Source organism: Pongo pygmaeus, chromosome 20 (assembly GCF_028885625.2).
Source record: "Pongo pygmaeus isolate AG05252 chromosome 20, NHGRI_mPonPyg2-v2.0_pri, whole genome shotgun sequence".
Taxonomy (NCBI): domain Eukaryota; kingdom Metazoa; phylum Chordata; class Mammalia; order Primates; family Hominidae; genus Pongo; species Pongo pygmaeus.
This window is the reverse complement of record NC_072393.2, coordinates 36910066-36982154: the sequence shown is the minus strand read 5'-3', so window position 1 is coordinate 36982154 and position 72089 is coordinate 36910066. Positions and strand designations below refer to the sequence as shown.

General features: G+C 41.3%; 1 non-coding gene across 1 annotated transcript; it reads left to right on the top strand.

Moving 5' to 3' along the window:
• The first annotated feature begins 29674 nt into the window (after window positions 1-29674).
• Window positions 29675-29779, top strand: LOC129021272 (U6 spliceosomal RNA). The gene has a single exon (XR_008496002.1). It is a non-coding gene; the product is annotated as a U6 spliceosomal RNA (small nuclear RNA).
• Window positions 29780-72089: the final 42310 nt, after the last annotated feature.

Here is a 72089-nt window from a genome sequence, read left to right as displayed (position 1 = left end):
AGGCTGAGACGGGCAGACCACGAGGTCAGGAAATCAAGACCATCCTGGCTAACACAGTGAAACCCCGTCTCTACTAAAAATACAAAAAAAATTAGCCAGGTGTGGTGGCGGGCACCTGCAGTCTCAGCTACTCGGGAGGCTGAGGCAGGAGAATGGTGTGAACCCGGGAGGCGGAGCTGGCAGTGAGCCGAGATTGCGCCACTGCACTCCAGCCTGGGTGATAGAGCAAGACTCCGTCTCAAAAAAAAAAAAAAAAAAAAAGAAAGAAAGAAAAAGAAAGAAAGAGAGAAAGAAGGAAAGAACGTTAAAACTGTGGCCTCTATAGGTTCAAGAAGATTTTCAAACGTTTCAATTAATAATTTGCTTGTCCTGAGGAGGAACCTAACAAACATTTTTGTCTGAGGTAGTATATTTAAATCCTGGCCAAAAGAATTCGGCTTTTTCTGCTTTTGTAAAATTGGGATTGTTTCCTCTTTCAGAGAATGCCTTGTTGTTAGTGGAGGGATGGGGTGGGAGACATGGCTGGCCTCTTTTACCCTAGTGGTTTCTGGAGAACTCTCAAATAATTTAGCAGCTAATACTCAACTTCATAGTGACGGCTTCCTATGAATTACTTCCTCCCAGTCACCCCCTCAAATGTGAGACACCTCTTGAACATCAAGAAGCACTTTCCAGCAGGAAAACTGTGTACATATTGTTCACCACAAATACACTTTTGTTCTATAATTCAGAATATCTATTCTGCCAATGGTTAAGAACCAAATATTAACATAGAAATGCTGTAATGGTAAAGATGTGCTCGCATACATGTTAAGTTTCTAATCAAACATTGCAAAAATGCATTAATCAGTATTTCATAGTTCATTACAGTCTGACTAATTTTGAAATCCCTCATGTAAATTGATTAAATGTCTTCTGCAAGCAGATGAATGGGCTTTTGTTTTAAGCAACCTTTACTGAGAAAACCATAATTCTCTGTGACTCAATTCCTGCACATTTGTGATGGGCGCTCTTGTAGGCTGACTCTAGGTGATCCAGAATTTTCCCGTTTGCAGCTGGGCCTACCAGCCAATTCTAGCATCCTCTGTGGGCCTACGTATTTAGTGAGCATCTATTTTGTGCCCAAGATTGTGCCAAGTGTAGGGAGAGAAATGAAGGAAGCATGAGATATGTTCCTCTCTCTCATATAGACAGGGATGACTTAAACACGTGAACAACTAAATTAAAAAATATACACACATAACAAAGGCTAGCCTGGGAAGCACAGCCTATTACAGTTTCTTTAATTTCCAGAAATATAAACCAATTCTGGATAGCTTTAACAAAAAGGCAGGGTGTTTATTCACTGTCAGGATTCTGGGCTTGTTTTCATGTTAAACCACAGATGGGGCAGGGAATCTGGAGTCTGAGACTCAATACTCTCAGGACTTTCTGTCTTTACCTCGCTGACTCACTTCCCTCAGCATTAGCTTCTCTACAAGGCTGACACCTCATCCCGGGTCTTCTGAGCTTGCCTTCCCAGAGGAAAGAAGCTTTTCCCACCAGCTCCAGTCAGAAATTCCTTATGAATAACTCTGACTGGCTCAGCTGATTCCTTGGACCAATCACTGTGGTCTCCAGAAGGACACTGATTGATTGGCTCAGCTGACCCACTTGGACCAATCAATATGGCCTTCCAAAGGACTAACTGTGAGTGGTTTAGCTGGGTCATTTGCCCACCCCTCAGACCACAAGGGATAGGGTGTAAGTGAGTCCTATTTTCATGCCAACTCCCTGGGCCCTATGGACAGCCATGAGAACATCTGTGACTTAAACAGGGCACTCAGCCATGTAACTCTGAAGGAGGTGATCAGGGAAGGCCCCCAAGAAAAGGCAGGGCTTTAACTGGGTTAAAGTTGTGAAATGTGAATAGGACAGGGAGGGTCTCTCTCTGGGAATGCACCCAGGTGGTCTCGGAACACCCAGCTAGGGTGGGAAGATATGACCCAGGGACACTGTGTGTGGAGACATTGGGGGATCCAGCCAACAGGATTGCTTGAAGCCAAATATGGCAGGACTTGGAAGCCTGTGAGAAAACTGTTCTTGAGCAGCCAAGATACAGAGAAATGTTGGATGTTCCACAGCAGATCAAGCTGGATTGATGGGAGGGAGGTCCAGGAGGATGCAATTTGTCAAAAGCTGGTACAGGCCAGCACGGTGGCTCATGCCTGTAATCTCAGCACTTTGGGAGGTCGAGGTGGGCTGATCACCTGAGGTAAGGAGTTCAAGACCAGACTGGTCAACATGGCGAAACGCAGTCTCTACTAAAAAATACAAAAATTAGCCAGGCGTGGTGGTGGGCACCTGTAATCCCAGCTACTTGGGAGGCTGAGGCAGGGAGAATTGCTTGAACCCTGGGGGGCAGAGGTTGCAGTGAGCTGAGATCACGCCACTGCACTCCAGCCTGGGTGACAGAGTGAGACTCTGCCTCAAAAAAAAAAAAAAAAAAAGAAAGGTGGTACTGTGGGCTGGGAATACACTGAGTAGAGATTGCTCCAGGAGTGATAGTAGGGGTAGAAAAGGGAGTGAATCCAATGGCCTCCTCCCAGGAAGAGATAGTGGAATTGGATGAGAGTGAAGGAAGGTAGTGGTTGAACTTAAGATCTTTGAAGAATGGGATGCATGGGGAAAAGATCTATTTAGTGGGATGTAATAATAATAAAAATTATAGCTCACACATACTAAGTGCCAGGTACTGTTCTAGATGTGCCTTAGCCTGTTTTGTGTTGCCATAATCGAATACCACAGTCTGGATAATTTATAAAGGAAAGACATTTATTTTTCATGTTTCTGGAGGCTGGGATGTCCAATATCAAGGTACCGGCATCTTTTGAGAGCCTTCTTGCTGTGTCATACCATGGCAGAAAGTGAGAGGGTGAGAGAGAGAGAGGAAGGGGACCATACTCATCCTCTTATCAGGAACCCTTTCCTTCAGTAACTAACCCACTCCCACGAGTCAGGCCATTAATCCATTAAGAAATGACCTAATTACTTCTTAAAGGTTCTACCTCTCAACACTGTTGCCTTGGGGACAGAGTTCCCAACCCATGAACTTTGGGAGACACATTTACAACATAGCAGTATTTCCATGCACTAACTTGTCAATTTTACCAATGACTTTATCAGATGGGTAGTGTTTACATCCCCATTTTACAGATAACAAAACTGAGGCACAAAGAAGGTCAGCAATGTGCTTGTGAACGCACAGGTGTTAGGTGTGAGCTGGGCTTTTGAATGCAGTAGTCTGGACCCAGAGTCAACTCAGAACAAATTCAGTTGCTGACAGGTTGACCCTCTGGTGATACTGGCCCACCCCACTCGTGGTGTCCAGCTCAGCGGAGAGTGGTTAGAAGATGTTGAAAGGAGATGAGGGAATAGATTGAAAAAGACGAACACAATTGGAGACTCACTGGGATTTTGAGATGAAATGTCAAAGGGGACCCTATTATTCTAATGGAATAAACTGATTCTATTAGATTTATTAGACTTATTCTAATAAGTCCCAAACCTGAAAAGCTATGAAAAGGCATCCTGATTCGTTAATGCTGATTTCTTTGCCCCCCCCACAAAAAAAATAGTGGCTACATTCAAGTGAAAGGTTTTGTCTCAATCTTGCTTTTAGACAAAAGATACACTAAGAAATGATTCTCAGTGTGGAAACTGGGGGCCCGGAATAGTGGTTAAATAATTTTAAATAGTATCAGAGACTTTTCTTGGTAATGTTTTTATTTTAATGTGTATTAGAAGAAACAAAACTAGTACATAAAACTCATGAATTTGATGTTGAACATTGTTTAGGATGAGGTTTAATTTTTTTAAGTTAGGCAAACATTTTAAAAAGTAAATTTTGAACAGATGGTATGCAGATATGGCGAAAATTGCCAAGACGAAGGGAAAATGATGGTTTTGGGGAACACTGGATCAAGGTGCGATTTCCAGGGTTCTGGCTGCAGATTGCATCTCCCTTCCTGCCTCTGTTTATAATCAGGCTCTCCCCTCCTGCTTCCAGCACCTTCTTTCTGCATAGCAGCAGTGGCTGACTTCTCATAATTCACTAACACACTGGGCAGGGCCCCTATATCCATCCTTTTACTCTTGCTTTCCTGCCATCTGCATGGCCCCTATAGTCATTTCTTTTTATCAGAATCCCATTTTTGCTTTCCTTAGCTTATTCCAAGGGTGGTGAATCTAAACACCTAGCAGGGCTATTCACGTAATGTGAATAAATAAGCAAGATGAGGATGTGGCAAGGACTCTGGGGGACTGGAGAGGGGCTGCCTGATCTTGAGGCAGTCAAAGGTAATTGATAAAGGCACTGGGTTACCAGAGGGAGTGCACAGTTAGGCTAGAATTGGTTTTCAAGCTGCTGTTTGCCACTGCTATTGTATGTTTATAGGGCACCTGGTAAGTGTCAGACATGGGAGACAAGGGAGGTGCATTTGCCCTGGAGAGGGCCCGCTGGAGAGGTGGGTGCACACTCTAGAGGTCTGTGCGCTTTCTAGGTGTGTGCCTTGGGAACACGGTGCCCACAAGCTCTGCCCCTCCTCAGGGAAGCCTTCCTTGATTGCCATTCATTCTTCCTCTCTGTCTTGGAGCTGATTTATAGCTCCCTCTGAACAAATAGGTCCTTATGAAGAGGGCCCTGGGGAGTGGTAGCATCAGAGCTAGTGAGGAGACTCCTGGGAAAGTCTGAATCAGTTCTAGACCCAAGGTGAACCTTCTGCAGGATCCTATGAGATGGCCTAGACCTATCTGTGGTGTAAACCAAAAATAAAATTCTAAGGCCCCCCCAACCATCTAAATGGACTTCCTCCTTAGCCAGGGCTCTTAAAATTTAACCTGAAAGACTGGTTCAGGCCATAAAGGAAGTGGGATTGGACATGCCTCACTCTACCTCTCCAGCATTAACATCAATACACGGGCGCACGTCCTCAACCTCGGCAAAATAAACTTTCTAAATTAACCAAGACCTGTCTCCAATTTCCTGGGTCTACAGTGCAGTACCCCTCCCAGCTGCCCTGGCTGGAGTCTCCTGGCTTCCCACACATTCCCACCATCAGCCGGGCCCACCTGTGATAACACTGGAACGGTCGCCTAATGCTTTTTCTCTCCTAGGCCTGGGCTTTTTCCCTTGTGTTCACACAAGCAGCTTAATCCATTTACCTGATAACAAACACCTCCAGGTTACTGAGCCTAGTACCCATTAGTTATTTTTCCTGATCCTTAAAAAATTTAAATTAAATTAAATAAATAATAAATAATAATAAATAAAAATAAATAATAAATAATAATAAATAATAATTTTTGATGAATATTTTATGTAAACAAAAATGATCCATTGTCCATTAAAAAAAGATACTTGCACATGCATGTTTATGGCAGCACAATTCACAATTGCAAAAATATGGAGCCAACCCAAATGCCCATACATCAATGAGTGGATAAAGAAATTGTGGCATATAGATATATATATAAAGGCACTGGGTCACAAGAGGGAGTGCACAGTCAGGCTAGATTTGGTTTTCAAGCTTCTGTTTGCCACTCCTATTGTATGTTTATAGGGCACCTGATAAGTGTCAGACTATATATATATATATATATATATATATATATATATATATATAGTGACAGAGTATATATATATATATGCACACATATATACACCCACACATATATATATATAGTGACAGAGTATATATATATATATACACACATATATACACCCACACATATATATATATAGTGACAGAGTATTCCACTATATATATATATATATATAGTGGAATATATATATATATATATATAGTGGAATACTACTCAGCCATAAAAACGAATGAATTAATGGCATTCACAACAACCTGGCTGGAACTGGAGACTATTATTCTAAGTGAAGCAACTCAGGAAAGGAAAACCAAAAATTGTATGTTCTCACTTACAAGTGGGAGCTAAGCTGTGAAGATGCAAAGGCATAAGAACGATGCAATGGACTTTAGGGACTTGGGGAAAGGGTGTGGCGGGGGGTGAGGGATAAAAGACTACAAATTGGGTTCAGTGTGCACTGCTTGGGTAATGGGTGCAGCAAAAACTTACAAATCACCACTAAAGAACTTACTCATGTAACCAAATACCACCTGTTCCCCCAAAACTTATGGAAATAAAAAATTAAATAAAAAAAAAAGAAGTTCAATCAATTCTTGCAACTGAGGTGTTGATAAGATACCCCTGTCTTACAGCAGCAGTTTCCAGAATAAGGCATGACTGCCACCACTGTGTCTAGAAGTGAGAAGTATCCGCAGTCAGCCCACCAGATTAGACTCTGTACAGGGCTGTGTCTTTGCCTCCTTAGAGTGAAGTTTTGTGGTGCCTGAATACAGGATCTAGGTCACAGGTCCACACTCGAGCTGCAAGGAATGTTGGTAAAGTGAGTTGCTGGTGTCTCCTTGAGAAGAATGCCTTAAACTTGGAAAGGATGTTTCAAGAAGAAAGGCAAATATGCCCTACAGTAACCATGGAGAGTGATTTGCTAGATACTGTTTAGAAAGCAAACCTGAAGATACCTTTCTTCATGACCAGGCGCAGTGGCTCATGCCTGTAATCCCAACACCTTGGGAAGGCCTAGGCAGGTGAATTACCTGAGGTCAGGAGTTCAAGACCAGCATGGCTGACATGGGAAAACTCCGTCTCCACTAAAAATACAAAAATTAGTTGGGTGTGGTGGTGGGTGCCTGTAGTTCCAGCTACTCAGAAGGCTGAGGCAGGAGAATCGCTTGAACCAGGAAGGCAGAGGTTGCAGTGAGCTGAGATCATGTCATTGCACCCCAGATTGGGTGACAGAGTGAGACTCCTCTCAAAAATAAATAAATAAATAACAAAACAAAACAAAACAAAACACCTTCAGGGCCAGGTATTGGAGAAGGATACCTCATGAGCTCCAGCACGCAGAAGCCGGCAGCTCAGTGGGGTAAGCAGGTGTTTACATGGCATTGACAATGAAAGGAGCAATGAGAGGCCCATCCAAAGTGTGGGTGGATACCAAGAGGGAGCACCATGCCTGGAGAGGGAGCATGGGTGCAGAAAGGATTGGAGAAGTCTTCTGAGAAGACGCCTTTCCAACCCGGGCTTTATGGCAGGTAGGAGCACCCTCAGAGAGAGCTACGGGGCAGAGAAACAGCTGGGGGCTCCGTGACCCAGGCCTAATCTCTAGGCCAAATTACAAAGTCTGTCTGGGAAGTATGTTGAAAATGCAAAGTCAAGATCTATATTTCCATCATATATGAATCTAGACAGAAAGTGAAGAGCTCCACTGTAACTATAAGGGGAAATGTAGAGGATATTTTTCTTGTTAGTTAACTCTCTCTAAAAGATAATTGTCTGTTTAAATAAAAGTGGTAATAGACTCCAGCATTTATAATCTAGGTAAAAATAAAGTGTATGACAATCATAGCATAAAGTCCAAAAGGGGAACAATGAAAGTATACTATTTTGAGGTCTTATCCTTTACATGAAGTGCTATAATATGAAAAGAATGCAAAGTCTAATTATGAAATGCAGTGTTAGAGGTTCTCTTTAGCCTATTATCCTTAATAAGGCACCTGCTTTTAGCTGACAGTCTGGCAGCAGATCTTCTTTGGAAGCCTGTAAGAATTTTTTTTCTTTTTCTTTTTTTTTTTTTTTTTAAGGAATAGGATCTTGCTCTGTCACCCAGGCTGGAGTGCAGTGGCATGACCAGGACTCATTGAAGTTTTAACCTCCCCAGGCCCAGGTGATCCTCCCACCTCAGCCTCCTGAGTAGCTGGGACTACAGGTGCGTACCACCATGTCCAGTTACTTTTTGCATTCTTTTAAAATTTAATTTAATTTTAAGTTCCGGGATACATGTGCAGGTCATGCAGGTTTGTTACGTAGGTAAACGTGTGCCATGGTGGTTTGCTGCACCTATCAACCCATCACCTAGGTATCAAGCCCAGCATGCATTAGCTATTTATCCTGATGCTGTCCCTCCCCCAGTTCCCCAAACAGGCCCCAGTGTGTGTTGTTCCCCTCCCTGTGTCCATGTGTTCTCATTGTTCAACTCCCACTCATAAGTAAAAATGTGTGGTGTTTGGTTTTCTGTTTCTGTGTTAGTTTGCTGAGGATAATGGCTTCCAGCTCCACCCATGTCCTTGCAAAGACATGATCTCATTCCTTTGTATGGCTGCATAGTATTCCATGGTGTATATGTACCACATTTTCTTTATCCAGTCTATCATTGATGAACATTTGGGTTGATTCCATATCTTTGCTATTGTGGATAGCGCTGCAATGAACATAACTTGTGCATGTATCTTTATTGCAGAGGTGAGGTTTCACCATTTTGTCTAGGCTGGTCTCGAACTCCTAGGCTCAAGTGATCCATCTGCCTTGGCCTCCTAAAGTGCTAGGATTACAGGTGTAAGCCACCACTCCTGGCCAGAATCTAATGGTTCTGCTAAAGGCAGATTTTAAAAAATCAGTTAAAAACAAACTAACAACAACAACAAAAAAAAGCAAGGCAAACTGATTATTTAACTGACCGGTTTTGTGCCTGAGTTTTTGCTCCTTTGGCTAAATGAAGTTTTGATGGATTTTTCTTTCTCTCTTCTTTCAGTTCTCGTGACTCTTCTCTTCAGTGCTCATCAGGAGACTGAAGAAACTGGTGGAGTCTGAAGCCACAGCCTTAAATGACTTCTGTTCATGTCACCTGGATTGACTAGTGCAGGGGGTCCAAGCAGGAAGAGCCCTCTTTGTAAGGGACATGTGGAAAGGAGCAGGTTTCTTTGAACAAATCACAGGGAATCCTGGTGCTGGAATCTGCCCATAAAATGACCTCTGATTTCCATTTTTATTTTTCTTTCAGATTCATCCAAGTAGAAAAGGCCCTAGGTGGGGAACAGACAGACCCTAGTTTACTTTTTTTTTTTTTTTTTTTTGAGACAGGGTCTCCCTCTGTCACCCAGGCTGGAGTGCAGTGACTTGGCTCGCTGCAACCTCTGCCTTCTGGGTTCAAGTGATTCTCCTGCCCCAGCCTCCTGAGTAGCTGAGACTGCAGACGGATGCCACCATACCCAGCTAATTTTTTGTATTTTTAGTAGGGACGTGGTTTCATCATGTTGACCAGGCTGGTCTCGAACTCCTGACCTCAAATGATCCAGTATGGTCTCTTCATTGCCAAGTTCTGAATTCATGGAAAAATTGATCCACTCTTCCGAGTGTCATTAATAAAATTGTAATTTCAATTTGTTCTCCCAGGATAGTATGATGGAGAAACCCCAGATATAACAGCAAAGGCCTTCGATCCTTTTATCCTAAAGATACTACTTATATCTGAATAATTACCTCATCCTCATTTTCCCATGCAGGAACAGGATGGAAAGGTGGAGTTTTTGTTTCTAGCGATGTTGTGGATTTGTTTACCTGGATCCTTCCCCAGAAGCAATGAGTAAGCCCTGGAATGTATGCCTTCCACATTTAAAATATTAATAAATCTCAAGTGCCAAGTTACTCTCTCTGTGTGTCTAACATTTCCCTTATCCTGCCATCTAAGGGAAGCTTTCATGCCACGCTTTAATGCCAAGAGCATCTTCCGGGATAAATGGTAACCTCAGCAGAAAAAATGACTCTCCGGTTGTGTTTCGCGTATTGACAAATCGATAGCTCCCACCCTGGCAGCCCTCAGTGTCTCCTGGCTTAGTGTGGAGTTGCAGCCTCCTGGAGGCCATGTTCACTCCTGTTCCTCTCCATGGTGGGCTTGTGTCGCGAAGGAGACTGTAGATTAATTAGTTCCAGGGCCTTCTTTCCAGGTGTGGTGTAATCAAGCTCGTACTCATATTTGGAGTCGTGAATCAAGTATGCGTGGGGTTGGGAGAGGGCTGAGTGGAGAAGCCAGGCTGTGTCCTTCTGGAGTGAAGTGAGGAAGTGGGAGCGGGAGAGGGTACAAGGGCATAGGTCTGTGAGCGTGGAGGATGGAATGATGCTGGGTCGCATTTCTGGGGAGAGTGCAGTGTGCCCTGGCCTTCTCAGCCAGGGGGAAATGAAAGCCTTATCATCTGCGTTTCCTCTAACTATGGCCTTCTCTTTTTATTGGGATGTCAGACCAGCCTAAAGGCTGGAAGTCTTATTTGGGAACTCGTGATGAAGTGTAAAGTGAATACGGAACGGGTGGAGTGCTTCTGCTCTCTGTGCTAAAGTAACACACAGCTATTGCCCCAGCAAAGAGCAAGTGAGTACATTCTAAAGTATAGAAGTGTGATGAGTGAGTGTTGCTTTTATTAGCTCTCCATGTTCTGTTTCTTTTTTGGGATAACAGCACTCCAATTTCCTATTAGAAATGACCCTTCCCCTTCCTCCATGAGGTAGGGCTTAGAAGACCTGTCAATCAAAGTGCCTGCTACTCACCCAGGTCAGGGTTGAGCATGAGACTCCAGGTAGTCAATCACATTCTCTCCTGGGATTTTTTTTTTTTTTTTGAGACAGGCTCTTGCTCTGTCACCCAGGCTGGAGTGCAACAGTGCAATGGTAGCTCACTGTAGCCTCAAACTCCTGGGCTCAAGGAACCCTCTTGCCTTGTCTTCCTGAGTAGCTATCACATGCCACCATGCTTGGCTAATTTTTTAATCTTTTGTAAAGATAGAGTCTTGCTATGTTGCCCAGGCTGTTCTTGAACTCCTGGCCTCAAGTGATCCTCCCATCTCGGGTTCCCAAAGTGCTGGGATTGCAAGTGTGAGCCACCGCACCCAGATGCCTCCTGGGACTTTAAATCTTGAGCAGAGAGATGTGAGAACAAAGAAGAAAAAAAAGACTGGCACTAACTAATTCCAGAGATCATACTCTGACAGTGGCATGGATTGGTCCCTGCTGTCAAGGGCACAGATTTGCTCTGGTTCTGCCCTGTGCTAAGCCTGGCTCCATGGCCTTCTTTTTAGATTCTGGGATCTGGAGCTGCCCTCAGCATTCTGGGGCACTCCTCTTCTGTTTAAGTGTCGGTTCCAGTCACTTACAACCAACCATGACTGATGCAAATAGTTTAAACGTCTGCATCAGGTCTTCCTGGAATATAACTTTAAGGGGGGTGGGAGGTAATTGCCAATCGGCCTCCACACAGCAAAGGCTTGTTGGGATGAATGGAAGCGCACTGGTCAGAGGAATTGGAACCCTTCATGTGTGGTAGGTTGTGAGAGAGACTATTTTGCATATGCTGATAAACATTGTTACAATAATAATGGGTGATTTTTGATTTTTAAATTCTGCGCCAAGCTTTGTGCTAAGGACACGACACGAATAATGTTTCAACTCTTACCAATATCTTATGTGGTTGGCATGGTTAAGTATAATCCCATTTTATAAGTGAAAAAAAAATTAAGACCCAGATAGGAAGTCATTCAATCAAGGTCACCCTGGAAGCGGCGGAGCTGGGATTGGAACTCAGGTCCACTGTCTTGGTCTTTTCCTGACCTTTCTGATTTTTTTCTGCACTGATTCTCAATTTTATCTCTATGTCTAATTTCAGCAGTTCTCAACCAGGGGTGATTCTTCTCCCCAGAAGCCACTTGTCAATGCCTGGAGATGCTGCAGTTGGCACACTAGGAGAGGGGGCAGCTCCTGCCATGACACAGGTAGAGGCCAGGGATGCCGAAAGGCATCCTATGATACCCAGGTCAGTCCCTGACAAGAATGGTCTGGCCCCAAAATATCAGTAGTGCCAGTGCTGAGAATGCCTGAGCTAAGCCCTTCCTCTGCACAATTTGAAGCAAGAAAAGCATGTAGGGATACCTCAAAATCGAAGCAGGTGAAACCCAGAGAGGGAAAGAACTGCTTCCCTTGTAATCATTCGTCTTCCTCGGGTTGTTCTCTTCTGTTTTCCTCTTGGTCGTGCTCTTCTGAGAAAAGCACAACGGTGGTTCCCTCCTCCCCCCCTTCCCGCCTCTTCCCTTTGCCACTTTAGAAATGTTTGTGCTGGCTTGGAGTCCTCCAGACATCGCTTATTAATAATTTCCCCTTGGCATCTGCTGCTGCCTCTGTGTTAATGGCTTGGATCACAGTGAGCCCACGGCGAGGAGGACCACCCCACGTCAGGTGCCTGCTCCTCCAAGGAGCTCAACTCTATATTACTTTTTTTCTTTTGCTGTCCAAAAAGAGGCCTAACTAGGTGAGAGGGAGCTAAGTGCTCAAAGATCACCCAACAGGGCTAAAGACAGCGCAGGAGCTGTTATGATCTATCAGGTAAATAAATATCCTTTTGCAAAATTGTCTAAAGCTTTATTTATAGAAGGGGCCCAAATGGCTTGGAAGGAAGCTGCTTAAGAAGCTCTTAGCTCTCTGGCAACCCTCACGGAGTCACATGAAACACTTTGGGGTTGTGGTTTCTTTTTTCTTTTCTTTTTTTTTTTTTGCTTTAATCATATGATGCTATAAGAAAAGCTGGGATGGCCTCACCCACTGCAGGAGGGAACCCGGGGAGGAAGCCTTGTCTTGTTGTGGGGCAGGAGGTGGGAGATGCCCAGCTTTTCTCTGGCCCCTTCTATCTTCCCACACCTGGGCTGCAGCCAGGTGGGCTGTAGGAGAGGTGGGCACCTAGCAGCAGGGGTGTGGGAAGATGCAACAGGCCAGAGAAACCTACTCAAACCTACTGCGGCATGAGCTTGGCTCCCTGGGTGAGGTGAGGTGCTGGATCAGCGGGTTTATTGGAGAAAGGAAGGGCCCTGGGAAGCCACTTCCCATCACCTGGGAGGGAGCATGTAGCCTCCAGGCCATGCACTGGGATGGCCACCAATAGGCTCTGCCTGGCTAAATCATGCTTAAAACTGCTGTAACATAGGTTGCCAATGTGAGAAACTCACCCATCCAAGCCCAAAGAATGGACTCAGAGACCCGGAGAACAGCAAAAGTGAGACTTTTAATGATGGTCTTGCAAGATTGAGTGTTTTTGATAGACAGGCACACCCAGCACAGTTTCAACAAGCAATTTATCTCCTAGGGCACAGGTCCCTCCCCCAGCTCCTCATAGGCTGAGTACTATGCGGTCACAATCTTCCTGGATGTTGCCTATTGATTGTTGGGTAGAGGCTCTAGGTGTTTTTTTTTTTTAGGGTTGTCTTGCTCCGTTTTGTTGCAGCCCACAATGCATTGCAATCCTAGTTAGCTTAGGGGCTCTTTAAGTATTTGACTTATGATCTAAGTAGCTGGGCAGGCTGATAAGAACAGACAAAATGAGCTATTTCGCAAGCTAGTAAACTTTCATCTTAGACTGCACTTTTGGCTCAGGTGAAGGCAACTAAAGTGGGAGGAAGCAGGAGGCTGACAAGCAGGCATTGGTTATCCAAGCAGGGGCCTAGTATATCCTATTACTTCTGTAGTTTGCTGACCGAAACCTACTTAAGGCACTTTGGCTTGGAAATGGATCACTGTATACATTATTTCCTTCACCAACCCCAGAAGATTTCACATAAAAATTATAATTTCTGAATTTAATTTTTTTTTTTTTTTTTTGGTAAAAGAGAACATTTGCATTTGGCAGTGCTGGTCTGACCTAACCACATGGCAACAGCTGTCCCCTTAATCCCCTCCATTGGCCATTGTCCTCTCCAAGTGGCCTTTGCTGAACTATCAGCCCGGGCCATGCAGGAACCCATGTCTGTGGTCCCTGTCCTAGGGAAGCAGCATTTGCTTTTGTCATCTTTCCAGAATAGTTAAGGAACAGAACCAAACAAAAAGGGAGGGATTGCATGATTCTAGAGCTAGGCCGGGAGGTGATGCTGGAAGTGACAGACAGCATCGAGAAGGGTTTCCAGAGTCCTGGGAAATGAGCTTGTACTTGAGAGTTGTGTGGGTTAGGCTAGGAGGAGAGGAAGGAGGCTGCCAGGGGCGACGGTGGGTCTGGGAAAGGGCATAAGGGCAAAGGCATGTAGGTGAGCGTGAGCTTGGCTCCCAAGGGGAGGTGAGGTTCTGGATCAGAGGGTTCATTGGAGAAAGAAAGGGAGTGTCAGCTGAAAACCAGGAGCAGTGTGTTGACCTAGTGGTCCAGGCCACATAGTCTCACAGTTACCTGTCCATCTGGAGGTGTGATTTCATGGAGATCAGAGGAGTGGCAGGGAGATGGGCTGCAGGAAGTACCAGATATCCTGCCAGGCTTCTTCGTACAGTCATGAGTCTCCCTTCAGGCCTCATGGTAGTATCAATATTTCTGGCTCAGATCCTGGTACTCTGAACTCTAAGTAGGAATGGGGCAGGAGACGAATGATGCAGATTGCATGACTGGAAGAGGCCCCGAGCCCCAAAGCCCTGGAGGTGGCCCCAGCATCGGTCATTTGAGGCTGAGGCCACAGCCTCTTCCCCAGGTCTCCTAGGCTCTGGCTTCCTACTTTCTGATCCTCTTTTGGGGTTGTGCAAGGTCTTGGGCTCCCGTATGCCCTGCTGCTGGGGAATTCCTCAAAAGCCAGGGTCCCCGGAGAAGTGAATTTTATCTGCTGGCTTGACCTGCCCAGGAATGGCCCATGGGAAATTCAAATAAAAGTGAATCAGGGGGTTCTCAGGGACTCCACTACAATCTCTGTCTTAACGTGCTCTGTAAAAACACTTATACACATTTAAAGCTGATCTCTGTTTCTTCAGTTAAGGATCACTCTGTTGACTCAGGAGCTGAGCAGCATTTGAATACAGTCTTCCAGGATCTCCCATGGTGTGCCAGACTCTTCAGGTCCAGGGAGCTGGGGGCAGCACCTATATTTCCTCTTTCTGCTGCATTTTACCATTAGAAATGGCTTCCCTCTGATGTGACCACCTTCTTGTTTTTTTTTTTTTAAAAAAAAACAAAACACCACATGCATGAGGCTTCGTGGAAACAGTCATTTCTTGGCAAATCATGCATTTACAAAATGCCCATAAAATGGGAATTTGGTGGGAGGGGGGCACTTGGAGTCAACAAGGAGTCGCAGAAGGGGAGCTTTGTGTTTTTGATGGGCTGTGCCATAAGATACAGCAGATTGCATCTTTATGTCAAGGAGAAAAATTCCTGGCATAAGCTGGTATCAGGTGGGTGGCAGTCCAAGAGGGGCTCACCCATCTGAGAAAGTGTTCACGATGGTGGGAAAATTCAGAGCCCTGGAAACCACCTGACCTTAGAGACACAGTCAACACATCCCACTTAGGGACAGGCTGGTGCGAGGGTCCCTTTTGTGTGCCTGAGTCTACAAGGAATACATGCATGATTTCAGAGACTATTTTTGACCAGGCGAAAAATAAATTGCATGTTCCAGGATTTGAACAGATTAAAAACATTACAAAAATGTTCTGCTTCTGCCTCTATTGTATTCTTACATTATTGCTGGTGATTTCTCCTTTGACTTGCTAACGGGGATGTATTTTTTCTTGGTACTGCCATTACCTCTCCCTGCTACTTTCCAGGTCACTAATTTTTCTGCTTAGAGTTCATTCTGTTTAGAACGATATGCTGTCTCTTTTAATGAGGTTATTTCTGGGTTATTAGCCTTCCTGTTATATGATACCTTATGTGGAGGGCCTAATTGATGTAAATCAAACACAGCTTGTGGAAGAAAAAAAAAATCAAAGTCATCCTTCAGATATTTGGTGAATCTCAAGGCATCTCAGGATTTTAGTATTTAAAAGTACTTTTTCAACAAGAGGTTACATGTGGCTAATAACACAAATAAATCCTTTCTTATTCATAAATTAGCAGGTTCAAAGAAGTGGAAATTGAAGGAGAGCATTGGCATTTGGGTTTGCTGAATAAGCTTTAGAAAGAAATTAGACTGAAAAGTATCGAGTGGGAGGGGTTTAATTGCATAGTTCAACAACCTTGCCAACATATTTTTATTAAGGCATTCTTACATAAGCCATTAAGCTTTAGGTTAATTTTTACGGTTATTTTCTGGCTGTACTTAGCGAATAGGGATAAAGTGAAGCAAAGGGAAGACTTTCCTCTTGAACTCTCATAGGTCTCATTGCAGACTATGGCTTGACAGGGACTTCTGTGGCACTGTGGTCATCAGAGGAGCCCGTTGTTATGTTCACATTAGCAAGAGGAGGATGCTTTTTCTGATTTTGCTCCTGGACATTAGCTCTGTCACAGGAGATCTGATGTGCAGGCATATTATTTTTATCTCAAAAGAAAGAAAAATATGGTTTGCTCTCTTTTTTCCTTAAGGTCTTGTTCATTCATTATGTTCCCTGCCTGTCTCAGAGAGAAATTGCTCCATGTCTGGAAAGGTGAGGCCAGGACTGAGCTCCCCAGAGGGAGTGCTTGGGAGCCACCTTGCGTCTTTATGGAGCAGGGGGTCTGTTGGGTGGAGGGACTCTCAGGGGATGAAGGTTGCCTGGCAATGGGGATGGTGGGTTGGGGGTAGCACCCAGGGGCCACACTCACTCCGGGCGGTCTTGCTACTGCAGAAGGCATGGGATTTTTGGGATCAGACCAGGATTAATGCCAACTCTGCCCATTAATAACCATGTGATGCTAGGGAAGAGACTTACCTGGTTAATGACAGCACCCAAAACTCAAAGGTGGACCTATATGAAGTCCTCTGTGGAGGAGGCCACCAACTTAGCTCTCCTGAGATACATACCTCACCCTTGGTTTGGAAAAATGATTATATCTCCTGCACAGATTTGCCCAGGGTTGTAAATAAAAGCAACCTGCCAACTTCCAGACACAGCATAAAATGTTTGGTGTAGAGTCTTGATGTTGACACTCGCAGAAGTCTGGGGAGGGTGCGGGAGGGCAGAGGGCATTGTCACTGCGTGTTGTTGCCAAGCTTGGTGATTGGTGGACACTCAGTCGTGGTGGCTCCACCTCATGTTTACACCGGGGTCCAGGCCTGCAGTGGCTCTTGCCTACAGACTGGGACCACCTGTTCACTCTGCATGCAAAGGTGGAAGAACTTGGAAGACAGCAGAACAAAGGAAGGTGGGCCTTTCCCCCAGGGAGAGGCTGGCCGACCCTGCCCTCTCAAGAGACACCATTGAGCAGAGTGGCCTTGCCAGGTGTGAGAGGTTGGCACATACCAGCATAACACCACACCGTGGTGTGTATAGCTCAGGTAGACATTTATATGTATGTATGTTATTTCTATATGTATAGGTATTTATATATACCTATAAATAATTAACATAATATCTATTTAAATAAATATGAATATATGTTATATATACACACACACATATACATGTCTATGTAAAGGTTCATGTATATGTATATATGTTTGCTTTCCTCCTATGTAGAAAAACACTGCTATAGAATGGCACACAGCCCTAGACTGTTGTACCTATAAACATTTCTATTCTAATTTTTATTTACATATATGTTGATGCCTCTATTTATATGTTACATGTTTCTTTATATATTTAATGATATTCCTATTTGCATGGGCATGGATTTGGTTCTAGTTAGATCCTTTCCCAGGCCTGTGTTTGTGATTTGCTCCAGAGAATAGCCTGGGCTCCACTGTTTCTTCAGGTGTGGCCATGAGGGATCCCTGCCTGCCTAGGGGTGACCTGGTGACCCATTGTGGACTTAGCTCATCAAAGGGCGGGGAATACTTGGCTTCTCCAATTGTGTCTTTTTTATTCATTTGCTTATTATTATTATTATTATTATTATTATTATTATTTTGAGAAAGAGTCTCACTCTGTCTCTCAGGCTGGAGTGCAGTGATGTGATCTTAGCTCTCTGCAACTTCCACCTCCCGGGTTCAAACGATTCTCCTGCCTCAGCCTCCCCAGTAGCTGAGTCTACAGGCATGAGCCCACCAGACCTGGCTAATTTTTTTCATATTTTTTGTAGAGATAGGGTTTCACCATGTTGGCCAGTGTTGTTTTGAACTCCTGGCCTCAAGTGATTCAGCTGCCTTGGTCTCCCAAAGTGCTGGAATTACAGGTGTGAGCCACTGCGCCTGGTCCATCACTTATGTTACAGTCATTTTCTATCAGAGATCTTAAATTTCAGAAAGAAAAATTCAGAATTTATATCATTGAATCATGGAGATGGATTTGAAATTCCTCGAGCACTAGGGTTTCTCAAACCTCCTCCTAAAGACCTTCCAAGCTCCATGCTGCATTTTTGGTGTGTGGGTGTTAGGCATGGATTTTATAAGGAGCTAAGGCCCTGGGATTAAATGAGCATCATCATGTGGCAAGGATGAGGTGAGAAACCTGGAGAAGATATTTTAATACTGGGGTTTCCAAAGTCATTGTCATTTTCTGTTTCTCAGTGAGCCTTGAAAAGAGGGTCAGCCTCCATTGGGGTAACAGAGGCTATGTGATGAATAAAGTCAGGATTCTTATTTTGTCTGTGTTTCCTCAGAACCCAAAGAGCTCATGGCTATTGAGCGTGTGGTGCCGGTGCTGATGATATCATAAATAAGCTATTAAAGTGTGATTAGCAGGGAGAATAACACATACAGAATGTATGCACCAGATGGACTTCTGTGGTCTGGGGTATCGGGGAAAGCTTCTTTGGAGTGAAATATTTAAATTGGAGCCTTAGGGTTAAATAAGGGTTGGCTGAGCAAAGACAAGGTGAGAAAAGTATTTAATGCCAGAGGAGCTGCATCTGCAGAAACCCTGAGGACGGGAAAGGATGGAGGATCACAGGGCCACACGGAGGCAAGTGACAGAAGTGCACTATGGAGGCGGGCCTAGCAGGGGTTACAGAATGGGGTGGGAGGTGGACCAGATGGCCATATTAGGTTTTGGTGTTCTAACACCGAAGCGATCTAACACCAAGGCAATCTAATGCCATTAGGGAGATATTTCTTAAATGTTTTCAGCTATATTGAAAGTATTCAAAAAAATATATATATATAAAACAACTCACACCAACTGTGCTCAACAGCTTCTCTTTGCCTCCAGGTCAACTCTCTACCCTCCCACCCACTCTGTGCCTGGAAGGGTGACTCCTCTGGCCACCTCTGGCTTCTTGCTGGGTGTGACCAAAGGAGATTGGAGGATGCAAGAAGAGTGAAGCAATATTTATGCCCTGGCTCCCTCCTTTCAGCCAGGTTCCTTCTGGTTCTTGGTTTCTGCAACTTCTCTCTGCCCTTTCCCCTTGTGCCCAGACACTGTTTAAATCCACCACTATCCCTATGGTCTTCCAATACCCTGACCTCACCTTTGTGGATAAGGGACCGTTTACTCAATCCAGGCTGCAGGCTGTTTCCTACAGGTACCCATCTAAAAGCCTAAGAAATAAAACAAAATAAAAGTAGTTACATTGATGTATTTCTCCTTGGTTAAACCCCCTTCTTAGCTCTCAAAATTAATCTATTCCGGATATGGCATTCTCATTCTTCTGCCTGTTTGTATGCTCTTAGCTCATTATATATGGCAGCTGCTGTCAAGAGCTCCACCCACATTTCCTCACCTTTTTCATTTTAGTGCATTAGGGATCAACTAGCAATTTATTTTTGTCATTGTTGTTTTGCCTGAGGGCTTTCTCTGGCCACCAGGGGCTACTTGGCCACCACTGTGTGAGACTAGAAGTGCTGGGGATTAATTCCTCCTCCTCTGCTGCTTTCAGAAAAAGATGGACTGGACTTGGTGTATAAATATCCCAGGTCTCTCCCCACTCTGATGAGTTATCCCAGGACATAGAATTTCCCTGCAGGATTAAGTGCCAATGACTAGCTGGCTAAGTAGCACACTTCTTATTGGCTGCCTTCCCTTCCCTGTTGCTTCTCCTCTCCCCTACAGTTGTTTTCTGGGATCACCTCCCAAATAAACGATCTGTACTTAAGTCCTAACTTCACACTCCTTTTTGTGAAAGCCATGATAATATGTACACATCTCTAGGCAAATACAGTATTTTTATTTCCTTTAGGCTTTATGAAATGATCACACTGTCTGATATCTTCTGTCACTTGCACCTGCTCTACATCATGTTTATTAGATTCAATCTCAATGATTTCCTTTTCTGTGACCCATTCATTTTCACTGCTGCATAGTATTCCATTACAGGAATTGTTATTCTCCTTTGATGACTCTATAAGCATCTCTTTTTTTCTTTGCTACTATAAGCCATACTGCCATAACCATTCTCATAGCTACATATTTATATATATGTAAAAATTTTTCTTAGTTGAAAAGTTAGGAGTAGAAATGTCGGGTTACAGGGTATGCATGTTTTTAAATTTAATTGTTCTGCAGAGTGGTTGTATCTATTTGTATAACCTCCAGCTGCCTATTTTAATTCCTATTGCCAATGCTTGATATTGCCAGACTCTCTAATATCATCCCATTTTTGAGGAGGGAATTGGTGTGTCGTTATAGTTTCAAATTACATTTCTCTGATTAATACAAGGCCATTTTTGTAAATGGCTGCTTTGCATTTTTTTTCTGTTGGTCTCATTGCTTTCTCTTTTTGAATTTCTAAACACTATTCAAGTATTCTGGACCTAATTATTTGTATCCAGATACAAATGTGTGTGTGTGTGTTGGATGTATTGTGTTTTGTGGGTGTGTATTGTGTTTTGTGTGTGTGTGTTGTTGTTGTAATATATTCTTCCAGTCTATAGCTTATCTATTTACTTTTTAATGATGTCTTTGAATGTACAGAAGCATTACAAGAGTTGAAATGTGAAAGAAACTCATGATGTGGGTTGTGCCACTATGAAGTTTCTCTGGTGCTCTGTGATGTATGCGTGAGGATGTGGTTCAGACCAAGTGGATAGAGGAAAACCTAGATGGAGGCCACTAGCTACAGCAAGTCATGGAGAGAAGTTGATGGTTTGAACTGAAGAGAAGGCAATGAAAGTGGAGAAAAAGGAGTATATTCAAGAAATATCTTGGATAGAGTTTATGGATTTTATGGAAGTGAGAAAGAAGTAGGTGACAAAAATGACCACAGGTTTAAGGTTTAAGAAAATCGAATGAAACAAGTACAAATGGCAATATATTGTGAGGAGACAGTTGGGTGATAATTAGAGAGGGGTGGAGGGACTTAGGGAGGGACTTTTGTAGTAGGGGACTTAATTGTGTTCTAAATGCATGGTGGGAATGGGAAGGAACCAGTGCCCACAGAAACAATAATGGATTGTACAATTTTTTTAGATTAGATTTTCTCAACTCTGGTTGTGCATTCAAATTTCCTGGAGAACTTTGAAAAATGTTGATGTCCAAGCTTCTATTCCTATCCCCCACAGTTCCTTTCTGGAGGCAGGTTGGGGCATGGTGTGCGTGTGTGTGTGTGTGTGTGTGTGTGTGTTCAATAGAAGCTCACTAGGTGATTCACATGCGCAGCCAGGATTAAGAACCACTGTCTTAGAAGACAGAAGAGGCTGAGATCCCAAGTGTAGGTGGATTAGTTGGCCTTAGGTGCAAGAAGAGTTGCTCACTGCAACAGGAAGGAAAAAGGGAAGTTGGGAACAGATGCAGTATGTTTGAAAGTTTGATGATGAAATGTTAAGGAGGGTCCCCATGGTTGGTTTATATTTCGGGAATCTTTACACAAAATGACTCCTATAATTCTTAGCCAAGCCAAATGAGAGATTGTCAGATAAGGCAATGTGGAGGAGTGAAAACAAAGGGTTTACCCATGGTTACACAGTGGCAGAGTTGAGACAGATTTCCTGACTCCCATCACATCGCGACATCTCATGTTGGATCAGACCTAGCCTCCCTAACCCAATCAGATAAAGAGCTGGGGTTGGAGTGGTTTCAAGAAGGAGGTAGTAGGAGTGTGCTTGCCAGTCTTCAGGAATTCTCTCTTTTGTCAATCCCAATATACTGGGCCCTAATTCATTTCAAAGTGGCAAGAATTGATGCAAGCTAACAGATTCTCAGGAGACAGATATTAGTTGTAAGCATGGAAAGAATGTATCTGAGAGAACATAATGACTTCTTTTTATTACCGTCTTCATATTGGTTTTACTATGAAATTAATAATTTGCATTCAACTAGTATTAGAGTTTGGGGGTGCTAGGACTTCTGGATCTACTAAGGTGGATTGAGGGGGGCTACAAACATGTTTTTCTTTGGAGAATAAGGAATGGAATTTTCTGAGAATTCCACCAGAAGCTGAACATTATTGGTTGCATTTTGATTATCCTGCTTAAAAATTTAGAAATCAACTAATTTACATTCTCACCAGCAGTGTGAAAGCATTCCTACTTCTCCACCACCTCACCAGCATCCGTTGTTTCTTGACTTTTTAATTATCACTGTTCTGACTGGCATGAGATAGTATCTCATTGTGGTTTTGATTTGATTTCTCTAATGATCAGTGACATTGAGCTTTTTTCGTATGTTTGCTGGCTGCATGTATGTCTTCTTTTGAGAAGTGTTTGTTTATTTCCTTTGCCCACATTATAATGGGGTTGTGTATATGTTCATTGCAGCACTATTCACAATAGCAAAGACATGGAATCAACACAAATGCTCATCAATGATAGACTGGATAAAGAAAATGTGGCACATATACACCATGGAATACTATGCAGTCATAAAAGGAACGAGATCATGTGCTTTGCAGGAACATTGATGAAGCTGGGAACTATCATCCTCAGCAAACTGATGCAGGAACAGAAAACCAAACACTGCATGTTCTCACTTTTAAGTGAGAGCTGAACAATGAGATCACATGGACACAGGGAGGGGAACAACACACACTGAAGCCTGTTGGCAGGGGCGGGGGGAGAGCATTAGGGAAAAGAGCTAATGCATGCTAGGCTTAATATCTGGGTGACGGGTTGATAGGTGAAACAAACCACCCTGGCACATGTTTTACCCGTATAAAAAACCTGCAAGTCCTGCACATGTACCTAGGAACATTTTAAACAGATTTTAGAAATAGATTTTTCCAGTCTTTTTAAATTATTGATCAACATGGTTGGAAAATTTGATTTGAAGAGGCTCAAACCTTGATGTTACTGGTGCAAATGGTTGCAATGTTAAAGGTAGTGAGTTTCTTGAGATGCTTATAATAGCTCCTTGCTTAGAGATTTCTCTGTCTAGGGTTCTGTAAGTTTGAGGCTCCAGAGAGGATTTTGACTGGGCTTGAGGGAAAAATGACAGGGATCTTTGCCGACCAAATATAGTGAACAGTTTGAGCATTTGCTCTTTCAAGTGTATGAACCAGCTAGCACTTGCAGCCAGGACAATATCAAAATTTAATGAAAACTTAATAAACTTTCAAACCAGAGAAGTGTTTACACTACTCAGAAAGAGATGTTTGAACTGCTATGTCTGCCTGGCTATGAAGGAGAGGTGGTACTGCCATTCACTTGGGAACTATCTTTAGTAATAAATTTGGATGAGATTCCATCTGGTTTTCTTATCTATTCTTTTTATATAGTGCAATGTTGCAGGTGCAAGAGAATGTGTTTGAAGAAAAAAAATGCATATGAAAGTACATTAGACTGGAGTTTGCCATTTCATTCTCTTGGCAGGATAGCAGCTGCAAAATGAGTTTTTGGGGCTGGGGGAAAGGGTTCATTTTGAGGACTGCAATTAATGAGCACGAGTTTGCCAAAAAGAGATGGGATTAAGAGAGTTAAGATTTTAAAATTTGTATTGCTCTATAATTAACATACAGTGAAATGCATAGATCTTAAATATACACTTTGATCAGTTTTGAAAAATATGCATACTAGAGTGACACACATCCATATTAAGTTATAGTCCATTTCCACACTCCAGAAAGTTCTTTCATGTCCCTTCCCAGTACATTCTTAGCCTCTCTCTTCAGAGAAAACCATAGTTCTGATTTTTATCATCATAGATTCATCATATCTGTTTTAAAACAGTCACATAAATGGAATCATACAGTATGCATTATTTTGTCTGTCTTCTCCAGTAAGAATGATGGTTTTGAAATTCTTCCATATTTTGCATGTATTAGTATCTTTTTTTAATCACTGAGTAGTACACATTGTATGAAAATACCACAATTTATTTGTCTGTTCTATTGTTGATGGATGTTTGGGTTGCTTCCTTTTTTGTTGTAGTTGCTGCTTCTATTAACACTGTTGTGCAAAATTTTGAGGGACATATAGTTTAATTTCTCTTAGATAAACGTCAAGGAATGCAAACCTGGGTCATGGGGTATGTGTACGTGTAATTTTATAAGAGACAGCCCTAGTAGTGTCCAAAATGGCTATGCCATTTTACTCTACCACCATCGGTGTATGAGAATTCCAGGTGCTCCTCATTCTCAACATTTGGTATGGTCACTCCTTTTAATTGTAGCCATTCTAAGGTTTGAAGTGGTGTCTCATTAATGTATATGCGCCTGATAAAACTGGCCATTCCTGTATCTTTCTTTGTGAAATATATGTTCAAATCTTTTGCTCTATCTTATTATTGAGTAGGACTTCTTTATATTCTAAATATAAACCATTTGACACATTTGACATTCTCCTTCTTTGGTTATCCCATTCATTTATTTATCAATATCCTGTGATAAGTGGACCTTTTAAATTTTGATGGAGTTCATTTGTTTTTCTATTAAATGCTTTTGGTGTTTTTTTTTCCCCCCTGAGAAATCTTTGCCTGCCTTGAAGTCATGAAAATACTCTCTTATGTTTTCTTCTAGGAGCTTTGTAGTTTTAGCTTTTAGGTTTAGGTCTGTAGTTTACTTTGAATTAATTATTGTCTGTGATGGAGGACAGCAGTATAAGATTATTTTTTTCCTTACAGATATTGAGATGTTTCAGAATGTTTTGTTGAAAAGACTATTATTGCGATAAGAATTACTTCAGTGCCTTTGTCAAACATTTACTGACCCTATAGATTTGAATCTATTTATAGATTCTTTGCTGTGTCTCATTGATTTTTTTTGTCTCTCCTTATACAGAAACCACAGTACCTTTTCTATTATTACTTTATAAAAAAATCTTGAAAGCCTTTGTTCTTCTTTTTAAAAATTGCTTTGGCTCTACTAGATATATTTTTACATAAATTGTAGAAACAGCTTTTCAATTTCTTTTTAAAAAAGGCTTGTTGGATTTCGCTTGGCATGGAATTGAATCAATAGATCAATTTGGGAAGAAATGACATCTTGGAAGTATTGAGAATTTCAATTCATGAAGTAGGTACAGATCTTTATTTAGATATTTTAAAATTTCTCTTAGAGATTATATGTTGTTTTTCATGTAAATTTCTTGTACATTTATCGCTAAATTTGTCTCTAAGTACTTTATGTCTATTGAGTATGGTTTTTAAATTGTATAATCTAATTTTTACAGCTATTATATAGAAATACAATTTATTTGTATTATTTACAGTGTATATTGTGACATTGCTAAATTCATGTATTAGTCCAGGTAATATTGTTCTCTTTGTAATTTCCTTAGGATTTTCTTCATATATAAAAATGACTGGGAATTTCAGTACAAGGAGAGGAAACATCCTTGCCTTTCTCCTGATTAGCTGAAAATCTGTCAATTGTCTAACTTGAAGTAATTTTGTCAGTTGGGAGTTCTGCAGAAGCCCATGACCAAATTTAGGAAGTTTCCTATTACTTCTATTTTGATGAAAAGTGGAGGTGCTGAATTTTATCAAAGGTTTTTCTTCTGGATCTACTGAGATAATCTTATAGTACTTCTGCTTCATTTTTTAATGTGGTGAATTACACACCAAAATGTTAAAACAGCCCTGTATTTGGGGGATAATCTCATTTATTTGAGATGTATTATTGTTTTCATATGTTGGTAAATTAAATATTATAGTACTTAGTACAAAATTTTATCATCTATGTTAATGAGGGATATTTATCTGTAGTGTTCTTTTTTTTTTTTTTTTTTTTTTTTTTATGGAGTCTTGCTCCATCACCCTGGCTGGAGTGCAGTGGTGTGATCCCGACTCACTGCAACCTCCATCTCCCGGGTTCAAGCGATTCTCTAGCCTCAGCCTCCTGAGTAGCTGGGACTACAGGCACGTGCCACCACACCTGGCTAATTTTTTGTATTTTTAGTACAGACGGGGTTTCATTGTGTTAGCCAGGATGGTCTCGATCCCCTACCTCATGATCCACCTGCCTCAGCCTCCCAAAGTGCTGGGATTACAGACACGAGCCACCACGCCTGGCCCAGTGTTCTTTTCCTGTGCAGTCTAATTTTGGTATAAGGCTTTTGCTGGCTCTATAAAATGACATGGAAAATATTTTCTCCTCTTCTACTCTCTGAAAGAGTTGTGAATAATTTGTATTATTTGTTCCATAACTACACAAGAGAACTTATCAGTGAAGTCATCTGAAAAGGTTTTAATCATGAGAAGGTTATACTGGTGAATTTAATTTCATTACTACATGTAAAACTAATTATGTTTCCCCTTTTTCTTGGATATGCTTGAATAATTGTGCATTTCTAATATATTTTAATCCAAATTGTCAAATTTCATCCAAATTGTCAAATTTCTTGGCATACTATCCCTGTATTAGCCTTTTAATGTCTGTAGAATCTGTAGTAATGTCTCCTATTTTATTTTTGGTATTGAATATGTGTTTGTGTTTTTCCTTGGTCAGTCTTGCTAGTTTTATTTACCATTTCAAAGAAATAATCTACTTTATTGATTACCTTTGGTATTTTTATTATTTCCTTACTTCTATTAATGTTTTATTGAATTTGTCCTTCTTTTTCTAGCCTTTGAGGTTGCAAGATTAAATTTTTTATTTTAAAACCTTTCTGTGTTTCTAATATAAGCAATTAAAGGTATAAAATTACTTCAAGTTCTACCTTATATGTATCTCGTAAATTTTAAAATGTTATGAATTTATTACTATTTCATTTAAGATATTTTAAAATTTACCTTGCACTTTTAAAAATTCATGGCATACCTGGAAGATTTTGTTTAACTTTCCAACACAGTAGTGTTTTAAAAAAACATATTTTATATTTGTTAACTTCTATTTTAACTCTATTTAATTTCATCATAGAGAAAATACTATGTAATTTCAATGCATAACATTTATTGTGTCTTCTTTAATTTATTAACAGATGGTCTGTCTTGGAGAATGTTCCATGTGCACTTGAAACAAATATGTATGTTTTCTTGGATATATACAGCTTAATAGGTTAAATTGTTTGATAATATTCAGATATTCTTTTTCCTTACAGTTGTTTTGTCTATTTGTTTTCTTAACTACCGGAGCAAGAATAAAGTCTTCAGTTATAATTGTAAATTTGTCTATTTCTTCCAGTAGTTTTGTTAAATTTGCCTAATGTATTTTGAATAACTGTTTATATGTTGATTCATTTAGGATTGTTATGTCTTCTTGATGAATTGATACTTTATCAGTATAAAATATCTCTCTTTGTCTTTACGAATATTCTTTGTCTTGAAGTCTACTTTGCTTATAATATAGCTGTATTTTCTTTTCCATGCATATTGTTTAATGTCTTTTTAACTCCTTTTACTTTTAACTTACCTACTTCTTTATATTTAAAGAGTATTTCTTGTAGACACACTTAACATATTGCTTGCTCTTATATTTTTAGTGTTAGCATTAACAACATTTTATACTATTATTGGCATGGTTGGCTTTAAATCTACCATTATATTTATTTTTTATTTGCTTATTGCTCCTTTTTTCCACTTTTGGATTGATAATTTCTAGCATTTTATTTTTCTCCTCTGTTTGTTTTTGTCTAAATCTCTTTGTTAGTTTTAGTAGCTTTGTGTACTTTCTGTAATCACCATCTCATTCTTTCTATTATGATCATCATACATTTTACTTTTACATATGTTAAAATGCCACCATACAATGTTATTTTCTTTCTTCTAATAATCAAATGTAGTTTAAGGAATTAAGAAATAAGGAAAAAGTATTTCATATTTAATCCATATATTTGCCATTTCTAGGTCTTTTATTCCTTCATGTAGATGTATTCCTTCATGTTGCAATCTTCTATCAGTTCCTTTCAGCCTGAAGAAGTATCTTAAACATTTCTGTGTAACAGATCAACTTGTGATTATTTTCTTACTTTTGTTCATCTAAAAAGTCTTTATTTTTCTTTCCATTTTGAGGGGTATTTTCACTGGATGTATGCTTCTAGGTTGACAGGATTTTCTTTCAGCATTTTAAAGGTGTTATTCCATTGTCTCTGGCTTGCAATAGCTCTGATGAGAGATAAGCTATTATGCTTATCTTTGTTTTTCTATAAGTAAGAGTCTTTTCCCCCTCTGTGTCTTAGCCCATTTTGTGTTGCTGTAAAGGAATACCTGATGTTGGGTAATTTATAAAGAAAAGAGGTTTATTTGGCTTATGATTCTGGTGTCTAGAAAGTTCAAGACTGGGGCATCTGTATCTGATGAGGGACTCAGGCTGCTTCCATTTCTGGCAGAAGGCAGAGGGGAGCCAAGATCATGTGGGGAGAGGGGAAGCAAAGGATAGAGGAGGTGCTGGGCTCTTTTTAACAACCAGTTCTTTAAGGACCTATCAGAGGTAGAATTCTCTCACTCTTGAGAAAGGGCATTAATCAATTCATGAGGAATTTGCTCCCATGACCCAAACACCTCCCATTAGCCCCACCTCCAACATTGTGAATCAAATTTCAACATGAGGTTTGGAGGAAACAGACAACCAAACCATAGCACTCTGGTTTGTTTAATGTTTTTCAAACTCTTTATCATGAATTTCCAGCAATTAGAATATAATGTTCATTGGTGTGATTTACTTTGATTTTTATCCTTCTGGAGGATCATTGAGCTCTTGAATCTGAGGTTTTCTATTTTTGACTTAATTTGAGATATTTTTAGTCATTATTTCCTCAAATATTTTTATCTGTACACTATTTTCCTCATCTTCTTTTGGGATTTATGTTTCACATATTTTAGAATACTTGATATTGAGTTCCAAGTTACAGAAGCTCTTTTCATTTCTTATGACAACATGCCCTATACCCAATGTAATTATTGTAGAAAATTCAATGTTTGCATAGTACACAATAGTATGAATGTGTAATAATTTACTTATTATAATAAGAAGCTTCCAACATAGATCCCCCAAATCTCACCTCCTGGTATTCCCACTTGTATGGAATCCCTTCCTCTTGAGTGGGGGCTGGACCTAGCAACTTGCTTCTAATGAGTAGAACACAGAAAAATGAATGGGAAATCACTTCTATGATTAGATTATGAAACACTGCTAGCAGTCTCTTGTGCTCTCTTGTCTTGCTCGTTATGATGATGTAAGCTGCAATGTGGAGAGGCCCACATAGCAATAAACTGAGGGAAGACTCTTAAAACAGCCAGAGAGGAACTGAGACCTTTGGAACTGAATCCTACCAACAACCATATAAATGAGCTTGGATGTAGATTCTTCTTCAGTTGAACCTTCAGAGAAAACCCCAGCCTCAGCTGCCACCTGAGAACAGTCTTGTGAGAGGCCCCCATTTAGAGGTCCCAGAAGAGCAACACTCAGATATCACATACATTGTGATATAATAAATCATTACACTTTGGAATTATTGAGTCACTACACTTTGGGATAATTTGTTACACAGCAATAGATAACAAATACGTTTTTTCTATCTACTATTTTTGGACATGCCTTCTTCCTCTTTTATTTGCTGTTATAAGTATTACTGCATTAAATAGCCTGGAGAATATAACTTCATCTTCAGAAACTTATTTACACAAGTGGCATTGGTAAGTCAAAAGGTATGAGCAGGCCTCAGTTTGGTAGTGCATATAATAAAAGTTTGGAATAATACAAAGAAGATTAACATGGCCTCCACACAAAGATAATATGCAAATTCACGAAGTGCTCCATATTTTTTTTACAAAGGCTTAAAACCCATTCAATGGATGAAGGATAGTGTTTTCACCAAGTTGTGTTCTGTATCTTGACTGTGGTGGTAAATATTAATACATGAACCTACACATGGGATTAAGTTGTACAGAACTACACACACACACACACACACACACACACACCACTGAGTGTACGTAAAACTGGAGACATCTTAATGAGGATGCTGAGTTGTATCGATGTCAGCATGAGGTTGTGAAATTATACAGTGGTTTTTAAGACTATCATTGGGGGAAACTAGGAAAAGAGTGTATATGATCTATGATCATTCTGTATTATTCCTTCCAACTAAATGTGAATCTATAATTATCTCAATAAACATTGTAATTTTTAAGTGAGATGAGCATTTTTATTACTTACTATTTATTTATTTATTTATTTATTTATTTTTCTTGATTATAGAGATGGGGGAATCTCACTGTGTTTCCCAGGCTGGTCTCAAACTCCTGGGCTCAAGTGATCTTCCCACCTCAGCCTCCCAAAGTGCTGGGATTACTGGCATGAACCAACATGCTCAGCCAAGATCAGCATTTTTATAATTTCAAAATACATTAACACATTTAACTCCAAGAAGAGCATAATGTAGAATTCTACTCACCATATGAATGAGCTAGTTAATGAGCATGCTCACTATTGTGGATTTATTAATTTTTGGCCCATTACAGTATGATAGGAAATTATGTGAAACCAGCAATAAGGAAGATAAAGTGAGTTTTTTAATTATTATTTTTAAGAGGGTATTTCTCTATTGCCCAGGCTGGAATGCAGTGGCTTGATCATAGCTGACTGTAACCTTGAACTCCTGGGCTGAAGCTATCCTCCTGTCTCAGCCTCCCAAGTAGCTAGGACTACAGGCATGCTCCACTACGCCTGGCTAATTTTTTAATTCTTTGTCAGGGTGGGGTCCCACTATGTAGCTCAGGCTGGTCTCGAACTCCTAGCCTTAATTGATCTTCCCGTCTTGGCCTCTCAAAGAACTGGGATTATATGCGTGAGCCACTGTGCCCTGACAATTGTTTTATACTGATAAAAAATTTACTTAACCAAGAATATATAAGAATCAACATAATTCCTATATAATTAATGAATTCTTACTTCCTTGTGCAATGTGGCACGAAAATATATCAAGTAAAACAACATGACAGGCTGGGCATGGTGGCTCAAGCCTGTAATCCTAGCACTTTGGGAGGTCAAGGCGGGTGGATCACCTGACGTCAGGAGTTCGAGACCAGCCTGGCAAACATGGAGAAACCCTGTCTCTACTAAAAATACAAAAAAATTAGCCTGGTGTGATGGCAGGAACCTGTAATCCCAGCTACTCAGGAGGCTGAGGCAGGAGAATCACTTGAACCCAGGAGGTGGAGGTTGTAGTGAGCCAAGATTGTGCCACTGCACTCCAGCCTGGATAACAGGCTCCATGTCAAAAAACAATAACAACAACAACAAACAAAAACTATATGACAATAATGTGACATTCTCCTCTCAGAACGTAACAGATCAGGCAGATAATAAACAGAGAAAATTTAAAAACATTACAGACAAGGTTGATTCTCTATCTAAATCTAAATCTACATATATCTGCATCTATATAGTTATATCAAACAATAAAACTAAACAGTCTTCAAATATCCATGGGATAATGAGAATTCCACACCCAGACACCCACGCACATGGCTTTCAAAATCCTAAAGAATAGGACTAATTTCAAATTCCATGACCCCAATATAGTAGAAGTAGAAAAAAGGGAAAATCCTAGGCAGAAAATTTAACCTAATTGCAATTTAAAGATACATTCTAAATACTTGTGAATTAATGAGGGAAACAAAACTGAATTTCTTCCTCATTTATAAACACTAAACATTGAGGATAAATGATGGAAACATTCCATGGAAGAGGCTAGAAAATGAATAAGACATTTCTTTTAAAAAAATCCTGTGGTGGATTGCAAAACTGGAGGCAAATTATCCCTCCTGCTGGTGTCTAAGCTCTCCAAGCTCTTAGCATCATCAAGCTCCCACACTGATTCTGAGCTTGGCCTTGGGACCTGCTTTAGCCAATGGGGCAGTTGAAAACATACCACAGGCAGACTTGAAAAGCATGTTCACATTCTATTTCACTCTCTTGTTGTGGTCACCATGTGGAGAAGCCAGGGTTAGGCTGTTGCTTGGTGAGAGGTATGTGGCCCCATCACCCTTGTCACCCTGGCCAACGGCCTGCCAGCTGCCAGTTGTATGACTGAGGGCATCTGAGTTCTTCTAGCCACCAGCCCACTCACCGGCTGATCTTGGATGCCTGAGTGAGCCTAGCAATGATTAGCTGAGGCTGCCTGAACCACTCAGCCCACCCACAGAGTCGTGAGCTAACTAAATAGTGGCTGTTTTTAAGCTGCTGAGTTTTGGGGGTGGTTTGTTACACAGCAAAAGCTGTGGCATGAAAACATAAGGTTAAGACAAAGAGGCAGTTGTTGCACAAAGTTACAAGTTGAGTCACTGCTCTCCCATCATCTGTGCTAATAAAATAAAGTAAGTGCAAGGCAAGCGATCTATAATGGTGTGGCTGGAGCTGCAGAATTCTAAGAAGGTGTACAGAGCTTGGCTGAGAGCAGAGGATATCCCCCAAGCCTGGGCTCTGTGCGAGCATTTCCCCTTCCTTCTGTGCCTAGGCATAGAATTCACCCTGGTGACACAGGTCTGTTCCACACCAGGTCATAAGCCACTTTATCTGAAACCGGGAGAATCAATAAGGCAATCCTCATAAGCCTCATGGCCCTCACTCGTGGGTCAGGGCTGTGGGTTCTCAATGCAGTGAATTCTATAGCTAAGTGGACACAGGTCAGGCAATGAAAGCAGCCTTTGCAATGAGAAGCTGGGCTGAACCACAAGTCAGTCAGCACAGATTGCAGGGCCAGGCAGCACACACAGCGTAGGTCCTCTGCACATGTTTGAATGAAGGTGTACACATTGTTAACATAATGTGCACATAGGTGTGGTGACACTCCTGTGTCTGGGATTATCCTGTGGGTGATTCTTCAGGTTTCCCTGGGCAGAGGAACCTGGAATCCTTAGCAGATGGGGTTGCCCAGCCGGCTGGCTTAGTCTCAAGCCATCTGAACGGAAGTCAAGGATTTCTGCAGGGACCTGTTCTTCCACAGGTGTTCCTGCAGCATCGTAAACAAGATGGAAGGGACAAGCCACATCTGTCTGTTTGCAATAAAAACAAACCCTTAAGAACAGACAAGATGGCATAGAGGCACCACATCTGTCGCAAGGGGACCAGCGGCCGTTGGCAGTTTTTATTTGGCTTTATTTGTGCAGCTGGGAGGCGGGCCTGGTGGGAGATGGCAGGGTTTGTCTTCCGAGTACCAGAAGCAAAGGAGCAATTAGAGTCCTGTCTGGTCCTGCAGGGTCAGGAACTGCACCATTCCTTTCCAAGGTGGCTGGTAACCTCTCTCTGGCCTGCAATGATCACTCAGCCCATATATACAGTCCCCAGGGCACCCCCTGCCCATGCCTCCACATCTTCATGTGCTTAAGAAATTGGGAAAGACCACAGGAATCCAAAGAGAGGGTGGTACAGGCAATATTCAACAGCCAAAAATTCTCATCCCCAAAAATGCCCATTTAGATAGAATTTAGAATTTAAAACTAAAATGTCTTTTTTTTTTTTTTTTTTTTAATAGGGTCTTGCTCTGTTGTGGTCTGGGCTGCAGTGCAATGGCATGATCATAGCTCACTGCAGCCTTGACTTCCCGGGCTCCTGCGATCCTCCTGCGTCAGCCTCTTGAGAAGCTAGGACCACCATGCTCAGCTAATTTTTAAAATTTTTGTGGAGGCCAGGCGCGGTGGCTCACGCCTGTAATCCCAGCACTTTGGGAAGCCGAGGCTGGCAGATCACAGGGTCAGGAGATCAAGACCATCCTGGCTATCACCGTGAAACCCCGTCTCTTCTACAAATACAAAAAATTAGCCGGGTATGGTGGCGGGCACCTGTAGTCCCAGCTACTGGGAGGCTGAGGCAGGAGAATGGAGTGAACCTGGGAGGCAGAGCTTGCAGTGAGCTGAGATCGCGCCACTGCACTCCAGCCTGGGCGAGAGCGAGACTCCGTCTCAAAAAAAAAAAGAAAAAATGTGTGGAGACAGAGTCTCACCATGTTGCCCAGACCAGTCTTGAATTCCTGGCCTCAAGAGATCCTCCCACCTCAGCCACCCAAAATGTTGGAATTACAGGCATACACCACTGCACCCATCTGTGTTCTTGATTTTATAATTGGGAAGTTCCGGACACATTCACCGAAGCCGTAGTTTTCTCCATTGTCTGGGGCCCCGGCTTTGTGCTCCCCTCCTCCTGCTGGATCTCTCACCCCTGCATGACCTAGTGGTTTGTAAATGGCAAGCTGCAGGGGGCCAGGACTCAGTGTGGCTCATTTTTGTGTCCCCAGCTCCAGAAAAGGCCTGGCACACTATAGTCCCCAAGTCATTCGCTCATAGTAACTCAGTGGTCAGTAAGGTCACTTCTAGGTGATTTCTAGAGATTCCTCCAGGTGATCAGTCTATTCTGCAAGGTCTTTGGATTCCTCAAAAACCTGCACTGGTGAATCTCTGTGGCATGGGATTTGGGGGAAGTCCCACAGGGTGATTGACACAGTCAGCCTTTGCAACTTTTTAGGTTTTTGATTCTCATAATTGATGTTGCGTTCCAAGGCTTCAAAGTCAGGATGAGACCAGGCATGGCAGCTCAACCTTGTAATCCCAGCACTTTGGGAGGCTGAGGTGGGAGGATTGCTTGAGCCCAGAGGTTTGAGTCTAGCCTAGGCAACATAGTGAGACCCCATCTGTACATACACTCACACACAATAGCCAGGCATGATGGTGTGTGCCTGTAGTCCCAGCATTGGGAGGCTGAGGCGAGAGAATTGCTTGAGCCCAGAAGTTTGAGACCAGCTGGGGCAGCATAGTGAGACCCTGTCTCTACAAAAAATAAAATAAAATAAATTAGCCAGGAGTGATCACATACACCTGTAGTCCCAGCTACTCTGGAGGCTGATGGAGGAGGGCGGCTTGAGCCCAGGAGTTGGAGGCTGCAGTGAGCCATGATCCCTCCAGCCTGGGTGACAGAGTGAGACCCTGTCTCAAGAGAAAAAAGAAAAAAAAGAAAAAAAAAGAAAAAAAATCAGGATGGGCAATAGTAAGAATGAATAAATAAACAGGTAACTTAGAGTGTTGCTGGATGAGTTGGGGGCATGCTGCTATCACCCTGCACATGCTGCCCTCCCTGGTCCCAGGAACAGGACATCTTCCCTCTGCACACCTTTGTCCTTCTCCTTCCGGGCTTTGGTGTCCAACTTGAAATGTGGCTGCTTCTCATGGCTTCTCCTCCACCTTCCAATCAATCGAACGGCTTTGGGGACCTCATATGTTCTCCATTCACCTGGCCAGCTTCCTTGTGTCCCTTAAACCTTCGCAGGTGGCTACATTTAGCCTGGCATAGACAATAAGGCCACTGGCACACAAAGCTTCAGGGATGCTTGTCCCAAACCAGTGCTCATAGATGCTGACATTGTCACAGCAGTCCCCATTGAGACATCTGTTCATAGGAAGAGGAAAGACAGCACCACTGCTTAGCTTGAGTTGAATTTATTTTTGTTCTACGAGACTGCAGAAGTCGAGACCCATGATGCCTATCTAAAAATCCAACCATATCAAAAGAAAGCCGCTGCTCTATAAACGAGATTAGCTATCTCCCAATTTCGGTGTATAAATTGGCTCTCAATTTAAACTTCCTCCTCTGCAGTAGTCCTTCATTACAAACCATCATTGCATCAGGAGAACATTGGAAAAAAGAAAAGCAACACAACAAAATACTTAATTTCATTAATCTGTTTAGCAATACCAATATAATGAGGCATAGTATTGATTTTCTTACTTAGGATTTAAAATCTAGACTTCTTTTCACAGAATTAAATGCTTCAAACTGATATTCCACCTCTTTACAGTCGCATCTTTAATTTAGTTGTTATAATTAGGCATTAACGGGTGTCAGTAGGATAGCCAGTTAGAGACCATTCTGTTCTGCTTGTCTTGATTATCACAGTTTAGATGTAAAGTAAATTAGAATGAAAGACTATACAGTCCAATTACAGATAAAAGCAGCAAACTGCACTGTTGTAATTAGATGCCAGGACTATTTTTCTTAGATTTTGTATCTCTGAGGGCCTTTCTTAGAGCTACTTGGCTGAAGCTACTGCTAAAAGATTTCAGAGTGGATCTGAGTCTTTGAGGCCATCTTGTCTCTTCCAAAACTTGAATTCTGACTGGGCTTTCCTCCTGGGAGCCTCTTTTCTTTACCCAGAGCCCACGAGGACTTGCTGGAGTTTTTTTCCCTTGGTGCCAGGGTCTTCAGGCATCCCTGCCTTTCAGTGGCTGGGCAACTCAGGTAGACTGGGGTGTAAGGATTGGTTTCTTCATGCGTGCATCTGGCTACCCCATCCCTCTTCCTCTGACCTCTTCACCACCTCCTTTTCTTCCCCTCCTCCTCTTCCCCATTCATGTCTAAATTTGGATATTTCCCTGATGTTTTGGCTCAGAATGGTGGTCCAAACCATGCTTTAAACCCCTGCAGTGGAATTTACTAGAGGTGAGGATATGCTAAGGGTGCTTTCCTGTAGGCACTGTTTATCTTTGAGCAGAGAGGGGAATAGCCAGATGTGGCTGCTGAAGAGTGACTTAGAGGTAATGGACCCATTCATTCACTGAATAAGCATTTATAACCAGTGTTATAATAAGCATGTATTGACTGCCCAGCCTGCCGGGTGTGTGTCTGCCCCACAGTCACCAGGTCCTGAGTCCCCCACCCCCAGCAGGTATGTGTCCCTGAACTCTCATCCATCCTCATGCCTTATACAGCGGCAAAAGCACTTGTGAGCATGAAGTCTCTGTCTTCTGTAAGGGACAGAGCAGGGACACCCAGTCCATACGGGAGGCAAGACATTCCCCTGTCCTTCACAACACCGGGCTGTGACACCTGATGATCTAGAGGCACTTATTTAGATGGGTAGAGAAATAGCAGGAAAAAAGTTCCAGGAGGAATATCCTGTTTAACTCAAAGGCACTGAGGTAGTCTCAGGTAGTGAGAGCATGGTGGGAAATAAACCTACAAGGAGTTGAAGTGCAGCCAGATGCGGTGGCTCACACCTGTAATCCCAGCACTTTGGGAGGCTGAGGCGGGCGGATCATGAGGTCAGAAGTTCAAGACCAGCTTGGCCAACATGGTGAAACCCCATCTCTACTAAAAAATGCAAAAATGAGGTGAGCATTGTGGCACGTGCCTGTAATCCCAGCTACTCAGGAGGCTGAGGCAGGAGAATCACTTGAATCCGGGAGGCAGAGGTTGCAGTGACCTGAGATCATGCCACTGCACTCCAGCTTGGGTGATAGAGCAAGACTCTGTCTCGAAAGAAAAAAAAAAAGTAGAAGGGCCCAGGCCATGAAGGATCTTGTGAGCTAAGCTAAAAGGAGATGACTCAGTTAGGACCCTAGTCATGGGAAATGTCTGCAAGGTCCTCCCTGCACTGAAGGAAACACCTGGGTCCTGGGTCCTATTGCAATCCTGGTGCAGACTGGCACCTGGGCATTGAATCAAAACCAAAACTAAAGAGGAAACCTTATTCCTTGCAAATGTTTTACGAGAGAGCCATTGTTGATTTAAGAATATTCCTTTTATTTCCATGATGAATTAATTTCCCAGAGATCATTTAAGGTGTATTCCAAGCATATATTTTCTTTTGTAACCAAACGGATCTGACCTCTTACTAATTTTGTCTACAATTAGTTTGGTGTAATTACCATCACTTACGATTCAGTCTGCTTTCACTAAAAAAAATTATTGTTCACAGGGTCATAAAACTCTTTAAAAATTGCTTAATGAAAAACGGAGCCTTGGGAACGTCGCATGAGATAAGCCCAGCCATTAAATCCTGGACTTACTGTGTGCAGGAGGTGGTGGTTAGTGCTGGAGCTTCCTCGGCAGTGGAGTGGCAGTGTGTGGGAGAGAAGCCTTCCTTTACGGGTGTCACCTCAAGTCCCTGGGTGTGTGCTTTGCAGCCTAGCAGGGTATGAGATACCAACTCAAACACAGAATGCCCAATATGCCCTGTGTTCATCTCCTGCTTTTCTCTGATGAGTCAGAATGGACAGATCCAACCAGAATAAAGAAATAATGGGAACGCAGCATTGCAGACCCATCACTAGCCTCAAAGTCAATTTCATCATTCACAGGTAGATGCTGGCTGAGCTAAGCCCACTCTTGTGCAACCCCTACATTTGAGAGGCTCACAGCCTGGCAAGGCACTGGATAGCCATGCTCCCCGTCCTGCCCTCATTTCCCCACAGCAAGCCTCCTCCCATCAGCCAGCCCTGATTATGAAGAGTGACAATCCATTCTTAGTTATCCCAAGTGGACTAGTACCTCTCTCATCCCCTCATTGCTGGGATGGAGAAATGCAAAACCAAAGATCTTGAATTTTCTCCAACAACACATGTCTTTGAAGTATGATGAGTGCACTGAACAACTTTGTTCTTTTGTTCTTGGTGTAGACACACATGTTCTGATGTTCTGGCATGTATGAATCAGGGTTCTCTGGAGAAACAGAACTGATAGGATATAGAGATATAGGCATATATGCACATAGAAATAGATATAGCTAGCCAAATAGACGAGAAGGGATTTACTATGGGACTTGGCTCACACTATTATGGTGGCTGAGAAGTTCCACAGTATGCTATCTGCAAGCTGGAGAGCCAGGGCAGCCACTGGTGCAGCTCAGTCCCAGGCCCATGGCCTGAAAACCTTTGAACAGTGGGTAGGGGAACTGGTAAAAGTCTCAAAGTTCAGAGGCTGGAAAATGTGGAGTTTTGGTGTTCAAGGTCAGGAGAAGATGGGTGTTCCAGACACAGAAGAGACGGAGAGCAAACTGACCTTGCCTCAGCCTTTTTGTTCTATCTGGGCCCTCATCCAATTGGAGGGTGTCTGCCTTGATTGGGAGAGGGCAGATCTTCCTTACTCAGCTCCCTGACTCGTACACCTAACTCTTGTAGAAACAACTTCACACACATACCCAGAATAATGCTTTACCATACCAGCTATCCTGGTATCCCTTAACCGTCCAGCTGACACCTAAAATTAGCCATCATATGGTGTGAACAGACAGCCCCTCACGTGTGCACACACATGTTCTCACGTTCTGGTTTGCACACACATGTTCTCATGTTCTGGTTTGTAAACACATGTTCTCATGTTCTGGTTTGCACACACATGTTCTCATGTTCTGGGTGTGCACACATATGTTCTCATGTTCTGGTTTGCACACACATGTTTTCATATTCTGGGTATGTATACACATATTCCCATGTTCTGAGTGTATACACACATACCCTCATATTCTGGGTATACACACATATGTCCTCATGTTCTGGGTGTGTATACACACATTCCCAAGTTCTGGGTGTGCACACACATACCCTCACATTCTGGGTGTACACACACAAGTCCTCATGTTCTGGGTATGTTTACAAACATTCCCATGTTCTGGGTGTGCACACAAGCTCTCATGTTCTGGGTGTGTATATACACACTCTCATGTTCTGGGTATGTGCACACATGTCCTCATGTGCTGAGTGTGTATATACAAGTTTCCATGTTCTGGGTGTGCACACACATACCCTCATTTGCTGGGTGTGTGTGTCTGAGCTGGTACCACTTTACAGTATTGCTTCAAATTGGTACAGTGAAGAAGACGTGCAAGAAGAAGGAAGATTCCAGACTCAGGGTTGCCTGGATAATCACTGCAAGGTGTTTAGATCTGGGTGTCCGAGCATGTGGCTGACAGGGCCCCACTGCCCCCGAAACAGACCCTGCAGCTCTGGCCCCCAGTCATAAGCACCCCCATGCCCACTAAGTCACCCGGCTTTGCTTCTTCAGTTTAGAGCACAGTTGCTATGTAAAAGGTAGCAAGACATGGATGCTGAGACTCCAGATGAGCCCCTGTGTCCAAGAAGGCAAACTGGGCAGGATTTGGATCCTGGGGTTGGGGTTACCATCTGTCCCCAGTGTACCACCACATACTCCCAGCCAGCACTGGTGCTACCTGCAAGGAGATGAAAGCTGTGTGAGATACGGTCCTTGTTCTCAGAACTCTACAACTTCGTGGGGAGGATAAAACAAGCATCAAAACAGCACAGGAGCAAAGGAAGAGGGTGTGGAGTTGGCCAAATGGTGCCCAGAGGATTGGCTGTGGGCCTGGAGCTGTGTTTCATCTGTGTCTATCACGTTTTTAATGTTTACAAATTGAAATCAGGATGTGCTGTTCTCTTGAAATGTGGAGATGCGGCCACGGCAGCCGCAGCTCAACGCTTGGGTTTGCCATGGCCCCTCACTCTGTGTGTAGCTTCACAACTCATTCCCCTTGGCTGTTGGGGCCTCATTTGCACCAGTGATCCCCTTGGGCAAGCAACCTAGCCTCTCTCTGTCCCACGTTCCTCATCTGAAAGTAAGAGTGATGGTACCACTGCTGTGGGCGTGGGTCATTAAAAGGGAAAAATGACTGTAAGGGGCTTAGCATGTTGTTCAGTAGAGAGAAGGCACTCACGAAGTGTTGGCCATTGTCATCTTTGTGATTATATTTATATAATATTTAATGATATAATTTTTATAATATACATTTGATAATATGTAATAATAATCAGTAGTCATCCATTATTCCTAGTGAACCAATGCAGAAACCTGCATGCAGCTCAACCCTGAGGTTAAACTACAAGGTCTGACTTGCATTCCACATCCTGCCAGCCAAATGACGTGCAATTGTTTGTGAGTGCTGAACATTTTCTTTTTATAAACCCATGATCCACAGCTTTGTTGTCTCCTGCAGCACCTTTTAAGGGATGGTTGGTTATATTTGCTAACCAACCAAATAGAACCAAATATAGAACCAACCAAAGTCTGCCGAGCTTAGATCAAGAATTTTCAAAATGACAGATAACCCCAAAACTCTGGAGCAAAATAGAATCTTATTCAATATGGAATTCACAAGTGCAATGTTCAAGGACAATATACTAGTCCTTACTGATGGTGAATTCATCTCTCCCACTCAGAATTCCTGGAGACCACGCAACCTTGGCACTTGAGTGTTGTGAATTTGGATCATGATAAATACAAGTCTTTCGTGTATGTAACTTGAATCTGGGTATTTTCTCCAAAGGCAGGGTAGCTTCTTCCAAGTTATCTTTATGAAAAAAACAGTTCTTTAGATTATAGTGTTTGCTTCCCTTAGGGGAACAATGACTTTTGATAAGTAGAATTTATTTCCAGAAATTTGTGCCTAGATTTTGTTAAACTGTGCTCAATATTCTGTTTCAATCCTTGTGTAAAATGTTGGTATAGATAGAATATGTCTTGTGAAATGGATATGTATGAATCAAAGGATGTAATAAATTGCATTAGTGATTCAATATTGATTAACAAGCAGGCTTCATGGGGATTTTAAAGCATTATATCCCTTACCTTTGTTCAGTAACAAACTAAAGTGACCTCCCCAGTATTCTGTAGGTTTGAGGAGGGCTGGAAAGAAATACCTGAGTCCTAGGTTCACCTTCACTCCTGAAATTCCTGCTTCATCCATTGGGACAGAAGTGGAAACAAAGGAGTCTTTGGTTATGCAAATCTGGGTGTTGACGTGCCCAGTGCTTTTTCAACTTGTCCCTGGATGAAAAGCATTTACTGACCATCTACTATATGCCCAGGACTGTCACCAGTACTGGGGATGCAACAGTGAAAAGAGAGCTCTAGGCTTGGTGTGGTGGCTTACGCCTGTAATTCTAGCACTTTGGGAGGCTGAGGCAGGTGGATCACCTGAGGTCAGGAGTTCGAGACCAGCCTGGCCAACACGGTGAAACCTTGTCTCTACTAAAAATAAAAAAAATTAGCCAGGCATGGTGGCAGGTACCTGTAATCCCAGCTACTCAGGAGGCTGAGGCAGGAGAATCACTTGAACCTGGGAGATGGAGGTTGCAGTGAGCTGAGATCACGCCACTGCATTCTAGCCTGGATGACAGAGGGAGGCTCTGTCAAAAAAACAAAAACAAAAACAAAAACAGAGAGCCCTAGCATCTTCCAGATATTCCTTGACTACCTACCAAGTACCCAGGGCTGTTGTGCTGGAGACTCAGTGGTGATGAAGGGGCAGATGAAATTTTTCCCTTACGTGATCATTCTCAGGTGGAGAGATAGTCAATAAAAGCATAGCTAATGCCAGTCAGGGATGACCGAGCTATGACGGAAAGGAAGACAGGTGAGGACACAGGAGCCATGGGGGGCATGGCAGGTGATGACAGGTGGCCTCTCTGTGAAGCCTCTGGGCAGAGATGGGAGCAGATGAGGATAACGATGAGAGGGTCGGGTCATGGTGGGCTTCTTGGGGCCACACGGAGTTCAGATTTTATATTGAATGGGATGGGAAGCCCTTTGAGCAGGGGAGTAACGTGATCTTTAGTTCTTTGCCAGATTTTAATTCAAACAGGCTTGGAAACTAGAGCATACTTTGGGGACCCCTTCTGCAAATGGGGTGCAGGCAGGCAACTAGAGTCAGTGATGACACTTTAGAGAGAGGGAGGACTGTGGTAAACCCAAGCACAGGCCAAGGCTTCTCGTGAGGAAGACGGATTCTTTCTTCAGTCACAGTGGAGAACAGGCCTAGAGAATGTGAGTACTGGCACACAAGGGACCCCAAATGAATCCTTGATCAGGCGATTATGGGCATTTATATGCCCAATATTTTCATTGTATATATGTAAGGCATACAACATGATGTTCTGATAGACCTAGTGAAATGATTAATCCCACCAAGCAAATTAACATATTCATGTCTCCTCTCCTAGTTCCCTTTGTGTGTGTGTGGGCATGTAGTGAGAGCACCTGAAATCTCTCTTAGCAAATTTCCAGCAAACAATACGCTACTAGTAACTGTAATCTCCCTGCTGTACATTAGATTTCTGGACTTACACCTCCTACATTGCTGCAACTTTGTACCTTAAGACCAACGTTCTCCCAGCTTCCTGCCCCTGGTAACCAGCATTCCACTCTCTGCCTCTGTGTATTTGACCTTTTTAGGCTCCATATGCAAGTGACATCACATAGTGCTTTCTTTCTTTCTTTCTTTTTTTTTTCTTGAGATGGAGTCTCACTCTGTTGCCCAGGCTGGAGTGCAGTAGTGCAATCTTGGCTCACTGCAGCCTCTGTCTCCTGGGTTCAAGCAATTCTCTTGCCTCAGCCTCCCGAGTAGCTGGGATTACAGGTTCATGTCACCAGGCCGGGCTAATTTTTGTATTTTTTGTAGAGACAGGGTTTCATCATGTTGGCCAGGCTGGTCTTGAACTCCTGGCCTCAAGTGATCTGCCTGCCTCCACCTCCCAAAGTGCTGGGATTACAGGCGTGAGCCACTGCTCCCAGCCAGTGCTTTCTTTCTATGTCTGGTTTATTTCATTTAACATAACGTTCATCTGTGTTGTTGCAAATGGCAGGGCTGAGGGTCGGGCTTCTGAGTAACTTGCAGTGTCCGGTATTGTTTCAGCTTGGCCCCTGGACAGCTAACTCCCAAAGAAGTACTTGATTTCTGTTCTAAATAAGAAACTCTGTCCTGCCCTTGTTTCTGGTTCTCCTAGGCCCACAGGGTCCCCGAGACATCTGAACTTGCTGGGAAGCCTTTGTGGTCTTCCTTTTTTTTTTTTTTTCAGGGCAGAGAACACGTGCCTGTGTCCAGCTACAGGCCTCTGTGTGTGAAAACCTGTGTGTTTTGACAGTATCCCGTATGGAACTGGGCATCAGGGAGAGATGTGGCTGTAGATGAGGAACATGTCCTTTTGCTGACTTCCCTCCCTTGAGATCCCTTACAGCCTTTCCTTGACCTAGTGAGCCAGGACAGCCTGGAGCAGACGCAGGGACAGAAGTGTCCTGGAAAGACATCAGGTGCTTCTGCGAGCTGCTGTGTTGCTCCCTCCAACCCTGGGGGTCCATGCCCTTGGCCCTACCCTGGGCCCTACCCTGGGCATCCTCAACAGGAAGGCTGGGCCATGACTCAGTTCTGAAAGCATCCGCACGCTAGTGATTTCCCTGTTCCTTGGTCATTAGCAAATGCAAACCACCACAGGGATGCTGACTGGAGGCCTCCAAGCACCCCGAGTCCATGTTATTAAGGCAAACTTAAGAGTAGTAAATAAAAGGAACAAACAAAATAAAAACAGGGAATGAAAAAATAATTAAAACAATAACTATTCCATTCATTCTGAGCACATCATCTCAGATTGCATTAGAAAAAACTACAATAAAAACATGCTTTTAATCTGATAGTAAAAAAGCCCAATAAAATAAAAATGAGCTCCATTAATGAAAATAATGGCTTTCACCCCAGCCAGTTAAAATGCTGAGCTTATGTGTTTTGGGGTTTGGGGGAGATGAGGACTATTTTTTTTCCCCCACAGCTAGTGATAGATTTGCTTTTGTTACATACTCGAGATGGTCCTAGCTAATTAGTATTGCTCAATATGGAATCTTACCTTTTGTATGAAGCCCAAAGAAATTGCATAGGAAGACAACCAATTCCTTGAGAAATGGGCAAAAGGAAAATTGTGCTCTATTTAAGATTTGGATTTTAGAAAGGAACTCAAATATGTGGCTGTGTGTGCATGTGTGTGTGTGTGAGAGTGTGTGTGTGTTTGTCTCTCTCCCTTTCTCTCTCTCTCTCTTTTAACCTCCTTCTCTCTCCCTCCTCTTCATTACTTCAATTTGCTTTTGCCCCTTTTAAGAAATGACTTTAATTTTCTTGTAGATGACAGGTTAGCCCCACCTCAGACTCTTTTTGGAGGAAATGGAGGTATAAATAGATAAGTCCGCAATAATAGGTGACCTCAAGCAAGACCCTTTCCTTCTATTTGTGCTAGAAAAATTGTGCAGCAGGGTTCAGGACTTCCTCCCCCATTGCACATCTGCCGTCTTGAATGCCTTCTCACTATGGCCTTCTCCTGGGGTTCTTTTCTCTGTTTCTTTCTAGCATGTGTTACCAACCGCAGTTTGTAATTACTTGTATGTTAACTTGCTTAATTCCGAATCCTTTGAGCGTCACTGCAATGGGAGAAATCCCATCAACCACAATCCGTGTTGTAACCTCTCAAGACTCTGCTGAGAACCAACCTTAACCAAACCTGGGACAAAACTCATTCAGAGAAGCTCTCTGTCCACTTATGCAGCCCCTCTGCTGCCCTCCCGGGGTCCTGATGCTACTACTCCAAGTACAGCACTTACTTGTTCAAATGAATATTAACATTGTAATTTAGTACCCAATTATGCTTCACTAGCTGTAACTGGAAATGTGGTATTAAAATCCTTACATGCTCTTTGGCTATCAGCTTGTACATTTGTCCATATCCTGGAATTACTGGAGATTTTTAAAATGTACAATCTTTGTGCTTACATCTCTCTCTTTTGCCAATCTTCCCTTGTCACTTGCAGATTGTCTCTCTACCCTGGTAGGCTGGGTTGAGTCTTGCTTGAATAACATAAGATGTTGGTAGTTCTTCTCTTTGCTAAAACAGTGTGTACAGAGATGGTGTTCAAGATGGCTTCCCCTTTGCTCTGATATTAGTACTGGTCACAGAGCATAAGAGCTTCAGGATTCCACCATAGGAAAACCCACCTGCCTTCAAGCATTGTGCCCGACACATAAGTGCTCAGTCCAGCTTTGCTTAATTAATGCTTCCTGTTTTGTCTCCTATGCTGGGCCAGTGGTCCTTAAGCCTGAATGCATACTAGAAAACTTGCAAGTATTTATATTTTTTGAAAAAATATGATGCCCTGGCTCATATCAGAAAAATGAAATCTGAGCCTCTGTGGAGGGGGCTTCCTGATGGTTCTCATAGGCAGGAACAATTGAGGTCCCTGCTCTAGGCCCAGCCAACATATTTGTGTTTTAAAATGCCCCTGTTTCCTGTATGACCAATTCTATGGTAGAGCAGCCATTGGCAAAATATTGAAAAATTCGTTTCTGCCTTGAACTTTACTATGAACTGATGAGCCATGCTGAAAGTGGAGGAGGGAATGTAGGGTTTCTATGGGTAAATAAATACTTTTGAAAATAAAAAGAGTGTTCTAATGGGCATTATTCATGTCTGAAGTACTTGCTGTTCTAACCTTCAAGTGTTCTGTGCAGATTCTTGCACAAGGCAAATCTCCCTGTTGGAGGACTAGGTGGGTATTTTTGCAGGATGCACATGGCTCGTCACCAACAGCCCTGCTATTAAGAGTCAGGATCACCATCCGTGGCTTCTGTTTTTAAGAAACATTCATTTGCAACTGGGGAAAAAAATGCAACAACTACGATGTCAGTAAGTTACCCTCTAAAGAAATGAGTGTTTTCTGACAGCTCTGTTGTGTTTAGAGATGAACTTGCTGAACAAAGAGGAGACCCATGCTGCAGGATCATGTGATGGCATGGGGTTAGCAGGCACCTCCAGGGAACAACTCCCTGCCTAGCCAGGATCTTCATGTGTGTCCCTGTAAGCTCCACACAGCTCTCTCTCCATGGCAAAGCCCCTACAGGTGAAATTCCCAAATCCCTGAATGCAGGCCAACTGTTCAAACGAGGTTCAATGAAGGCAATGCCAACTTTTAACCAATCGAGCAGTCTCTGTACCTCACTTCTCTTTTCTGTAGCTCACTTTCTTTTTTTTTTTCTATAAATGTTGTGCAATCACAAGGTGGCCCTGGAGTTGCTCTGCACCTAATCGAGTTCTGAGGCTTGCCTGATTCTCGAATCATTCTTTGCTCAGTTAAACCTGTTAAATTTGATTTGTCCAGAGTTTTTCTTTTAAAAGTACCCAGAAGCTCTAGTGCCAGGCTATGTCAAGTAAACTTTGCCTAAGTGGATTTGGGTTCAAGGCTCCCCATGCATAAACTATTTGCACAATTGGAGTGGATTTTCCCTGTGCATCAGAACCACCTGGTGAATGTCCCCAAACTATAGTTTGCAGCACCTGGACTCTGGAGAGTCTGATTATGTGCTCTGAGCTCCTTGAGTGACTCAGGCAACCTGGCTCTTGGGCACCCAGGCTAAAGGGCGATACGGATGGGCTAAGCCTGCCTCCCCCTGCTAGATGGATGCTCACCTTGGGCAGGGGTTTGTCAAATTGGGCCTCCAGGGACACAGGATGTTGCACGGGAGCCTTAGGATGAAGATGGCTGGCCCCACATCACCTTGTCCTTCTCAGATGTGTTGCAGCCTCAGTGAAATTACATTTCATTAGTACCTGTTCCCAGGAGATAATAGCCTAGGCCGGCGTCTCTCACATAAGAGTCACTGGTATGCAGGAGTTGGGTAAAAGACTGTCCTCACCAACCTCATCACTGGAAAGAAAGAAAGAGGAAATGAAATCAACCAGATGAAACTAGGCAAGCCCTGGATCCCATACAGCTGTGGACATGAGGCCCCGGGAAGACCAACTTGGCAGTGCAGGGCAGCCCAATTGCCCTGAGAATGGCTGTCTGTGGGGTTTTCACACTGGTTTGGCCTATCGTGAGCACCATCCTTGCATCTGAAAGACACTGGTTTGGAGATTTATTCTTGAAGTTTTGGGGAAAATTCCCCCCACATACCCCCTGGCCCAACAGCTCCTGTATTCAATCTATTTGTTGTTCTCGTAGGAATGTCTTCTTCCTTGGTTAAACGACAGGGAAACACTCACCACGAGGAAAGCAGCATGGTCCAAGGAGAAGGGCTTGGGACAGGAGAAAGCAGTGCCGGCTCTACCAGTAAACCGTGACCATGTCCCATCACTCTTGCTCGGCCTTAGCAACTTTGTGCTTCTGGGATTCTGCGAAGTTTTGGTAAGCATTGCTTTGTTTAGGTGACATAGAAATGCAAGGATCTGAAAACATGTTGGCATATAGTGTTCTTAGCAATCTTTCCTCCAGCTCTCAGCCTTGAAGGGCAGAGTCTTTAATCTCAGACAGTGGGAGGATTTTGGTTGAGCTGTAAGAGTGATTTGGGTCTGAAACAGCAGCTGTGGGGAGCCCCGAGTGTCGGAAATGCAGCCTCTTCCCATCTGGATATCAGATTTCTGACACTGCTCAAACTCACCTGTGATTTAGACTCTCTGAACGACAGGCCAATAACAAAGGTAAAACCCTAAGCCTTCATTATTTTTGATATGAAAGATATAAGTTCATTGTAGATGTGTTTCTGAAGACACAGAATAAACAACAAAAAAAACAAATTACCATTTCCAACCACTCTCCACGTGGACCTGATTCCAGCCATTTATTTCATGTGCACATATTATATGACTATTTTTATGAAACAGGATTATATTGTATGCATTATTTTATGATCTGATATTTTTTAACTGAAAAGTAGATCGTGGACATACATCTTCCTCTATCAAATATTATTCTGTCATTTTAAATATTTGCATAGTATTTAATTATCTGAATGTATCAATTTAATCAGTCTCTCAACATTGAATACTGAGGTTGGTACCATTTTATATCATTTCCCCTTCTTTTTATGAAATTAAAAGAAACATTATAGCTAAATATTTGCATATAGCCACAGTGAGGGACGGTAAATTTCTAACATGTCTGAGTGTTCTTTTGAAAGGTTTGACTCTGGAAGGACCTGCCAACAGCGGGGATGTTTCCGCATCCTCATGGCTGTCTGTTCTGTCCCGGAATGGCATGACCAACCCCTCCTCTCCCCCTTCCCACATGTTGGTGTCAGGGGCACTCCCCAGGAGTGTAAAATATATGACATGAGGTTAGTGCTGGGATTCTCAAAACACCCTTGGTATTTTGAACAGGTAATCTGGCATCTTTCCACTAGAATACACTGGCCCAGAAGCTCATAGAAACCTTGTATATATCAGGCCAACAAGCGGCACTCCTGTTCCTTGATTTACTGCTCGGTCCCCTCTGTTCCCCAAGCTTTGGGAGGCAGAGAGGCCACCATTGTTTGTCCCTAGCTGTGGATTCCCCCAAGAATGCTGGTGCTGGTGACACCCAAGCTGTAACGTAATGACATGAACCAATTAACCTGAGCTCACTGCTGAGTCCAACATGCTGCAGCCCTAATATGCTGATATCTACATAGGTGGGTAAGTGGGTACTGCCAGCACCCTGGCACTTTTCACATGAATGTTATAGTCTGAGGATAAATGCAAGCAACGAGAGCTCCGAGGAGGCATGGATAGGGTTTGATGATTCCAACAATGACTAGCCTAAGACCACCAGGAGACCACCTGTAGCCTGCACACCATGGGAAATGGTGGGAAACTGAGGCAGATGATGTTGTGGGGACATCTTACAGGGCTTGAACTTGTGTTAGCTTGATATTGGAGGTGGTTATTTGGGAGCACATCAAAGGTGTGCTCTGGCTTGAGTGCTGTCAGGAATCGGGGGCGGTTCTATGCCGGGATGTCTTAATCTGCATGCTGGAAGCCTGAGAAATGAAGTGTGGCTAAATATCAAAAAAGGAACCTCACTCACCCACATTTGCAGGGAGGGGAGAATGTTTGGTTTTGATGTGGTTTGCGCTGTGCTCTTCTTTTGGTCTGTACTCAGAAATGATTAGAGAGAGTCTTGTTTTTGTCTCACTCCATCATGGTCACAGAGCAACCTCTGATGTTGGTGTTGGTTGAAAATGTCTATGTTTAATAGAAGACCACCATGGCCAAGAGCACCAGGCCAGCTCCCAGCTGACAGCTGGCAGAGGCTATTTTTTTTTTTCCTTCTCAGACTTCTGCCATTCTGTTCATACACCCACTCAACAAATATTTGTGAAGTGCCTGGGCTGGGTCACACCTGTTACCTTGTTTTGGACCACTATGGCCAGTGTGACTTAGGCTCTTCAATTATCTCTTCCTCCATTATCCAATTTGCCTATTCTGTGCACCATTCTCTCTCAGCCAACTTGTGCAAGAGTGTACAGATTTTTTTTAAAAAAAATTCTTTGTCTTCATTTTATGCAAATTTTAAATTGTATATCAGCTTTAATGAGTTATAATTTACATGCATGTAATTTACCAAATGTAAGAGCATAATTCAATGAGTTTTGGTAGACGTGCACAGCCACGCATACATTTATCTATTCAGTCATGATATAGATCATTTCCATCACCCACTTGCACCTCTTCAAATTCAACCCCATTCCCTGGCCCTAAGCCTTGGAAACCTCTGTTTGGTTTTCTGTTGGTTATAATTTGGCCTTCTCTATAATTTTACATAAAAGAAATCATACAGTCCTTTGCTTTTGTGCCTTGATTTTTTTCACATGGAATGCCCACTACAATGTACTTGAGATTCATCTGCTTCTTTATTTGTTTTCTTATTGCTGAGTAGCATTCCATTGCATGGATGCATTATCATTTGTCTGTCTATTCACCAATTGATGAACATCTGGATTAATTACAGTTTGATGAAATTATAAGTAACATTGCTGTAAACACTCACATAAAGGTTTATGTTTAGATATATGGAGATACCTAGGAGTGGGATTACTGAGTAATATAATACATATATGTTTAACTTTAGAACTAATGCTAAATATTTCCCAAAATGATCATGCATTTTATATTTTGACCAGCAGTTTATGAGAATTCCAGTTACTCCAGCTCCTTGTTGGCAATTAGTATCATCTTTTTTTTTTTTTCTTTTTACTTTAGCCACTTTTTTTAGATGTGTAGTGGCTTCTCATTGTAGTTTTAATTTGCATTTCTCTGATGACTAATGATATTAAGCATTTTCTACATGTTTATCTTTGTGTGGTGCCTACTCAAATATTTTGCCCTTTATGTAGTTAAAAAATCAATTTGGGGAAAATTGTCATCTTTGCTGTGTTTAGACTTTCAATCCATGAACATGGCATGTCTCCTCATTTATTTAGACTTTCTTTGAATTCTTTCATCAACATTTTGTAGTTTTCAGATCTTGTACATATTTTTCTTAGTGTTTTATTTTTATTTTATTTATAAAGAAAAGAAGTTGAATTGCATGACAGTTCTGTAGGCTGTACAAGTATGGCACCATCATCTGTTTGTCTTCTGGGGAGGCCTCAGGGCCCTTTTGCTCATGGTGGAAGGTGAAGCAGGAGCAGGCATGTCACATGGCAAAAACATGAAATAGAGGGAGCTTGTTAAGTTTATACCTCAGTATTTTGTTTCCTTTGGAACAATTATAAATTATACTCCACTTTATATTTTGGTTGATACATATTTATTGTTATTATGCAGGAATGGGATTGATTTTCTATATTGTGTTCTTGCAGATCTTACTTATTAATTCCACTTTTGTTTATTGTGGATTCCTTGGGATTTTCTATGTAGACAATTGTTATTTGCAAAAAGGGAGTTTTATTTCTTCCTCTCAAATTTGTATGCCTTTTCTTGCCTTGTTGCAGTGGCTGGAAATTCCAATACTATATTGAGTGAGAGTGATGAGGGTGAAGCCCTTGCCCTTGTTCCCTGTTTCAGAAGAAGAACATTCCATCTTCCACCATAAGGATGGTGTTAGCCACAGGTTTTTGTAGATACTTTTTATAAGGTAGATGGATTTTTCTTCTGTTCCTCTTTTTCTGAATTTTTTTAATCAATGAGAGCTGAATTTTGTCAAATGCCTTATCTGTGTCAATTGATAGGATCACGTGATTTTTCTTTTTTAGCTTGTTAATGTGGTGTATGTCTTAGTTGTTTTGTGTTGCTATATGAGAATATCTGAGACTGGGTTATTTATAAAGACAATAAGTTTATTTAGCTCATGGCTCTGTGAGTTTTTTAAGGTTTCTTCTTGCCTGCTTCACAGTGTAAAGCCAATACACTGAGATAGCAGTGTTGCAGCAGGGAAAAAGTTTAATTATCATAAGGCATCCGAATGGATGGATGGGAAAGATTTCTCAAATCCACCTCCCTAAGAATTCAGAGGCTAGGGCTTTCAAGGAAGGTGTATCAGGCAGGGGGCCTAAAGAATGGGGAACACTGATTGGTTGGGTCAGGGATGACATAATAGGGGGTAGGAGCTGTCTTCTTACATTGAGTCATTTCCTGGGTGGAGGTGACAAAACACGTTGAGTCAGTTTCTTGGTGTGGGTTATTGGTCCAGGTGGCATCAGTTGGTCTGTCAGAATGCAGGGCCTGAAAAATATCTTAAACACCAATCTTAGCTGTTACAATAGTGATGTAATCTATAGGATCAACTGGAGAAGTTACAAATCTTGTGTCCTCTGGCCACATGACTCCTGAGCAGTAAGCAGATATGAAAAGCTAAACTATAAAACAATGACTGGTTAAAGTTTAACTATACCTACATCCTAACAGACTTTAGGGTCCTACCATAATTCTAACTTTGTGGCCAATTTGTTAGTTTTACAAAGATGTGTTTTTGGTCCTCAAGAAAAGAGGGGGTTAGCTTTGGGAAAAGACTGTGATCATCTTTGTCTTAAACTATGAGGTAAATTCCTCCCATAGTTAGCTTGGCCTATGCCCAGGAATGAGCAAAGACAGCTTGTGAGGTTAGAAGCAAGATGGAGTCAACTATGTCAGATTTCTTTCCTAGTCATAATTTTTTAAAGATGTTTTGGTCCAGGAAGTTTAAAGGGCCTGGAACTGGGATCCGCTTAACTTGTGGTAAGGATTTTTGTGCTGGGTTAAAACATGGTGAAGGTCAAAGAGGAAGTGGACATGTGTGAAGGGACAAAGCCTGAGGGCATCTTGGCTGTATAACAACCCACTCTCCCAGTAGTTAATCTATTTTGAGAATGAATCCAGTTTCAGAGAACTCACTCACTACCATGAGAACAGCACCAAGCCGTTCATGAGGGATCTGTCTCCAGGACCCAAACCCCTCTCACTAGGACCCACCTTCCAACACCTCTGCATTTGGGATCAAATTTCAACTTGAGTTATGGTAGGGACAAATAAACCATATCCAAATCATAGCAGTGGATTACATTGATTAATTTTTGAATATTGAATTAATCTTGCATATCTGAAATAAATCCAACTTGGTTGTGTTGTCTAGTTAATTTTTTATGTTGGTAAATTGATCTGCTAATATTTTGTTGAGGATTTTTGCAACTAAGTTCATGAGAGCTAGAGAGTGTAGTTTATTTTGTACCATATTTGTGCAGTTTAGGGGATCAAAATTGGTTTAGAAGTGCTTCCTCCTCTTTTGTTTTCTGAAAAACGCTGTGTAAAATTGTTAATTATTCTTTAAAAGTTTAGTAGAATTTTCTAGTGAAATCAACTTTTTAAAAAGAGATCTGTAATTACAAATTTAATTTATTTAATGTTTATAGGGCTAATTGGGTTATCTATTTCATCTTTATTGAGTTTGGGTGGTTTGCAGTTTTTGAAGAATCAGTCTATTTCTTCTATGTTGCTAAATTGATGGGAGTCAAGTTGTTCATAGTATTCTATTCTTGCCCTTTTAATGGCTGCAGGATCTGTAGTAATAGCCCATTTTATTTCTGACATTCATGATTTGTGTCCTTGCTCATTTTATTTTGGTCAGTCTTGATAGAGGTTGATCATTAATCATAATTTTTTGAAAGAAGTAGTTGTTTTGTTTTATGCTTTTTCTTTGCTGTTTTTATGCTTTTTCTTTGCTGTTTTTCTGTTTTCAGTTTCATTGATTTCTTCTCGGATCTTTATTACTTTCTTTTGCTGGTTTTGTGTTTACTTTGCTCTTTTTTTTTTTTTTTTCATTTTCTTGAGATAGGGACTTCAATTGTTGATTTGAGACTTCTTGTTTTTTCCAATATAAACATTTACTGCTATAAATTTCTCTCATAACATTGCAATTTTATGAATCTTTAATTTTCATTGAGATCTTCCTCTTTGACCCATGGAATATTTAGAAATGTGTTGTTCAATTTGAAAATGTGGGTAATGTGGGGAGAACAGTTTTTGGCTCCTTGAGACAGAAAATTTCCAGGTTAGCATTTGAAAAGGTGATATGTAACGCCTTCAAAAATCATATCAAGGCTTTCACATATCCTCCAGAATGTAGATGAATATAGGAACAGTTCCTTCATGGCAGGAAAATTGTATGAATAGTATGAAATGAGAATAGTTCATAACATAGAATTATTTTTGTTTTTATTTTTATATTTATTTATTTTCTTGAGAGATTCTTGCTCTGTCGCCCAGGCTGGAGTACAGTGGTGCTATCTTGGCTCATTGCAAGCTCTGCCTCCCTGGTTCATGCTCTTCTCCTGCCTCAGCATCCTGAGTAGCTGGGACTACAGGCGCCCGCCACCACACCTGGCTAATTTTTTGTATTTTTAGTAGAGATGGGGTTTCACCGTGTTAGCCAGGATGGTCTCAATCTCCTGCCCTCGTGATCTGCCCACCTCAGCCTCCCAAAGTGCTGAGATTACAGGAGTGAGCCACCATGCCCGGCCTTAACATAGAATTATTATCTAGAGACTTAAATGATTTTTTAAAAGTTAAGTACTTAAAATTGTGTCTGGCAAGTGTATGCATTTTAAAACAGCAACAACTAAATAAATATCCAACAGCCATTTCTGGAAAACAACATTTTAAAAAACGATAAAAGCAATAACAAAAGAAACAGTACCTGGCCCATAGCAAGCACTCAAAAATTTCATTACTACACTGAAAATTTAAGTGTAGTGAATATATCCGGGGACTCACAAATCCAGGTTAAGCACTTACGGAAGAAACAAACAAACAAACACATTTTGACTCACCACATCAGTAATTGTTGGTGAGCTTGAGCTGGTTAAGGGCTTTCTCTGGATCTTAATTTTCTCATCTAGAAAAATAAGGGTTAGGGGCTGCGCACGGTGGCTCACACCTGTAATCCCAGGACTTTGGAAGGCCAAGGCAGGTGGATTATCTGAGGTCAGGAAGAGACTAGCCTGGCCAACATGGTGAAACCCCATCTCTATTAAAAATACAAAAATGAGCCAGGCGTGGTGGCGGGCACCTGTAATCCCAGCTACTTGGGAGGCTGAGGCAGGAGAATTGCTTGAACCAGGGAGGCAGAGGTTGCAGTGAGCTGAGATCGTGCCACTGCACTCCAGCCTGGATGACGGAGCGAGACTCCTTCTCAAAAAAAAGGAAAAAAAAGAAAAGGAAAAAAGAAATAGAAGGATTAGGACTAGATAATCCCTAGGGAGCTCTGAGCTTTAGTTTTCTGAATATACACATTTCAGGATATCAGAGGCTAAGGAGCTGCTCCTTTGTGTCAGCTCTGGACTGGTTGTGTGTTGGAAGAAGGGTCCACTGCAAAGGTAGGCTCTTCAAACTCTTCAGCACTAGAGGCTCTTAGACTCCTGGCAGCGGGACAGGCATCACAGACCTGCTGGAATGTTGGACACTGCCACTGTGGACAACCACAGTCCAGCCCCAGAAGTCCCTGCCAAGCCCAGGATGACAGGCATGTGGTTGGCACCCCACAGGTGCAGCCTTCGTTGTGATGCGTGAGTTGGGGTGAAAGGCACTCCCGTGTGCATGCAGGAGACATTAATGACAATAATGAGCCCCTGGCAATTATACCCAGTGATGTGTGAGGTCAGGAGCAACATGCGCTGTCAGTCGACAGTGGTGCCGGAGAGTAGGTGAGTGGCAGAGCCAGGAGAGAGCACCTCCTTGTGCAGAATTAATCCTCCCTCGAAGCAGTGCTGTCACTCACTGTCCCCTGGCCCAGCGTGCAGTATTGTGATGCCTGTCAGTCTCCCGGCTGGGGGAGGAGGAAGGTGTCTGATGAGAAGCCTGCCTCACCATGCAATAGAGTGGAAACAAGCCCCCATTCGAGGCTCCCAAGCTCCCACGGGGTCTTCATCCTGGGCAGCCTGCGTGAGCTAAGGAGGAGAGGACACCCTTTGTTTGAGGGAGTCTTCTACACCCCGGACTCACCTGGAATGCCTGCTTGGGGAAGAAGACTTGTTGTTATCTTTGGTGCTTTGAAGGGTCAGCAATGCCTTTCTCTGGAGGAGTTCCCCAGGGGGAAGATGGAGACGATGTCTAAGTTCCTACAGACAGGACACAGCCCACAGACTTCTGGCTCGCTATTGGGGGCCCTGACTTCTGGCCCAAATTTTGCTATTTGCTCACCCTGAGACCTTAGAAACATTTCCCTGTTGAGGGATACTAATGCCAAGCATTCACTTCATTATTGTTTTTATTGATATAAAATAGATGTCCATAATCTCAGGATACGTGTGATAATTGGACACATTCATGTAATGTGTAAAGATCAAATCAGGGTAATTGGGGTATCCATCACCTTAAATATTTATCTTTTCTTTATGCTGAGAACATTTGAATTATTCTTGTCTAGCTGTTTTAAGATATGCCATAGAGTATTGTTAACTAGAGTCACTCTACTGATATTCTTTAAAAAAAATAATAACCACTAGTCTTAGCAATCTCGTCTATTCTTCATTTTCCATGGTCTTTTTACTCCCCCCTACCCCAAGGAATACACCTAGAGCAGGAATTCAAAGGGAGACAAATGCAGTTATTATATCTTTTAACCTTTTGAGCTTCCGAAGGTTAATGTTTTAGCTTAAAAATAAGCAAAGAATATTTGCTGCGCCAATGCCCACTTCTCACTCCAAAGAAGAGGGGGTGAACTGAGAGAAAGCCGCGTGGAAGGGACAGGGCATCCATCTCCTTCTCCTGGGTTAAGTATCTGTGAGCAGGTGACCCCCCCTGGGAGATCTGGGGGTCTGAGAACACAGAATCGCTGGGTCTTACTTCCCAAGGAGAAGCTGTGAAGTGGGAGGCCCCGAGTGGCTCCACACCCTGGCCTGGGAGCAAGGTGATCCCAGCAGAGGGGATCCTCAAAGCTCCTGCCATCCCCTAAAGGTGTGAGGGACAGCTGCTTTTCCACAGCCCCAAGAAGGGCTCACAGAATAGGTAGGAGTGGGCTGGCTTACCTGTGGGGCCTCCTGATCCTGGTGGGTGCTCAAGGGCACACCAAGGACCAGGGGTCAGGCACCATAGGGGAGGTATACACATCTCCGCTGATCTATTAGTGAACTGGATATCAGCAAAGAACAGAAAAGACCCATGCTCGACTCAGCAGATGTGCATGGACAGAGGCTGACCAAAGCTCAAAACTGCTTTGTCTTCCTCCACCCCGATGGTTGGAGGACAGAGAGGAGAAATCCGGAATGGGCTGAGTTTAAATTTGAACTGACTGGCCAGTTGCAGTGGCTCACACCTGTAATCCCAGCACTTTGGGAGGCTGAGGTGAGAAGATCACCTGAGGCTGGGAGTTCGAGACCAGCCTGGCCAACATGGTGAAACCCCGTCTCTACTCAAAATACAAAAAATTAGCTGGGTATGGTGGAGGGCGCCTGTAATCCCAGCTACTCAGGAGGCTGAGGCGGGAGAATTGCTTGAATCCTGGAGGCTGAGGTTGCAGTGAGCCAAGATCATGCCATTGTACTCCAGCCTGGGCAACAAGAGTGAAACTCCATCTAAAAAAAAAAAATGGAACTGACTGTTGACTCAGAACTTAGGTCCAAGGTAGGAGTAAGTTAAGTTCTAGAGAAAGAAAGTGGCTTATTTGCACATATAGTGTCCTGAAATTATCACACCCAGTAGGCCTCAGTGATTCACTGTCTTCATAGGTAAAAAGCATCCCTTGATGAGCTGTTATGAGTCTCAAATTCGGTTTTGGAGAATGTACTTTACAAACAAGGAAGGGCCATGGGAAACATCAGCTGTTTAACATTATCGGTAGCTGGAAAATTGGGATTTCCAATCCTAATCAAAGTGTGTTGGTAGTTTTCTGAAGATGCCTGGGTTTGAGCTCCTCTGAGCTAGGGCTTTTCAAAGCCAGCTGAAGATCAGAATCACCTGGGAGCATTTTGCAATACGAATGCCGGACTGATGAGCCCAGGGACGCTGATGAAGCACATATAGGTTGGGGCTTAGAAGCTGATTTTTCTACCTTGTCTCAGGTGAGTGTGGTGACCCGGATAGTTCAGGAGCTAAGTGAGACCCAGAGATGGCCACCTCTGAGGAGCAGGTGAGGTCTTGGCACGCTACAGAAACTCATCACTGCCATCTGTCCAAGACAAAGGCCAAACGTGCATTTATCCCACTGGTCAGACTTGCTCAAAGATTCCCATAGAATAAAGCATCCCCGCTGTGCAGATGACAGGAACCCTCTGGGAGATTTGGGGGTCTGAGAACACAGAACTTGGAGGGAAGCAATTGTGGGTTCAGAATGAGAAAGCCTTTCTTCTTACTTTGTCAGGGAGAGTGAGCTCCTTACTAATTGGGGCCGATGATCAAATGGAGGTTGGACAATCACCCATCAGGGAGGCTGAGGGAAGGAGTTCAAGCAGATCCAAGCAAGGGTTGAGGAAGATAGGTCCTTAGGCCCCTTTGAAGCCCAGGTTACCAAGGCTCTAAGACCGCAGCATCAGTAGTAGATTTAGGGGATCTGGCTCTGGTGTAAGCTGTAAGATGGTGTTCACCCTCCTTATCTGGCCCACAGAATTAAAAATACCTGGTGAAGGCAGTGTGTCTGCTCAGTGGGCATATTTGAAACAAGCAACTTGCTTTTTCTTTTTTCTTTCTTTTTTTTTTGAGACAGGGTCTTGCTCTGACACCCAGGCTGCAGGGCAGTGTCATGCACATGGATCACTGCAACCTCCAATTCCTAGCCTCAAGCCATCCTCCCACCTCAGTCTCCTCAATAGCTGGGACTACACATATGCACCACCATGCTCAGCTAATTTTTGTTTATTTTTATGTGGAGATGGGGTCTTGCTATATTGCCCAGGCTATTCCTGAACTTCTGGCTTCAAGTGATCTTCCTGCCTCAGCCTCCCAAAGTACAGGGATTACAGGTCTGATCTTTTGCTTTTGATTATTTGACATGCAGTTGTCAATTTGAATAACGGGAAATCTATCATATGTTCCTCTGCATTCTGTTGCTGTGGCAGTGATGATTTTTCTCCTGTGTTCCTAGAAACTGTAGATGAACACCAGAAATGAAGGAGAGGCAGAGCTAGTTGAGGACGTCAACAAGAGGGGACTTGTACATCTTCTCTAATTTTGTTCAGGGTTTGGGTTAGATTTGTAAATTTTCTCATCACGATTCCTCCTTATTTTCTTTTTGAAATTGGCTTGTTTGCCTTTATCTGATTAGTTTGCTTGAGTTTTTATTATGCAGTGTGGAGATTAGCCTTGTTTCAAAGATTATTTTCTACAATATCATTTGTGTGTTGACTTTGTTTACTGTGTATTTTATCAAACAAATGTTTTAAATTTATATTAAGACAGATATAACCTCCCTTTAATTTTTAAGAATCTGAGTTTCTATTCTTATTTAGGAAGACTACATTAATCCCTGGATTGTATGAGTGTCTTCTGATTTTTATCATAAGATTCTTTTGTTTTATCTTGAAATTTATTGTTGCCTATGGTAATGGAATAAAAGTTTAACATTTTATTTTATTTTATTTTATTTATTTATTTATTTTTTTCTTTTTATTATTATTATTATTATTATTATACTTTAGGCTCTATGGTACATGTGCGCAACGTGCAGGTAAGTTACATATGTATACATGTGCCATGCTGGTGCGCTGCACCCACCAACTCGTCATCTAGCATTAGGTATATCTCCCAATGCTCTCCCTCCCCACTCCTCCCACCCCACAACAGTCCCCGAAGTGTGATGTTCCCCTTCCTGTATCCATGTGTTCTCATTGTTCAATTCCCACCTATGAGTGAGAATATGTGGTGTTTGGTTTTTTGTTCTTGCGATAGTTTACTGAGAATGATGATTTCCAATTTCATCCATGTCCCTACAAAGGACGTGAACTCATCATTTTTTATGGCTGCATAGTATTCCATGGTGTATATGTGCCACATTTTCTTAACCCAGTCTATCATTGTTGGACATTTGGGTTGGTTCCAAGTCTTTGCTATTGTGAATAATGCCGCAATATTTTATAAAGATAACGAATTTTCCAGCATTATTTATTAAATGGTCCATTTTTTCACATTAAGTAAAACTCTATGTTTGTCAGCTCTTAACTTTGCATATACTGGGATCAAATTCCAGATTTTTAATTAATTTCCGTAAACCAATTTGTCTCTTCTTACGTCCACACCATGTTAACTTTGCTACAATGGCTCTTGAGAAGACAGTAATGCATAAATTAAGCCTCACTCACTTTATTCTTATATATTTTTAGTACACTTTAGGCATATTCTTCCACATGAATTCAAGGATCATTTTAACCTCTTGGAAATCTAGTTAGAATTTATAAAATTTATAAGTTAATTTTAGATGAACTGATGTATATGATAATATATCTTCTTGCCCAAGAGTATAGTGTACGTTTCTAGGTATTTGGTTTTCTTTTATTCTTTTTATTACAATTTAAAATTTGTGTTGGATATGTTATATAGCTTTTCTGTTAAATTTATTCTTTAGCATTTTGCCATTTTTGTTGTTAGTGTATATGAAATTTTACCTAATTTATATTCTAAGTGCTTAATACTAAGTAAAGGAGCTATTGATTTTTGTATATTTAGCTTATATGTAGTTACCTGAAAAAAGCTTCTTATTATTTCTAGTAGTTTTTTCTTAATAAAAAATCGTGAGATTTTTAGGTATATCAAAAAAAGATACGTGCATATTTCAATGTTTTAACCTTTTGACTTGCATTTTCTAGAACTGGACTATCCAATATAGTAGCCACATCTGGCTACTATAGGGACATCTGGATATTTGAATTTAAATTAAATAAAATAAAAATTTAATCCCTCACAGTAGCCACATTTCAAGTGCTCAATACTTGCATGTGGCTAGTGACTATCATATTGGGTAACACAGAATATGGAACATTTCCATCATTGCAGAAATTTGTTTGTTTGTTTGTTTGTTTGTTTTTTGAGATGGAGTCTCCTTCTGTTCCCTAGGTTGGAGTGCAGAGGTGCGATCTCAGCTCACTGCAACCTCCACCTCCCGGGTTCAAGTTATTCTCCTCCCTCAGCTTCCCAAGTAGCTTTGATTACAGGTGCACGCCAGCATACCTGGCTAATTTTTGTACTTTGAGTAGAGACGGGGTTTCGCCACATTTGCCAGGCTGGCCTCGAACCCTCGACCTCAGGTGATCCCCCCACTTTGGCCTCCCAAAGTGCTGGGATTACAGGTGTGAGCCACCGCACCTGGCCCATTGCAGAAATTTTTACCAGACAGTGCTATGGTAGAACATTCCAGAAAAATGTATGCTACCAATAGTTATTGTCAATATTTCTATATAATTCTTGATATTGAAATGTTTTACTGTTTTGATATTTAAGGTAATTCAACAGTAGGCAAAGAAATGTCACTTAGATGAATAATGATATTTTATATTCAAAAATAAAAATATGTACTATTGACTAATATTGACAGGCTTGAAGAAAGGAGATATTGTCATAGGTTGCTGGTGAAAATAACCTTTTGGGAATGCAGTCTGGCAACATCATTTCAACATTAAAAAATATATCTACCATCCAACCCTACAATTACTCTCCTGTGAAATTACCCCGTAGAACTGAAAGAACAAATCCATAAGGACAGACATACAGAGGTTTATTGTAGCATCGTTTGCACTGGCCCCAAAACTGAAAACAGAGCAAATGCTTACCAACCAAAATGGCCAAAAAGAGAAGACTATGACTTCAGCATGGAATGGCATGGAGCCAGGGCAAAGAAGGGATTCGAGCTACACTCTGTGACTTTGAGGAGCTGCTATAAGGTATTGTTAAGCAAGAAATTAAAATGTAGAAATAATGGAAGATACTCCATTTCTGTAAATCAAATAATAGAAAATCTTCCAAAGAGTACATGTATATAAATGCACGTACACACACAAATAGAATTTTGGAGAATTTCATGTATGGGTGTTCATAGAATTATAGGAGTATGAAGAAATATGTGGGTTGTTGGAAAGAGTGAACATGGAGCACGTGTGGTATTATTCCATTTTTACAAAGTCTACATATGTGTATGTTTCTATGACTAAAGAAAATCTATATATAAAAAGCTTATTCCAAGTGTTATTAATGGTTATTTCAAAGGTGTGAGACTTCAGAGGACTCTTATTTTTTCTTTATAATTTTATATATTGTTGAATTCTATATAGAAAGAAAGGCAAATTTAAAAAAAAAAAGAAAAACTTCTTTTATTGTGGAACCCTCTGCCCAAATACTTAGCATGACGCCTAGGCACAGCACTGTGCGCAGAGAAGCAAAAAGAATAGAGGTTGAAAAGCATCATATTTTTGCCACCATTCTTTAAAATTAGTTTACATTTCAAGGTTAGGTAAATATTTACTTTATTTCCTGACATTTAAAAAAATTACATTCATCCCATTATTTAATTCAGTTACTTTGGGTAAAGAAGGCTTTCTTTTAAAAAAATTAAGCTCATTTTTTTTCTCTTTTCAGATGCATAAAAGAATCTCTTCATCATTTACTGTATAATTTAAAAACTATATTATTTTTAAAAACAAAGAACAATAGGACTTAGCAACCACCATTTTCTCCTTTCTTCAAACTGTGACTGTTGCCCACAACAAAATAAATGTACACACCTATGTGCACACACACACATTTACAAACACACACACGTGCACACATAACCCAGGTTGGAAATCACTACACAAGGGTGTATGTGGAGTAAGAAAAATAGTTTTTCCTCATTATTTTATTTTACTCAACTTTCTCTGGCATTATAAGCAATTAACTTTTCCATGTAAATTTGAGAATCATTTTGTCAAGTTTCACCTGTTCCCCACAAAGTTCTGTTAGGATTTGTTTAGAATCACATAAGTCGAATACATTAATTTGGAAAGATTTAGTGATATGGCCTGGATGTGTGTGCCTCCAAATCGCTTGTTGAAGTATGACCTCTGATGTTGAAGGTGGAGCCTCACGGGAGGTGTTGGGTCATGGGGGCAGATTCCTGATGGATGGCTTGGTGCTCTCCCCGCCATGATGAATGAGTTCTTGCTCTGTGTGTTCACATGAGACCTGGTTGTTTAAAGGAGCCTGGCACCTGCTCCTTGCTCTCTTGCTTCCTCTCTCACCATATGACACATCTGCTCCCCCTCCACCTTCTGCCTTCAGTTAAAGCTTCCTGAGGCTTCACCAGAAGCTGAGCAGATGCTGGCGCCATGTTTGTACAGCCTGCAGAACCATGGGCCAAACAAACCTCTTTTCTTTGTACATTACCCAGTCTCAGGTATTCCTTTATAGCAACATGGACTAGGAACAACAAAATGGACTAAAACAATTAGCATCTTTGAATTTTTTTTAATCCAGAAACACAGGTTTGCATTTTTCCCAAGGAAAAACTTTAAATTTTCTCTATATACTTGTTTTGAGACTCTTTTCTAAAACCCAGATTTCTTGCACATACTTTTTTGTACCAAAAAGTCACCTTTTTGGATGAAAAGCTCTATGGCCTTTGACTAAGATATACAGTTCTGTAACCACCAGCACAATTGCGATATGAATATTCACACCACTGCAAAAAGTGTCCTCATGCCACCTGTCATCAATTCTTCTCCTCACCACTGTCCCTGGTTTTTTGTTTGTTCTCAGAATGTTCTATAAAGGGACTCATACAATGTGCAACCTTTTGTGTCACCAAAAATAATGATTGTAAGATTCACGAGGATCATTCAATTTTATTAATTGAGTGATATTCCATTACATGGATATAACACAGTTTGTCCATTCACCTATTGATGGACATTTCTGTTGTTTCCATTTTGATCCATCAAATAAAGCTTCTATGGACATGTGTGTAAACATTTTTGTGTGGACATATGTCTTCATTTTAATGGGAGATGTTAGGTATGTGTTTAATATGCTGGGTAAATATATTCAATAAAGTATTCTCAGTTCAATACACTGGATAAATATGTGTAATTTTGTAAGAAACTGTTTTCCAAAGAGATTGTTTTATATCCCACCAGCAACAAACAAGGGTTCCAGTTACTCCCCTTTCTCTCCTACATTTGATATTTTCAATCAAACATTGTGGAAAAATATTAATAACATAACACTGACCATCTTAACCATTTTTAAGTGCACGATTCAGTAGTATTAAGCACATTCATATGGTTGTGCAGCCATCACCACCAATCATCTCGAGAACTCTTTTAATTTCTCAAAACTGAAACTCTGTACCTATTAAACAGCGGCTCTCTATTCCCACCTTCCCCAGCCCCAGCAATTACCATTTTACCTTCTGTTTCTAAGATTTTGACTATTCTGCCTTATGAAGTGAAATTATTCAGTATTTTTCTTTTTGTGACTGGTTTATTTCACTTAGTATAACTCCCTCAAGGTTCATCCATGTTGTAGCATGTGTCAGATGTCCTTTTATAAAAGGCTGAATAATAAGTCATTGTAGGCATAAACCACATTTTGCTTATCCATTCATTCATCAATGACTGTGGGTTGCTGTCATGTTTTAGCTATTGTGAATAATGCTGCTCGAAACATGGGTGTGCAAAAATATCTCTTTAAGACCCTGCTTTCAAGTCTTTTGGGTTATATACTCAGAAACGGAATCGTTGAATCTGAATAGGGTAATTCTGTATTTAGTCTTTCAAAGAACTACCATACTGTTTTCCACATTGGCTAAACCATTTTGCATTCCCAAGAACAGGACACAAGAATTCCATTTTCTCCACATCTTCGCCAGTACTTATTTTCTGTTATATTAATAGTATCCCTCCTAACAGGTGTGAGTTGGTATCTTATTGTAGTTTGATTTGCCTTTCCCTAATGATTAGTGATATTGAGCATCTTTTCATATACTCATTGGCCATTAGTATATCTTCATTGGAGAAATGCCTTTTCAATTCCTTTGCTTATTTTTGAATCAGGTTGGTTTTTGCTTTTGAGTTTTAGAAGTTCTCTATGGAATAGGGATACTAATCTTTTATCAGATATATAATTTGCAAGTATTTTCTCCCATTATGTGGATTGCCTTTTGAGGGGAGAAAACCTCAAACTGTTTGACCACATATGTATGGGTCTGCTATATCTGGATATTCTTTTCTGTTTTATTGATCCATACAGCTATTCCTTTGCCCCTGCCACACCATAATGTTTACTGTTACTTTGTATTAAGCCTTGAGATAAGGTATTCTTACACTTCCAAACTTGTTCTTTATAAAATTGTTCTGGCTTTTCTAGGGCCTTTGCCTTCACAAGTAAATTTTAGAATCACTTTGTCAATTTACATTAATTTAAAAAGCTTGCTAGAATTTTAATTGAAATTTTTTTAAACCTGTAAATTAACTGGGGGAGAACTAACAAGTTAAAAATAATGTCTATGAAGATAGTATATATTTTTTGTTAGGGCTTTTTTTCGCAATGTTTTGTAATTTCTGTTTACTAGTCTTACACATATTTTGTTAAATTTATCTTTATGTATATTTGATATTGTTAGTACAATAGATTACATTATAAAGCTTTAATTTCCAATTATTTGTTGCTACAATATGTAAATACAGTTGTTATTTTGTTTATTGATATATTCTGTGACATTGTTAAACTCACTTGTTACTTCTAGTAGCTTCTTTGTATATTCCTTAGATTTTCTATGTAGACAATTATGTTATCTGCAAATAAAGACAATTTTATTTCTTAATTTCTAATATATATGTTAAATAAACCACACTTTTACCAAAATTTTGCAGAAGGTGATTTATTAAAAGCAGAATGAGTGATTAACTTCTTAGGTGAGTGTGACCTTGACTTGAGGACTTGCTGAAAGACAGTGTACTTTCCACTTCCTCCTCTTCCCCTTACATAAGATTAAAGTCTGTGTCTGTTGAGAACAAAAGCAGTGGATCAGCTGAAGAAGCTGGATTTGGGACATTATGTGGTGAACTCAAACTGTGTACACACATTGAGAGTATTCAGACTAAAATAGATTCATATATAAAAAATATTTTTAAATTATCTGCATACATATTTCATCAGAATTCTGCTTCCGATATACCTGGCTGAGTAATCTTTTGGGCTGATGCAGCCAATTCTGTCCTGTGCCTTGGCTCTGCTCATAGAATTTGAAAGGATACTTCTGTGGGGAATAGATATATATAATTAGGACTCTTTCTGTCACAGAAAACATACCCTGACCAGCATAAAAACATAGACAAACAAATTTTGTGAGTTATTATATTTTCTTATGTAACTGATACATCCAGGGCTGTGTCTTCAGGCATGACTGGATCCAGGAGCCTGTCTCTCTCTGATTCTTGGCTTTCTTCATGAGTAGCCTCTGCAAGTTGACCTTCAGCAGCTCCAAGCTTGTCTTCCATAAACTTGGCAAATCCATGGAAAAGCAGCTTACCTTTTTCGTTCGTTTGCAACGGAAGTTCTTGGCTTGAGGTCCCACTGGCCCTGCTGGGATCAACGTGTTCATCCCTGAACCCACAACCTATGGCTTTGAGCCAGTGAGGTAGGATTAGCCTTACTTAAAGCACAGGGATAATCCAAGGGGCATTACCAAACACAGGGAAATAGATGCTGAGCAGACATGAACATGCTGTCCACTAGAGTGTGACAATATTCTGTAGTGACCTCGGGCAGGTATAGATCTATACCCTGACATTGTTATCACTGGATGCACCATTAACCTGCTTTCTTGAATGTCTGGCTTAGTTTGCAAAACAGCTTTACAGAAGTTTACCACCTCTCCTCCTCTCTAATTGCTTGAATTCACGAGATAATTTCCCAGACACAGCTTCTTCATCTGACCTACTGCCTTTATTCTCAATAGATGCAGACTTGGTTTTATTGAATAGAAAGAGGAAAGAAGTGGGGAGGACTGCTATTTTTAGCAAGTCCCCAGGTCCAGGTCGTAATTGACATTAGAAGTTGACTGTGCCCCTGTGCAACCAAACAGGACTACTGTGATCCTCTGAACTCGTATCTTCACTTTCCCCACCTTTGAGTTTGTGGTTTTGCTCATATAGTCTCCTTTGGGCAAATACTTTTCCCTCCATTTCTATTTATTAAATCCCAATCAGCATTCAAGCTCCCATCAAGATCCACCCTTGCATGAAGCCCCTCTGACTCAACCCTCTCCAATGTGGAGTTAAACCATATCTCTCCAGTGCCTCAACAGCAGCGTTTTTTGTTTTTTCTTGAATTATGGTCTGGAGTTTGTGCATCTTACTAGCCTGTAAATGGTGCCTTGTCTTTCTCCATGGTTCTACTGGGCCTAGCACACTGTTTGGCAACAAATAAGTGCTCCTCTAGTGATTGTTGCATGGAATCCTTTACCCTCTGCTTCTCCCCATATCACACAGCTCTTCCCCACATGGGCCATGCCATGTTGCCAAGTGGGGACAAGGAACAGAGGCTGCCAAGAAACCAGGTTGGCTCCCAAGCAGCAGGCCAATGCATGGACAAGAACTAGGAGTGGCACAATAGCCAAAGGGTGGAAGCAGCCCACATGTCCACCAGTGGATGAATAGATAAGCAAAATGTGGTGTAGACATACAATGACATATGATTCAGCCTTAAAGAGGAAGGACAAAAGCATGGATGGCTCTTGAAGATATTAAGTGAAACAAGTCAGATACAAACGAACAATGTATGATTGTATTCCATTTATGAGATGTATGATTCCATTTATGGGATGTCCGTAGAGTAGCCAAATTCATAGAGACAGAAAGGACAATGGTGGTTAGCATGGGCCAGGTAGAGTCGGAGATGAGAAGTTATTGTTTACTGGTTATGGAGTTTCAATTTGGGAAGATGAAAAACCCTGGACATAGATGGTGGTGATGGCTGTACAACAATGTGAATGTGCTTAATGCCACAGAACAGAGCATTTAGACATGGATAACTTGGTAATATATATATACACACACACATGTATATGTATCTACACACACACATATACACACACACACTATATATCTACACACACACACAAATATATACACACACACATATATATACACACACACACCTATATATATCTACACACACATACATATATACACACACATCCCTATATATATCTACACACACACACATACACACATACACCTATATATATCTACACACAGACACACAGACATATATACACACACACCTATATATATCTACACACACACACATATACACATACACCCATATATATCTACACACAGACACACACACATATATACACACACACTATATATCTACACACACATGCATATATACACATACACCTATGTATATCTACACACAGACACACAGACATATATACACACACACCTATATATATCTACACACACACATATATATACACACACGTATATATATCTACACACACATATATACGCACACCTATATATACACACACACATATACACACACATCTATATATATCTACAAACACACGCTTTCTGTCTCTATGAATTTGGCTACTCTACACACACCTATACACACACACACACACACACACCTATATATCTACACATACACACATATATACACACAGACACCTATGTATATCTACACACACATACACACACACCTATATATATCTACACACACACACACACCTGTATAATCTACACACACATATATGCACATACCTATATATATCTACACACACACACATACACACACCTATATATATCTACACACACACATATATACACACACTTATATATATCTACACACACACACATATATACACACACCTATATATATCTACACACACACACATATACACACCTATATATATCTACACACACATACATATACACACACCTATATATATCTACACACACACATATACACACACCTATATATCTACACACACACACACATATACACACACCTATATATATCTACACACACACATATATACACACATCTATATATATACACACACATATATACACACACACCTATATATCTATACACACACATATATACACACACATATATATACACACACCTATATATCTACACACACACATATATACACACACCTATATATACACACACATATATATACACACATCTATATACACACACACATATACACACACATCTATATATATCTACACACACACACACATATATACACACACACACACATATATACACACACAGCCCTATATATATCTACACACACACATATCTACACACACACACCTATATATATCTACACACACATCTATACACACCCCTATATATATCTACACACACACTTATATACACACACACACCTGTATATATCTACACACACACATATATACACACACCTATATATATATACACACATATACACACTCACATATATATATCTACACACACACACACACATATATGCACACATATATATGTGTGTGTTTGTATATCCACAACAAAATGAAAAAGAACTAGGCAATTTGTCTTTTGAGGGAGACTGCAGAGTAGCTAGTGTCAAGTCCTGCTATTTGTCTCTTACTGTTTTGTGTGTACCTAGGCAGACAAAACCTTAGCAAGCTTCAAGCTCCTCTTCTTTTTTTTTAAATTGTGTACTTAAGGTGATGTCTGATGTATGCTTGCTTAATGAGATGGTTACTACAGTGAAGCCAATTAATATACATATCATCTCTCATGATTACCTTTTTTTGTGGTAAGAGCACCCAAAAGCTACTGTCTTAGTTTTCAATACAGTAGAGTATCGTTAACTATAGCCTTCATGCTGTATTTAGACATCTAGATTTATTCGTCGTACATCACTGCAGCTTTATACCCTTTGACCTACATCTCCCCATCTCTGGTTCTATGCATTCAACATTTTTTGTTTGTTTGTTTTTTAGTTCTCACATATAAGAAAAATCATGCAACGTTGTCTTTCTGTGTCTAGCTTGCTTCACTTAGCATAATGTCCTCCAGTTACATCTATGTTCTTGCAAATGGCAGGATTTCCTTCTTTTAAACAGCTGCATAATATTCCATTGTGTGTGTGTGTGTGTGTGTGTACATATGTATGTATGTATATATTGCAATTTCTTTATCCAGTCACGCATCGATGGACATTTAGGTTGTTTTCATATCTTGGCTATTGTGCATAATGTAGATATATAGATCTTAAATGTTCCTACCACAAATAAAAAAAATAAAGTACGAAAAGAGTAACTATGTGAGGTGATAGATATGTTAATTATCTTGATTGTGGTGGTGATTTCACATTGTATATTTATATTAACATCAGAGATACATCTTAAATATACAGAATTTCTATTTGTCTATTAAACCTCAATAAAGCTGGAAAAGGATTACAGGGATGGTGCACACCATGCCCTTAGAGCATTGGCTGGTCACGATCAGCACTCAGGCAGTGCTGGCTATGTGATTCTGTTAACTGCGATCTTTATTTCCCTACCCATTGGAGAGGGCGTCTTCTCCACACCTGTGCACACGAAGGCTGGCTGCAGCCACCAGGCACCTCCCCTGACTGTGGGCACTCACTTTCTCTAACTCCTGGGGCCGAAATGTGTCCAGGGAAACCATCAGATCATAAAGTGTTACATTTGTCCTCAATTGCACCAATGACGTCAGTGAAGTGACAACTTCTGTCAGTGATGAGCACAGAAATCTCTTTCTGAGAAAATTTAAAGAGAACTAGAAATCTCTACAGTCTTAGAAAAATTTAGTTCCCAATTTGAAAGTTTCCTAATTTAAAACCCTGGCAAAGTGTTCACCTATTTAATAGGTAAAGAGTCAAGGCTTTTAAATCAAAAACTATACACAAACCTCTGTGGCATCTTAGAAGAATTTGCAAAACACTATTTTTAAAAGAATCTCAGATGTAGTGACAGTTTTACTATTACTGATGTTATTTATAATTTTATTATTAATTGGACTAATAATTTTAGTATTTTCAACACCAATAAAATCAATGTGATCACCAATGCTCTATAATTATCATTATATAAAATGATAATTATATTCTTAACAGACATGCAGAAGTTCCTTTTTTAACCTAATAGCAGATAATCAATTTTTTTTTTTGAGACGGAGTATCGCTCTGTTGCCGGGCTGGAGTGGCATGATCTCAGCTCACTGCAACCTCCACCTCCCAGGTTCAAGCAATTCTCCTGCCTCAGCCTCCCGAGTAGCTGGGACTATAGGCACGCACCATCACACCCAGCTAATTTTTGTATTTTTAGTAGAGATGGGGTATCACCATGTTGGCCAGGATTGTCTCAATCTCTTGACCTTGTGATCTACCCACCTTGGCCTCCCAAAGTGCTGGGATTACAGGCGTAAGCCACCACACCTGGCCACCAATAATCAATTTTAAAAATCACAAATATAAGTATCCAGAAAAAGTTTTTCTTTTCTTTCTCTCCTTCCTTCCTTTCTTCCTTCTCTCCTTCCTTCCTTCCTTTCTTTTTCTTTTTTTTTTTTTTTTTGACACAGAGTCTCGTTCTGTTACCCAGGCTGGAGTACAGTGGCATGGTCTCACCTCACTGCAACCTCCACCTCCTGGGTTCAAGCGATGCTCTTGCCTCAGCCTCCCAAGTAGTTGGGGTTACAGGTATGCGCCACTATGCTCGGCTAATTTTTGTATTTTTTAGTAGAGACAGGGTTTCACCATGTTTGCCAAGGTGGTCTCGAACTCCTGACCTCAGGTGATCCCACTGCCTCAGCCTCCCAAAGTGCTAGGATTACAGTCATGAGCTACCGCACCTGGCCCAGAAAAAGTTTTAAGAAGTTTGGTGTAGAATGTAGTTGGAGAAAATAGAAACGAATAATGATAAAGATTAAAAAAAAAAACTTTCAATTAAAGACAGCTATAAATATAGCCACAGCCAAATGAGGGGACTGAATGTCTAAATTCTCTTCAAGTTAGACTGAGGTTCAATGTAATCTTAATCGAAGTGTGGGAAGGATTTTTTTTGTGGGGGTGGGGGCAAAGAACAAAATATTTCTAAATTATACCTAGGAGAAATTAGATGGACAAGCACCAGTTAATAAAATTAAACCAAAAATTAATTGGAGGAAGGAGAATTTGTTTTGCCAGATAAAATGTATTATGAAGCAAAAATCCTTAAATTAATTAGATACTAATACTAAGAGAAGTACACAAATCTAAAATGCAGACCAGAGAGCTCCAAAACAATTTCATTAGAAGGGATTGATATTTAAGGAGTATTTTCCAAATGGCACTG